The sequence below is a fragment of the Hemibagrus wyckioides genome, linkage group LG04 (assembly GCF_019097595.1).
Source record: "Hemibagrus wyckioides isolate EC202008001 linkage group LG04, SWU_Hwy_1.0, whole genome shotgun sequence".
Classification (NCBI taxonomy): domain Eukaryota; kingdom Metazoa; phylum Chordata; class Actinopteri; order Siluriformes; family Bagridae; genus Hemibagrus; species Hemibagrus wyckioides.
The window spans coordinates 9753727-9825815 of record NC_080713.1 but is presented as its reverse complement, the minus strand read 5'-3'; the positions used below and the strand labels follow the sequence as shown (position 1 = coordinate 9825815).

The 72089-nt window shown below is 40.7% G+C and overlaps 1 pseudogene; it reads left to right on the top strand.

Moving 5' to 3' along the window:
* The first annotated feature begins 51165 nt into the window (after positions 1–51165).
* Positions 51166–62196, top strand: LOC131352064 (uncharacterized; annotated as a pseudogene).
* The last annotated feature ends 9893 nt before the right edge of the window (positions 62197–72089 follow it).

The following is a 72089-nucleotide window of genomic DNA, read 5'->3' as shown; positions in this document are numbered from 1 at the left end:
TCTGTCTCAAGGTTCAACAAGTTATGTGTTGAGATGCTTATGTGCACACCATGGTTGTAAAGAGTGGTTATATGAGTTTTCGTAACCTTCCTCTTGCCTTAAACAATGCCATTCTGGCCATTGCTCTTTGTTTTTACTAATCAACAAGACATTTTTGCCAAATAACTGCTGTTTACTGGATGTTTATTTGTTTATAGACTGTTCCATCTGGGACCAACAACAATAGCCCTGTTAATATTACACACACAGAGACAATTACAATCTTCTGATTTTGTAACATAGATGCTCTTTTATTGTCTTGCTTATGTAAGCCACTATGTCACCTGACCCAGTGTAGGCCAATGAAATTGTTTTCACACCATTTTCAGACACCTCTCTCGCTGAGGCATTCACATAGTCTAACACAGCGTCTTGCTCCCTTCTTAGACTTTCGCCAAAATATGCACAGTTAAAGAAAATTATTTATTGGGCTTTTTCCAATCTTCAAATCTCCAGTGAGCATGTATCTTGTAACCCCAGATTCCTGTAAACTTTAGAGACTATCATATGTGAACACGTGTGACTAATTGTTCAGGCAATTCCAGTGCATGAACATGTTTTAAACATGTTGGAAAAGTTCTAAAAATGTTGGCAATTTTAGAAGTACTAATAAAGTACATTTTTAAAATTATATTGTACTCAAGACAGACACAATCAGGCAGGTGAAATAAAGAACTAAAGTAAATTATATCTGGGGTGTAATAACTGCAAATTAGTTCTCAAAACATTTTTTAATTTATTGCAAGTGGAAGAGTTGCTTTAATAATTGGATTCAAAGCTTTTATAAAATATGGGTTCTTGAAACTGCAATGTGTGTGTGTGTGTGTGTGTGTGTGAATCAGTGTTTTGTCTGTTACAAATGCACATGTATTTTTGATTATCAAAGTTATGTACTTAAATTTAAATGTGTATGATAAAGATTGGCATATTTTATTGTAATGTTTTTTATTGTATTGGTATGCACAGTACAGTACTTATGGTATACTCAACTGTAGTATAGGTGTAGTATAAGTGCATTTATTATATTCACTGAAATTGAGCAGTAACTGGACATCTATTGTTTTGAAATAATGACAAAGTAAACATTTACTATTAAATATACAGTCAGGCCTGAAGCCTGAAACACTGATTGACTGATTGATTGATTGATTGATTGATTGATTGATTAAAGGATTTATAAAAATAAATAGCAGTTTCTTTCAGGAAATTGTTCAGAATCTTGAATAGTCAGTATTTCTAGATCACTATATAAATTTGTATAAAATTGAAAATGATATTTGTATTGTCCATGTTAACCTCTTGTACAATAGGTCAGATTTTTTTGAGTCTTATTCCTTCCATTGAAGCATTTTACACAAACATGTGGAGTCTGAATTTGTTCTCGAGTGTATGCTGTCATTGCAAAACATGGTGTAAGGAACCCTCAGAGTGGAAGGTGTAGAATCCATTTACTTAGTTTTATATGGTAGATTCTAACAAATCCAAAAAACACAATCCAAACAACAATAATAAACTAGGAAATCATAGCAATGTCATACACATAGAAATCCACAAGAAATAATGAATGGCTTGGTACACAATAAATTGTCGATACTTTGCACCGATGTTCCACCGATCTTCCAGCAAGGAAATGGTTTAAATGTTCTTTTACCAGGAAGTCACAGTTGACCTGGAGGATGTTCAGTATTCAGGAGAGGGCTCCCTCTGGTCAGGAGGCAGCAGAACTGGAGGTGAGGTCATTGCACATGGACAAACCAAATATTTGTAAATCCTATTAAATTCGTGTAAATATTCACCCAGATGTTCTTTCTGGAAGTTCTGGTTCCAACTTTGAAATAATCGAAATTATCCTGGTTTTATTTTCAAGAGAATTTCAGCTTTGATATTAAATTTGTAATTTCAATTACCAATTAATTAAATATATATCCAGAAATAGACCTAATAATCTGATTATTTCCCATAATGAGGGATATTAGGATAGATTTGCTTATCTTGTGTTTCTTTTAATATGCTGTATATATCTGAAATTGACATAATGGATGCAAATGGCTTACCATTATCTTCAGCATTTTATTTATATTCTTGTAATGTAATAATGTCACTCATAACATACCCCCCCCCACTTCCTAAATATTGGATGTTTTTATTTTCCATTTTTTTATGGTCTTTGTAATTAAATTCATACTGTTTTCGTTTTGTTAGGGTTGATGTAGTTCATCACTGTATTGTTTCCTGCACTGACACACTAACATAGATATAAAATGGATAGATATCTCATCTAGACATAACAATGAAGCTATTTTGGAAAGGGTGAATTTTTAGAGAAGTTTTGATTTTAGAGATGGTTTGTTTTGCAGTTAAGGCTAGGAGATATACAGTATTATTATTTTTATTTACGCAATTTGTCAGTTGCAACAAAATTGTCAAATACAAATGATCTAAATTAGGTTGAAAATAGTTTTGTGGTTAAAGGTTTGGAATGGATATGATGCCTCAGGATGGTGGAATGTGTGTATATTTATGTACAGAAGATGTGTGTAAGTTTTTGGAATTTATTGAGAAATAAAGAATGACAAAAAGAGATAAAGCTACTAGCAAACCAGAAATATTCCTTTACCTTTTGTACTTTATTTTTTCAAAAATCTATGTATCTTTTTGTGCAGGTATTGATTTATGTTCACTTTCTCCCAGAAGGCCAAGTGCTTTATTTAACTTCCCTTGTATTTTGGAAACATCATGCCCTTCTACAGCAGTCAATGACTTTGGACATAAGCATTCTTGGGATTTGGGGGTATACATAGCAATATCAATATTTGTGGGAAAATGTGTTTCAAAATTTTAAAATATCACAATGCACAAGGGCAGCATGGTGGTACAGCAAAAGTTCTTGACTCAAAGCTACAGGATCCCTAGCTTGATCCTGAGCTTTGGTTATTGTGTAAGTTTGAATTTGAATTTCTGTGCAGGTTCAGCTTGTATCTATGTGGGATTATTCCAGTTTCCTCCTAAATGTACTTGTAGGTGGACTGCTCCTAGGTGTTAATGCAAATGCAGTTTGTGTGTGTGTGTGTGTGTGTGTGTGAGCAGCGTACCTTGCAATGGAGTCCCATCCAGAGGGTTTTCTCTCCACACACTTGACATTTCTAGGATAGACACTGGATCTACCACAAATATGACCCAAAGAAACCAATTCAACATGCTTCATGTGGCATAGCTATTCTGGGTTTTATTATTTACTTTCATCAATGTTTACCAATATTTGTCTAGGTAGGGGTCAAAACTAAATATTAGTTAATGCATTAATGCATTAATGCATTTCGAACAAGGACTTTATATGTAGCTGTTCTGTTTCCACAAATAATTCTATGAACCAAGTATCCTCTGTATTATGTCCTAAGAAAATCAGTACATAGAGCAGATAATGGTCTATATGCTATTTGCTCTTTTTAAAGTTTTATTTCAGCAAAATTCAGCAACACATTAAGGGTTAAACTACTACAAGGCTGAATAGATAACTGTTTAACCCATAACACCCTATATCATAGATTATGAAATCTATTTTTTGGGACATAGCTGAAAAAAAATGCCTCTTGGTGCAAAGCTGTTCAGTCAGCTCCCTCTGGTACCGTAGCTGTGCAGTTTTTGTTTTATTTTTGCTGAGAGACATGCTTTTATTATAGAACACCAGCTATACTTTCATATGCAACATTGTCATTATCCCATGGTGATTTTCAACACTCTCCTAAAGCAAAAATTAGATGTAACGTGTGCACATGCTGAATGTGAGAGGCTGGTGTGGAGTTAATAGAGTTATCCAAGGTCTTCCACATGAGGACAGAGAACGTGTAATTGCACCAGAGAGACATTCGGTGTGAACGGAACAAGGAAATATTGAACTTTATTTCAGCAATGCAAAGATTTAATGGAAAACATCATACCTCACACACAAAGGGTTTTCTCTTTTTGCTTACTTGAAAGATGAATTCCTCTGTAGACACTGTTATTCAGCTTACAAAGTTTTTGCAGGTTTAATCATGTTGTACACACAAACCTTTAGTAAATAAGGTCCCATTGTTTATTGTAACTGGTTATGGTTTATAATAAAATCAATTAGCACAATCTGTGTGCATCAAACCCAAGCAGCATTCACAAAGCTTGGAGAGAGTGCACTGCATGGCTAAATAGACATGTTTTAAATGCTTGGTGATTTAATCTAAATTGTCCTCTCCATTCCAGAAGTTTACACACACCTAGGCTAATGATATTCAAGCTATATTTCTGACATTTCACACATTTCTTTTCACTATGTATTTCCTTTGGACAATTCAGTGCATCTACATTAGAGGTCATTTTAAAATAATTGATTAAATATAGATTTATTTTAGCTTCAGCCCACTATATCAATCATCAATCCCATGAGTCAAGAGTGTACATGTATCAAATTAACTGTCACTTTTAAAAGTCTGCAAAATTCCAGAAATTGATGTTTACAAGCTGCTGATTGGACATCTGTCACAAATAGGAGTTCATTGGGAATACACCTGTGATTGCATAAGGGTTAGAGATTGTCGTTTAGTTCATGATATCATGGGAATAATTAGGAAGAAAATTGTGAACCTCTACAAATTTAGTCCCACCTTATGTATTTTCCAAACAATTGGAGGCACAACAAGCATCAGAAAAAAACAGCTGTTTTGCAAATATTAAACTCATGGTACCACACAGGTCCAAAAGGTTCAACCCCTAAACAACAAAGGAACTGGTGAAGAAGTTGGAGGCATTGGGTATCAAAGTATGTTCAGCCACAAATAAAAAAAACATACATTACCAAGATGTAGCATGTTTTGGGAGGCTTCAGAGAAAGAGAAAACTGGAGGCAGGTTTTGAGATCACATCTCAGTTGGCTTTTCATTTTCTATCGCTCACTTTTCAGCTGACTCCCTGCTGCCACAAGAGGAAATCTGCACCACCAGCCTGTGGACCACCTTGTCTTTAAATGGATAAAGTGCCAGATACTAATGAATGATTCAGGTGTTGGCATATTTCAAGTAGTGCAGCCACTGAAGCGGGCCATGTTCCTAACAGACAGTAAAGTCCTGTCCCAGCAGATGGTATCATAAAGTGAGGACCACCCATTTGATTGCCAGTCACTCCTTCTCTATCACACCATTACTGTGCCTGTTTTCTCACCCCAAGTGCTTGTGACTGATGTACAACACAGGGCACTCCTCAACCTCCACAACCTGGGACAATGAAGCCCCTTTTTGCTCTAAGGTCTCAGGTCTTTGGTCTTATATATTTGAGGACACAACTGCCCATGGCCTAAGTGGAAGCTCAGATATTTACTTTCACCCATCCAATCACAAATTTCTTTGAGTTTGCTGTGAGTCGTTCCTATCTCAGCAATCTCAGGACAGGCCTCAGAGGCTGAATATATGCAATAACTAGGCAGTGGATTCTGTCCATTATTTGCTGGGATGTCACTGGGGCATCAAGTAGCCCTAAAGGAAAGGCCAAGTGTTGAGTAAAAGCAAGCTGCACCAAACCAACTGAGCAGTTCATCAATGTGAGGGGTATGAATCAGTTTTTGATATTCCATTCACTTTTATAAGATCCACAAAGAACCAGATCGATCAGTGTGAACCACTCCTTACTCCTTACTCTCTGGAACAACCATTGGCATTGCTACAGGAACCACCTCTTCTTTCACCTATAATAAATTGTCTAGTGATAAATGCCTCATTTGTTTGTGGAACTTTGCTTTTGTTGAATTTTGTTTTTACTACTAGAATGTTCCTTCCAATTTTCCCAGATGACATCTAAGACCCCACAAGGCTTGCTCCTATATAACAAGTAAAATGACAAACCTTGCAAGCCTCAACCTTGTTGAGGCTTGCAGGGCCTCTCATACTCCAAATAACTTATTCCAGTTGCAAATTTTTTAAAGTATTTGGTTAAACTGCTTGAGAAGGCCATCTGTTTGCAGATGATAGATGATTGTGCGAATCAGTTTAACTGGGAAGGGTGGGGGCAGGGAGAGGCAGGGGAAGGAGAAGGCAGAGAGTGAGAGAGGGGAATAGAGAGTGTGAGTGGCACTCAACCTATTCTGCCATCCCCTGTTGAACTGTTCTAGTACAAGAACATTGACAATATTATCGGCATTACATGCACTATGCTCCTCTGTCAACAGCCAACACTGGCAAGCAAAGCTATTCAGCAACAGCCACTGTTGTAGAATGTCAGCTTGCAGAAGTGCTGATAGTATTGTTCTTGGCCAATCTGCTGCAAAATTGAGGTCTGGGTACTCCAGCATGCTGTGGTTTGGAAGCTGTTGTGTCACAAACTGGACTTCACTGGATAATAGTGTTAGCAGGCAGACCACCCAATCCATGTACACTTAGGCTTTGTCATGCAGGTCAATCATGTTGAGTGTGACATGGGCTGCCAGAGATACCAATGTAGTCCCTTCTGGTGAAATCAGGCTTAGAAGCAGATTTTGACGGATACGATTGCTGGCCTCTAATGACTCTTTGATAGAACAGATCTGCAAAGGAAGTCTAGCAGGCAGACTAGCTGTTAGAACACAACAGCAAAAACAAGTAAAATAAACAGAACAAAAATAGATACTCTGAAAGTATAGCCAGGAAAGGTAGATTTGAAGGAGGCTTATTAAAATTAATATGAAATGTTCATTACATAATTCAAACAACAAATTATATATATATATATATACAGGGTACCCTGACTGCTCTGTGGCTCTGCAGCCCTATACACAACAAACTGTGATGCACTGTGTATTCTGACACCTTTCTATCAGAACCAGCATTAACTTCTTCAGCAATTTGAGCAACAGTAGCTCCTCTGTTGGATCGGACCACACTGGCCAGCCTTTGCTCCCCACGTGCATCAATGAGCCTTGGCCACCCATAACCCTGTCGCCAGTTCACCACTGTTCTTTCTTTGGAACACATAACCCTGTCACCTGTTCACCACTGTTCTCTCCGTGGAACACTTTTGATAGATACTGACCACTGCAGACCAAGAACACCCCACAAGAGCTGCAGTTTTGGAGATGCTCTGATCCAGTTGTCTAGCCATCACAATTTGGACCTTGTCAAACTCGCTCAAATCCTTATGCTTGCCCATTTTTCTTGCTTCTAACACGTCAACTTCGAGGACAAAATATATATACACAAGAGTCTGTGAGCATACTGCTGCTAACTGGTTCCCATGCAATGACAACCACATCTGATTGGACAATACAGAACTCGTTATTTGTACATATAAAATAAGTATAACTCACTTATATTTAATCTAACACTATAACACCACCACTCCCCCTTTTTTTTAGCTTGACAGAGTCCTCTCTGAACTACTAAGTTTGTTAACTTGTTTTTTTTTTTTTAATTTAGTCCATATAATGACTTGGGGCACATACAAATGAACACTTTTTTGCCTTCATTACCTCTTTTTCACAAGGACCTGTTAGAATCCATTGTGAGAAGAGTCCGGGGCTCTTCTGACAAAGAGTTTTCAGAGGGTGAAGGGTTTGGTGCTTCTGCCTCAGTGACTATAGGTACCTGAGCAGTGATTAGGACTCAGTGCAGGTGTATTTTTGTTGCAGGTGCTGCATCCAGTCGGGCATGTGGTCACTCAAATAGGGTTGTAAGTTATTATGATGTAGTATTCTCTATTACTTTGTCTGTCCTTGACTCAGTAGGGCACTGGTCCAACTGAAGAGAAATAGCTGCTGCCATGGAGCTTAAAGTTTTTGACTGTACCTCTTTTTGCTGCTACTGACCCTAATTAAAACAAGATCACCCACTTGGTAGGACTTCTCTCTGGCTTGTAAGTCATAGACTGAGCTGAGTGTAATTTCTGGCAAGCTACTTGATGAGCTGGCTGCAGGTTACTTTGTAGTTCATGGACAAACACAGGTGGAAACACTGTTTCCAAGATTGAAGCGCGGAAAATGGGCGGGTGTCCGTGCTAGGCTAACAACAAACCCTAGCCAGCCGGCACTCCCTTCCATCATCTTGTACAACGTCTGCTCCCCGGATAATAAACTGGACTACATCCGACTCCAGCAAACTACACGGCGTGAGTTCAGAGACTGCTGCTAGCCGGGCTAACCATGTTTTGTGCCGACAGGAATGCAGCTCTGTGCGATAAGACTCGCGGTGGTGGTGTGTGTGTTTACATCAACACGGAATGGTGTAAGGACTTGCTTACACCAAAAAGATGTGCTAAAGATGTGCTTGTGTCTAATTATTGCTCATTGCTAGCGGAGCAGGAAACCTAGCCAGCAGGAGCCATCTCTGCTCTTCAGGACTGTTTCGAGAGCACTGACTGGGACATGTTTAGGGAGGCTGCAACCATCTGCGACTCTATGGACTTGAAGGAATATACGGCATCAGTGACCGGCTACATCGGGAAATGCATCGATGACGTGACCGTCTGCAAGACCATCACAACACGCTCCAATCAGAAGCCGTGGATGACTGCGAAAGTGCGTGCTCTCCTGAAGTCGAGAGACTCTGCCTTCAGATCAGGGGACAGGGTGGCCTTCAAAATAGCAAAGGCCAAATTGTCCCGAGCCATCAGAAAGGCGAAGTGCACGCACACCCAGAGAATCCACGGCCACTTCCAGGACAGCGGAGACTCCCCGTGCATGTGGCAGGGCATCCAGGCGATCACCAACTACAGGACAACTTCACCTGCCTGTGACAGTGATGCCTCCCTTCCAGGTGCACTGAACGATTTCTACACTTGGTTTGAAGCACAGAACAACACAATAGCGAGGAAGACCATCCCTCCTCCTAATGATCCAGTGCTCTGTCTCACCACGGCTGATGTGAGGAGAACTCTATGCAGAGTTAACCCACGGAAGTCTGCTGGACCAGACAATATTTCTGGCAGAGTTCTCAGGAAGTGTGCAGAGCAGCTAGCAGATGTCTTCTCTGACATCTTCAACATCTCGCTGAGCAGCTCCTTCATCCCAACGTGCCTCAAGACAACGACCATTGTCCCGGTGCCAAAGAAGTCTACGGTTTCCTGCCTTTTCCTGCTCATCATGAGGCACATCAAGTCACAGCTACCACCCTTGCTGGACCCCTTGCAGTTTGCGTATTGTCCTAACCGCTCTGAACGGGCCTGAACACCTCTCTCTGCAACTGGATCCTGGATTTCCTGACTGGGAGACCTCAGTCAGTCCGGATCAGGAACAGTATCTCCAGCACCACCACATTGAGCACTGGAGCTCCTCAGGGCTGTGTGCTCAGTCCATTGCTGTTCACTCTGCTGACTCATGACTGTGCAGCAATGCACAGATCCAACACGACTGTGGTGGGTCTCATCAGTAAGAACGACGAGTCAGCATACAGAGAGGAGGTGCAACATCAGCCTGGTGCAGAGCCAACAACCTCTCCCTGAATGTCGACAAGACTAAAGAGATGGTTGTTGACTTCAGGAGAGCACAGAGTGACCATTCTCCGGTGTTCATCGATGGTGGAGATCGTCAAGAGCACCAAATTCCTTGGTGTCCATCTGGTGGAGAACTTCACCTGGTCACTCAACACCAGCTCCATCACCAAGAAAGCCCAGCAGCACCTCTACTTCCTGAGGAGGCTGAGGAAAGCCCATCTCCCTTCCCCCATCCTGACTGTGTTCTACAGAGGGACCATCGAGAGCATCCTGCTGCATCACTGCCTGGTTTGGGAACTGCACTGTCTCGGATTGCAAGACCCTTCAGCGCATAGTGAGGATAGCTGAAAAGATCATCGGAGTCTCTCTTCCCTCTATCACAGACATTTACACCTCTCGCTGCATCCACAAAGCTAACAGCATTGTGGCTGACCCCACACACCCCTCACACACACTCTTCACCCTCCTGCCATCTGGAAACCGGAGCATTCGGGCCCTCACAACCAGACTGTGTAACAGTTTCTTTCTTCAAGCCATCAGGCTCCTCAACACCCAGGACTGAACTGTTCTACACTCTCTCACACACACACACACACACACACTCACTCAGGACTGAACTGTATACAACTCTCTGTGTATACATATACACACACACTCTCTCTCTCGACTGCGTGGACGCACACACACGCACACATAATTTATATTGTTCATTACTTATTGCATTACCTCAACCTGTCATCTGCTGCTGTAGTTGTATTTATGTTTATTTCTATTTGCACTACCTCTACTGCTGCTGTTGTATTTTTGCACAATATTTTTTACATCATTTCATTTCATCTTATTTTATTTCACTTACATTCCATTACATGTTCTTTTCTTTCTTTTTTGGCACTAAATATCCTGTGTTTTTTGTGTTGTCTTTCTTGTATTTATTGTCTTTTGCACTGTCTTGTCTATGCACTGTTTGCACCTAGCTGCACACTGTGCACTTTACGTGGCTAAGACAAACTTCTATCCTAGCTCTGTGGTGTTGTTTTTTTGTGTTGAACTCTTTGTTGTTGTATGTTTATGTAGCACCAGGTCCTGGAGAAACGTTGTTTCATTTCACTATGTACTGCGTCAGCTATATGTGGTTGAAACGACAATAAAGCTTCTTGAATCTTGAATCTTGTATCTTTAGCATCCCTGGTAACCTCAGCCATCTTTAACCAGATGTCATGTGGCTGGAAAACTTCTTACCCCAACATCAACTGATTTGGTGTGAAGCCTGTCACTGAGCTCCTGTATGCCACAGTGAGTAAGGGAAGATGTTCATCCCAATTCCACTGCCTGTGATGCACATAACACCTTATCATTTGTAATAATGTTCTTTTGAATCTTTCCACTTGGCCGTTCAAAGCTGGATGATATGATGTGGTCCAGGTCTTGGTCACTTGTAACAGCCAACAAACTTTTTTGAACAGTGAGATCTCAAAGTTCCATCCCTGGTCAGTGTGAATTTCAAGAGGAACTCCAAAGTGGGAAATGTCAAAAAAAAAGTCAAACACCAACCACTTTTCTCTTGTCTCAGCTCCTTGTTTGGGTACAGGGAATGCCTCTACCCAGTGGGTAAACAGGTCAATTATAACAAGGATATACCTGTTGACTGACTTGGATTCTGGGAATGGTCCTAGGACATCAAGGTGGAGTCAGTCCATAGGTGCTCCAGCTTGGTAGTTCTGGAGCTTGGCCCTTCCTATTGGACTGGTGGTCTTATAGCAACTACACTGTGGGCAATTCTTCACAAAAAGGTGTACATCATTTCCCATATTGTACCAGTGGTAATGACTGCAGAGTTGTATGAGTGTCTTTTCCTCCCATGCATGACCTGCTTATGCTGGATTGTGACATGCTTGGAGAACCTCATTCATCAGGGAAACAGGAACAAGTAAGCACAGAGGTGACATACCTCCAGTGACATTATCCCAGCAGTAATAGAGGATCCCATCTCGCATCTCCACTTGAGACCAACACAGCCAGTACTTGTGAACCACTGGGCTCAGCATAAGACATCCATTAATGGAGAACTGAAAGGTCTGGTTCAGCTAACTCTTCTTCCCTGAGACTTTTGAGGCTTAGTGGTTGCAGCCAGTTTGTGGAAGGACCTGGATTGTCAGCACCTACTTCATTAACATGACTGGAGGTGTTAGTGCAACGACTCTTATTCTGACTTTTAGAGGAGTGTGTGTGTCTTACCGCCAAGGGGATAACATCATCAACTTCCTTGAATCTGGCCTATTGATGGTGCAGCTTTCGACAAAAGTGACAGCCTTTGCATAGCAAGCTGTCTAGCTCTCTCCCTGCTTGATATCAGTCTCAAGGTTCCTCATGTCTGTAACAAGATGCTTCAAGGTTTTTTACCAGTCTGTGGTGGCGAGTGCCATTTACTGTGTTGTGGTCTGCTGGGGGGTGACAATCCATCTCACCCACTCTGTAACACACTACCGAGTCAGCGGAGCTCATTCTCGATAAGGCTCATCCAAATTCGTTGTCACAGACAATGCTACAGGAGATCATTTATACCATTCACAATAGTCACCTGCATGTGACAGTTGATAACACTCTCACACAGCACTATTACAACTATTAACTATTTTAGACTTTCTTCATATGTATTATATATCTCCAGTTTGCACATGTGTACTGTAATGTAAATACTGATCTTACTATGGATAAATCCACAACTGTGTTTCATATCTGCACTGTTACATTTAATTTAATTTAAATAATTGTATTGTTTATTTAAGGTTTTCTTTTCTTAGTCTTATATTTTTGTGTATGCAGATATCTATCTATCTATCTATCTATCTATCTATCTATCTATCTATCTATCTATCTATCTATCTATCTATCTATCTATCTATCTATCTATCCATCCTTCGGGACAGTCCATTAGCACTGGCGTGGTGTGTAGCCACCCTATGCCTGATGACAAAGTTGAGTTCTTCAACCCACCTAGCAATTTGGCCTTCTGTCACCTGTAATGCTACGTTAAACTACTGTGATCCATCCTCAGTATAAACTGTCGTGATGTAATTTGGACCACCAAGATGGGTGCAGTCATGAGACTCTTTTTAAGATGTTCAAAGGCTTTTTTTTGCTCTTCTTACCAGGAAAAGGGAGTCCCTTTCTTGAGTAGCATTATCAAGAGTGCAGTTATTTCAGCAAACTTGGCAACAAAAGACCCAGGTAAGACTGGAGTTCTTGGACACTGCTTTGGGGTCTTCCAGTCCCTAATATCATTAATGAGGGCTGGCTTTGTCTTAATTCCTACTCTGCTCACAATGTGATCAACAAATAGAACTTTGTCCCTTAGTAGCTGGCATTTTCGAGGGCTTTAGCTTTAGTGCATAATCCCACAACCTCTGAAAAACCTCTGCAGGTGATTTAACAGTTCATTTGCTGTATGTCTCTTCAGACAAAATTACCCTTTGTCGATTATTGGAATGTTTTCTGGGAGCGTCCTAGGCTCTACTGTTCCAATGGCCTGCACCCAAGCAGAGTTGGAGAAGCAGGATCTCCAGGACCATCTGACTGGTAAGTCATACCTCAGATCATAATTATAATAGCTACTGTTCAACTCACCAGACTAATACAAGCTCACACATAGCATGTCCTATAGAAACTGTCTGTTCCTCGATTAGTGAGATCAAAGGATAAATTCGTTAATAGCTCTCGAATTAATCTAATCACAATTAAACCTGACAACGGCCAAATAGGTAAAGAAAAATAATTTCTTAAGTTTAGGCTTCTCAACATTAAATCCCTTGCACCGAAAACAATTATTGTTAATGAAATTATCTCAGATTACAGTTTTGATGCACTTTGTCTTACCGAAACCTGGCTTAGACCAAATGAATACATTGGTCTGAATGAGTCTACTCCATCAGGATATTCATATAAGCATGAGCCCCGTCAGACCAGTAGTGGTGGTGGTGTCACAACCATCTATAGCAATTCTCTTACCATTACTCAGAAAACAGGACCCAGGTTTAGCTCATTTGAAGTGCTTATCCTTAATGTTGTATTCACTGACATACATAAAAAAATCCCTACTATATCTTGCTCTGGCCACTATGTACAGACCCCCGGGGCCCTACACTGATTTTCTTAATGAGTTTGCACATTTATTCTCAGATCTTTTGATCAGTTTTGACAAAGTGTTAATTGTAGGAGACTTTAACATTCATGTAGACGATGCTAACGATGCGTTGGGACTCACATTTATTGATTCACTAAATTCCTCTGGGGTTAAACAAAACATTAATAGACCAACTCATCATTTTAATCATACACTAGACTTAGTTATATCACATGGGACTGATGTTACTGATATAGTTGTTCTACCTCAAAGCGATGACATCACAGACCATACACTCTACCTGTAGAACATATTAGACATGTCTCTCCACGTTATCAACTCGGTAGAACTATAACTCTGACCACTAAAGACAGATTTACAAGCAATCTGCCAGATCTGTCTCAACTTCTTACTAGACCCCTAAATGCAGATGATTTAGATGAAGTAACTAACAGCATAGGCACTATTTTCACCAGAACACTAGACACTGTTGCCCCCATCTGACTAAAAAACACCTGCACCATGGTACAATAGTCATACTCACGCCCTCAAGAGAGCAACCTGTAACCTCGAGCAAAAGTGGAGAAAAAACAAATTAGAAGTTTTTAGAATTGCGTTTGAAGACCAGCTATAGGCAGGCTCTAAAAGCTGCTAGGGCTGAGCATCTGAGCAAACTGATAGAAATAAACAAAAACAATCCCAGATTCTTATTCAGTACAGGCAACTAGAAACAAGTGAATGGGTTTGTTAAAAACAAAAATTAACCAAACATAACTACACATAAATAGCAAAAACAGAATTAAGAACAACATGGTGACAACAAAATCTAACAACAACAACAACACAGTAAAAATTACTTACCAATAAAGTCATTTTTATCTAGGCCTTCATCGCGCAATTCTGGGCTTATGGACAGTGCTCCCACTAAAATGAGGTGACTGTCTCACTATATGGCAAGCTTAATCTGTGGAGGCAAAAAGTATGGAATAGTGATAGTAAAAGTAATAGTAACATCTTGGTTTGTATGTTTTGATTCCGCGCTTTGACTCGTGACCTCGTCTGTGACTGGAGGAACATACCACGTCACCGTGACCTAGCACCTGATTGGCTGAGGCTCGTCACATGCGAAGTGACGCAACCAGGAAGAGGTCGGAGAGCATTAAACTGTACAGTGGAGCCTCTGTCTCCATTCCAGCAAATAATATTGGATGAGGATGACAGAAATGCGATGCTGACCATGTAATATCAAATGTACCCTGAAAATTGTATAACTGAGGTTGACTGTTTTGCCAAGATATGCAAAAGGGTAACATATCTTAATGTAACATAATCCATAGATGGATCTAGAGCAGAAAGATCAGCATGTGTACATGCTAAGTGGTGTGGAAACAGTAACAGTTTTGAGGAACCAACAGATCTGTAGATGATGCTGTGAACATGGCCCTCCATTTCATCCTCCAACACCTAGACTCCCCAGGATCCTATGCCAGGTTACTGTCAGCTCTGCGTTTAACACAATTGTCCCAGCTCTACTTAGAGACAAGCTCTCCCAACTGAATGTGCCAGACTCCATGTGCAGTTGGATCATGGACTTCCTGACAGAGAGACAGCAGTTTGTGAGGCTGGGTAAGCATGTCTCTGACTGCCGGAACATCAGCACTGGATCCCCTCAAGGCTGTGTCCTTTCTCCTCTGCTATTCTCCCTGTATACCAACGGCTGCACATATGGTCACCAGTCTGTCAAACTCCTGAAGTTTGCTGATGACGCCACCCTCATCGGCCTCAACTCTGATGGGGATGAGTCTGCCTACAGGAGTGAGATGGATGATCTGGTGTCATGGTGCAGCATGAACAACCTGGAGCTCAACTCTCTCAAGACAGTGGAGCCCCCCTCCCCCTGTCATCCTTTATGACTCTCCAGTGACATCTGTCAAGTCCTTCTGCTTTCTGGGCACCACCAGGAGCTCAAGTGGGAGAAGAACATCAGCTCCCTCTCTAAGAAGGCTCAGCAGAGGATATATTTCCTGCGGCAGCTGAAGAAGTTTCTCCTCCCTGAGAAGATGCTGGTGAACTTCTACACTGCCATCATTGAATCTATCCTCCATCATAGTCTGGTTTGCTGCAGCTATAGCCAGGGACATGGCCAAGCTTCAGCGTGTCATCCACTCTGCTGAGAAGGTGATCGGCTGCAGTCTTCCATCTCTCCAGGAGCTGTACCTCTCCAGGACCCAGAGACGTGCAGCCAAGATCGCAGCCGACCCCTCTCATCCCGGAAACGAACTTTTTCAGTCCCTCCCCTCTGGCAAGAGGCTCCAGTCCATCAGGACCAGGACCTCATGCCACAAGAACAGTTTCTTCCCCACTGCAGTCAGCCTGCTGAACAGTGCCTCACTTACCCCCAGATGACCCTCCCCCAACCCAGACACTCACTTCCACATTCTAAATTGCACTACTGTTCATTCAAACTCACTTTTGTACACAATACTTATCTCATTCTACATACCTCACATCTGTATATGTTACAGTCACTTTTTACATTTTTCTATTGCACTATAAAGTCACCTTATACAGTATTTATTTAAATTATTTACCTGTGTATATGTTTGCACCTGACACCAAGACAAATTCCTAGTACTGTAAAGTGCTCCTTGCTGACCCTTTGCTGTACCTGGCAATAAAACTTTTTCTGATTCTGATTTCTGATTCTGATTCTGAACCCACCATTGACCCTGTAGCAGAACCACAGCCAGCTATTATCAAGATGTTTACTGTTGTAAAGGTTGTGTCAAAAAGTAATAATTTAAACATGTCATCATTTTTATGGAAAGCCATAGAAATTTTGCGGTGAAGACATCTCATACCCAGCATCATTTCTCCCTGTTGAGCGCATTGCTGGAATATGTGTGTTAAATACATATGTGTGTTAAATATAAGCAAAACAACAGAATAAGTTACTGTAGTCATGCCACTATGTACAGCTGAGGTCTAGGAGTACTGTGAGGATCAGACTATTGTCTTAAAATGTTGTACTATTTTTTTTTACTTCATGTAATCATTTGCTATACACTTTGTTAGATGTATACAATAAAAAGTATTTTCTGTTCTGTAATTTGGTCCTTAGAGCCTTAGAGATACAACATTTTGTTCCACTGTATGCTCCTACATGTAGCAACAATAACGCTCAGTTGACTTGACTTTCATTAAATGTGTTCGATAAATAAACTGAAGTGATAAAGCATTGAACAATTGTGGATTTTCTTTATTTTGGTATGGTTGTTTTTAAAAACATATTTATTTGTTATATATATATATATATATATATATATATATATATATATATATATATATATATATATATATATATATATAACACACACACTTATTTGTTTATTATTATTATTAATGTTTTGTGTCTTTTAGTGGTACACAAGGTAATTAGTTTTGCCTCCCTATGACCGTGTCATAACTAGACGCGACGTGATATGATTCCAGCGATAGGAAATTTGTGTCTATACTGAACGCTACCAATCACAAAACATAGCCAATCATAACAGTTTTTCTCTGTTTGTGTGCTTTCTGTTTTGTGTCGCAGTCCGCACACTTACATACAAGAGCGCACATGCATAGAGAGATACACCCCTCCAATTCGTATGGCTTTCCTTATAAAACTTGAGGGATTTATTATATATTTCTGCTATTAAACATCTGTAATCAGACTCTCCTCATCCATTTTTGATGATTAATATTAATAATGCGCAGAACTTTCATTGAATGAGATTTCTGTATAGGCGGAGCTGTCAGCTGTGATGTCGCAGAAATAGAATAGTTTCTAAACTGGTTAAGCTGGTCAGGACAAAAACTGATTAACATGTAAAAGATACATTTTACTCGCATATTGCGGCATCACGGCGTGGGTAGTTAGGACACCATGTAAGACAAATCTCAATTCAAAATTCAAGCAACAATTTAAAAGTCTATAATTAAAATAAGACTGATCTTTTTATACTAGATTTTCTTTACATTTGGGTAATATGCCCACTCTCAATCAGTGAGTCCCCCCTCCCCACACTACCCTGGTTTGCATCTGTATAGCTCACTGTAGTCATTTACATATAAAAGCTAAACCCAGGCCAAGGTGATAGGAACATGGGGGGGTCAACTGCCAAGCCTATTTCACATTAATTTTTGCCAGTTCCCAACAATTATCTGTGCTGCCTGAACATTCCCATGAACAGTCGTTAACCTGAAACTTCTGTGGCAATTTACAGTGTTGTTAACTAAAATCATACTTTCCCTGCAGTGAGTGATGTACGGTCCTAGTTCATAATCTCGTATGCCACTTTCTGGTTGTGCAGCCCTTTAAGAAAAGCATCAGCAGCAATTTGCTCCCTGAGCCCGATGTCAACTCTGGGATAAGCTAAAATGACCAGTCTGTGAATCTCTTCAGCAAACTCTAAAATGTGCTGTGGTGGGAGGCTCTTTTTGGCCAAATTGAAAAGCCAGCTATTCTTTCAGTAGAAAGCAATCTTCATGTATATGTTCGGGTAATGAACACAGATATCTGACAGCAGCTCCCTGTAGACATTCATGGAGTTTATCAATCTCTACTGCACTCTGTAAATGACAGCTCTGCACTCAAAATGAGTCCCAGTCATCTTTACCAATAGTACATATCAAGTTTAACTCTATGTTCACCTGGGGCTCTACCATGAGGGGCTGTGAGGTGCTGGGTGGTTGTTAAAGCAATGCAAGGTGTGTGCATGTGTAGGCCCAAGTTGAATGAGCCATTATAATGTCTGGGTCCCTGTGCACAGGTTCTGGGTCTCGCATCATGGCCAGTCATGGAGGAAGTTGGACTAGCTGGTCTCCGTTTATGTCTATCAATGACTGCTAGCTCAGCAGCAAAAAGTCAGTCAGCATCTGAAGGCACTGTGGCATTTCTGCTTGTCACAAGGGTTCCATCAGGGGCAACTGAAAGTGTGGTAGTGTCTTCATGTGGGTGCGGACCATGTGGCACCTTGTTGGCATTGGGCTGCTGCATGAAAGCAGACAAACAAGCTTCTGTTGCTTTCAATCTTTGGAGCAGAGGTGAAATGGCATTTTGGAGTTGCTTATTTTGTTGTGACAGCACACCTTGTAGACAGTGTGGGGGGTCTGAGGCAGCTGACGCTCCATGTTGGACTTCTGGCTCATTTGAATCCATTTTATATAACAATTTAGCTTGAAAACTGCTCTTACTATTAATTTTGCTTTGATTTTATGTAGTATCAGTAGTATTTATTTATTTATACTGAAATATATTCCGAAATATATTTGTAGATTTTCAGGGCTGTATCTTAGCAGCTGTGAAATTTGCCAGGCAGCCAACAGCAGCGTATGGTTCATCAGATTGCCAGAGCCACGCCTCTCTGTTGGGGGGAAGGGAATTCCTTGCAGCATTTATCTCTGTTAATTTATGGGTAATGGTATGAATAACATGGTGAATCAGTCTTTAATATTACTTCGCATCACCGTTTTGCAGACTATAATGTCCATAGAATCACAATGGATGTCCCAGCAGTTCATAACACTCATGATTCACTGATGACTTTTTATCGCGCTCAGCTTCTGACACTATTCATTGTGTTCTCATCTGTAATTTTTCAGTGTTCGTGGAGGCATGAAGAGAAGCACACAACTAAGAGAATCCGTTGCAGGAACTTTACTTATTAAAACACAACTTTCAACTAATGGGGGTTTATGCTCTTGCCCAGTGCTGCTGGGGTTTTTTCTATAACCATCTGCACCGGAATCTGAGAGCATACTACCACTAAATGTAAACAAACGGTGAACTTGCCCCCATGCAATGACGTAACCACATCCGATTGAACAATATAGAACTCATTATTTGTACATATAAAATAATTGTAACTCACTTGTTTTTAATTAACTAACACTATAACAATACAATAAATAGATAAATTATTATGTTGACTTGAAAAAGTCAACATACTGTTTTTCTTAATAAGCTTATTATTTTTCTTCTTAGCGAATTAATTTCTAACATTAATGCAGCCTAAACCATTAGAGCGACATGCACCAAACTCGGCACATTTGATGGGCCTGGTCCAGAGAAGTCCGATATTCCCGGTACGGAAGCTCAAAATTTTGGAGGTTCATAACTCGGCAGGCTTTTGAGATATCGACACCAAACTTGGCCAGCTCCTTCAGAATCTTGGGCAGGATGAAGCCGTAAATTTTGAAACCGATCAGTATTTCGGTTTTCCAGTAGAGCCCCGGCCCAAAATTGGCAAAATCACAAAACTACTTCAACATACACGTGACATATCAAAACACTCAGAACAATGAGGGGAACTTTGTGACATGTGCTGGGTGACGTCACGTGATGTCACGTACGTGCCACGCTCCCAAAATAAGCAGAATTGCAAAATTACTCCTACATACACACGTGACATATCAAAACACTCAGCACAATGAGGGGAACTTCGTTACGTGTGGTATGGTGATGTCACATGACCTCACGTGCGTGCCACACCCCAAATTTAGCGAAATTGCAAAACTACCCCAACATAAACATGTGACATATCAAAACACTCAGCACAATGAGGGGAACTTCGTGATGTGTGTCCAAGTGACGTCACATGATGACTACTTGCTTCGTCAAGCCAACATCAAAGTTTGTCTCGACAAACTTTAAAATCTAGTTATTTTTTAAATGTCTTTATTTATTTCCTCATCGTTAACCATTCACTATATTTCTTACACTTATTTCTTACAGAATGATTCTATATAGATCCTAAAATGGTTCTACCACTTGCTTCATATATGAAACCCCAAAATGTTTCTTTATGTAGATCAATTGTGAAGTGCTTATTCAAAACTGTCACATTGTCAAATGGCATGTTAGAAAACTGAAGTCACATTATCAAAACAGAAGTCTATGTAAAACAAACTTTGAACAATTTTCATTGCTTTCACACAAAATGGACACATCTTACAAAATGATAACACACTGCTTTCAAAACTGTTAAAAGCAATTTGAATGCACAACAATTATGTCAAATTTTGTGCATATTAAAAAATATAAAAAATCTGAATATTTACTATAAAATGAAATAATAATTGTTCCCAAAACAGCTAACTGCAATTTCAGCTAAAAGTCTCCCCAGGTGTCCTGTTTTTGTTTTGTTACCATCTTTCAGTAAATTATATTTCAATAAAGACGTAGACAAAACAAATTGTAACATTTTTAATTTGATCTTGTTAGCATGCGTATACTTTAGTACAGTCAATAAAGTGAAAAGGTGATATTCTTATTCTATCATGAAACTGATGTCAGATGTAAGTGGCAGGACATAAAAAGTCTTTTTGATGTGTAATTTCAATATAAAATAATAACACAAACACATGTACCTAAAAAGAAACAAGCTCATTTATTTGAATATCCCATAGTGATGGTACGTCCAGATAATTTTAGTGACCCGGATCTTTGAATCTCTTTAAGCAAAATTAACTAATCTTTCACCAAGTAATTTCAGCAGAATATAATTACAGTGTTGCATGTTAATAGCCAATTACCTCGACAGACCTACTTACACAAACGTTTATCACATTTAGAATAAGACAAAACTATAAATCAACCAAGGCCAAATGCTTTCGTTCTTTTGTCATGGCATATTTTCATAGGCTAAAACCATGCAGTTTGTACCAGAAAAAGAGACTCTTACAGTTAGGCTGTTTATTTTATTAAGCAATATTTGTTTATAGGCAGTCAAAGGCAGGTAAAGGGCAAATTAATTAATTAATATTTCCCAATATTTAATATTTTCCCATTATTTAATATTATTTAAACTTGGGCGTGAAGACTCTGGAGATGATCATTTCTGTTTCCACCACAGACTGCATAGCCAAAGTCTGTGAGGCTGTCATGTGATGAACAAGTGTGATTAAGTGAATGTGTGATTAAGTGACGCCGGAGGCGGAAGTAGTAGACTCCATGAGCAAATTTATTAAACAACAGCAACAAAGGCAGGGTCAAAAAAACAGGCAGAAGTCAAGAAACAGTAAAACTGGAAATAGGCAAACAAATCTGAATAAATGCTAGACAAAAAGGCAGTACGAAAGAGATAAGGCAAAAGGTCAAAAACACAGTAATCCAACACAATATTTGCACAAGGCTTGGTATCTCAGCTAGGAACAATACTTCATGTTTAACACAATGAGCACTCTGCTTATATAGCCGGTTGGCCCACCAGAAGTGTGCTCAAAACTCTGTCAGGGAAGGATCTAATATGTCGGCCGCTGAGACCCATGAGCACTTCTCAGGACCGTAGGCCTCCCAGTCTACTAGATATTGGAGCTGATTCCTGACACGTCAGGAGTTGAGAATCGAACAAACCTGATAAGATGGGGCCCCGTCTATTTCCACAGCTGGCTGGCTAATGTTCTGGCTTTAGGAGGGGCACGTGGAAGGTGGGACAGATACGATATGTTGCAGGTAACTGGAGACGATAGGTGACAGTTCATTTGACGTAGGATTTTAAAAGGTCCTATAAACTTGGGGCTGAGTTTACGACAGGGAAGTCTAAGGCCCTGTCCACACGAATGCAGGTATTTTTAAAACGCAGCTTTTTTTATGCGGTTAGGCCGTTTGTCCACACGCAAACACAGCATCAGGTCACAATCTAAGGCTCTCCCAGTGAGGAGGGGTAGCATGAATGCGCATTTCATGATATCGTAGCCATAAACATCAGGCTGGTGTGTGGAGAAATTATTGCATTGACGAATAAAGCCGCTACAATGATCAGTTTAGCCATCAAATTTTTCAGGAAGTGCCATGCAAGGAGACTCACCACGAAGCGTGGGAGCAGCAGGAGGAGGGGTAGGGTTAGCCTGAGCAGCTAGCTGTTGAAGCTGTTGGTTTCCGTTTGCAGCTCCTCCACTTGATTCTGAAATGCACAAATCATTGCGCCTTGCTGGACGATGATGGCTTGTAAATCCGCTGGAGTCATCTCAGTTGAAGTATTCTGTGAAGTGACACCGGAGGCGGAAGTAATAGACTCCATGAGCAGATTTATTAAACAAAAGCAGGCAAAAGGCAGGGTCAAAAAAACAGGCAGAAGTTAAAAACAGGGAAAACTGGAAATAGGCAAACAAATCTGAATAAACGCTAGACAAAAAGGCAGTACGAGAGAGATCAGGCAAAAGGTCAAAAACATAGTAATCCAACAATATTTGCACGAGGCTAAGGCTTGGTACGTCAGCTAGGAAAAATACTTCGCGTTTAACACAATGAGCACTCTGCTTCTATATCTGGTTGGCCCACCAGAAGTGTGCTCAAAACTCGGGAGAGGGCTCCCTCCGGTGTTCAGAACTTGATTGAGCTGTGACACTATGAGGCTGTCACGTGATGAACGAAGAACTCAGGAGATGCACTGTTACTACTTGAGCCGTACCGGAAACACAATTTGTACTGGAAACTCAGGTTTTGAACTGTGAATGCGTGAAATTGCTGCCAACAACACATTATAGTATTAGCAGTATTATAACAACAGTATTATAAATATCCAATAACAACAGTATAATAAATCGTTTTTTCATACTTCAGACAAGAAGTAGACACATTTTTGCACATGTGCAGTACAAATCGTGTTTCCGGTATGGATCGAGTAGTCACATGAACTGATCAAGTTTCCTGCACAAATCCCAAGTAATATTGCACATGTACAGTCAATACAAAATGAATGAATCGCTCTCTGAGAGGACTCATTGTTCCCGAGTCACATGAAGGATTCATTTAATATGAACTAGTCGTTCATGAATGACACATCACTAATATCCCACCTAACCACCATTATGAAAGCAAATATATTTAGGTCTCGTGACTGTTAAAGCACCTGGCCTAACAAAGACAATGTATCAGACATTTTCCAAGAAAGCACAAACACAGTGAGTAAGTTTAATACTCAGTTAAATAGTTTACAACATTAAATCAATAAACAATCAAAGCTAGTGGCTCGATGCACAAACTTGAGTATTTTAAACTTTATTTATTGCATTTGAGCTCATAAGCAATATATGGCATAGTGTGCATTGAATAGCAGTTAGGGGATATAATTTTGCATTAAAAACGTGTACAGCTCATTATAGGCCGAACAAAAAATATGCCTCATAGAGCATACGTAGAGTTCAAGTCCAATATCTATTCTTACTTTCTGTCTATCATGTGAGTCTAAACTGGGAGTGAGCAGAAACTAAATAGGTTGAAGCCAACTTACCTGTCAAGTAACAAACAGGCCACATTTTCATCCAATTTCATCTAATCCAACTGAATATAGCATTTCAATTCCATACACCTTGTGATTTCTGTACCTATGTGTATTCTACTTATGTTGTAGAAGATTTAATAAGCAGTTGCATGCCTCTTTTTCACTGAATCTGTGACTTATCTGTGACTCTTATGCTTCACTTTATTATGAGAATCCATCATTGTTGTGATATGCTAATGAGGACACGCAGAAGTGTCATGTGACTTTCTGCGCTCTTTCTGTCTAATTAGCATATAAAAAAACTGGATGGATTTTTTAAAAATTCAGTTACCTTTCGAGAGAACCAGATGCTGCATCATGGCTGATGCTATGGGAATGCTTCTATGTGGAAGTTGTGTCTGAAGCTCTGTGTGATACCACAGCGATTTGTCTGATAGTGGAGCTCCAACGAGCGTGACTCTGGTCCCGTGATTGCTGAGGCAGTGTGCTGACATAGATCATGGGTCTTGTAAGTCAAGTTAGTGGAGGCAGAACAAGAGACGGGTGATCCCCTTTCTACTGCCCTCTCTACTGACTCGGATTTTCCCACTTTAGCTCCGGGAGCTTGTTTTGTGATTTCTCCTGACCCGAATTAGCAATTATTCTTCATTGGACTCTGAAGAGCTCGATGTGGGTGGTGATGAGCTGAATCTTGAGAGAAAGCAATCAGTGTTGTTTGTGCTGTTGAGTTTCACACGCTGTCACTAAGCTCATTCCGCATTTGCCTGCTTGAATTTCCAGCCAAGTGTCTGTTCCATATGTGCTGCATCTTAGGGTGTGTCCTTGTTGCAGGACCCTTTCGGCAGACACCCCACTCTCGGGCTGGGAAGCAGTCCTAGATGGTCATGCTGCCCATGGCATTTAGGAGGACTCCTGTCTGTCATGGAAATCAGACTGCCTAAAGATGGGGGCTATGTTTCTTGTGCTGAAACACTTTCTCCTGAAACTCAGGGCCTACCTTTGAAGGTCCCCTTATTTAATCATTAGGGCCGTCAGTGTGGCATTTACACCCGTAGGTGCTGGAATGCATATGGCAATTTGTGGTCATGCAGAAGTGGCTATGTTCACCTCTGAGGAGTCGACCCACTGTGCCCTGTGCCTTTCTCTTTTCCCTTTACATTGATTGTGCTTTCTTTCTGCTTTGTGCTTATATTACTTTAAAAGAAATTCAAATATCATAATTAATGAAATGCTCTAAACTAATTTGTTACAAGTGATAATGTTTGCTTTTTGAGTGAGATTTGTTGCCAGTGCTATGGTTGAACAAGCTTATTTTGAGACATGTATGAAGTGTTTTGGTCATTTCAGCGAGTTTTGATAAGATTAACTGTTTGGCCAAGTTTCAATGTTAGTAATGCAGATTATATGAAGACTGTTGAATCAGTGGTTCCAGTATTGGAGGTTGGCCAGGAACCCTAAGGAACCTTTTTAAGTGTATACACAAAAAGCAAAGTACTGAGCGCAGTTATTTTAGCATCACTAGAGAGCATTTCATGGTTCACTATAATTGTGATTATGAAATCAATCAGTAGATTTAACAGAATACTCCAATAAAAAACTAGAATAAATCTCCTCTCTTTCTCTCTCTCTCTTTCACAGTGGGAATGGGATTATGTCAACCTCATTAAACTCATACAATCAGTGTAAAACTAGCTTGTCTTTGTTTAAGTAAGAATTATTGACTATATAAAAGACAGAACCTTGACAAAATATACATAATAGAGGGCAGACATGTATTTTGTCTTTCACACAGACTCTCAGAAGTCATGCTACATTATCAGTAAAGGTCAAACTCTAATTTTGGTGGTGAGACATGAAAAAGGAAATGCTAAAATGTTCTGCAGGACAGAGGATTTCAGAGGCCTTCAGCTAATTGGTGCTTATAGACCAGTGGACCATCAAGAGATCATAGATGATGCCTTTAGTAACCCACAATTCCTATTGTCTGTACATTAATTCTGCAGTGTCCATTAGAGATGCAAAGATCAATTAATGGACTTGTGTATCGTTTATACTGAAAGTGCCGGAAGAATTAAGGCTAATGCCTTATGCCGTTTTAAGCTTATGCATTGTCATGATGCATATGCATTCTTTAAACTTCTTTATTGTGACTTGCATCAGTGTCCTTTGCAGAACTTTGGCCTATATGACAGTATAACAGCCAGGGGCATGGGGAGGTATCAGGGGGTATATATATTTATATAGTTGAAACCAGAAGTTTACATAGACTGTATAAAAAGACACACAACCTTTTTTTATCACTGCCTGACATTAAATCAGACTACATGTTTCCTGTTTTAGGTCAGTTAGAATTACTAAAATTATTTCTATTTGCTAAATGCCAGAATAATGAGAGAGATTTTTAGATTATTTTTTATTACTTTATTATATCAGAATTAATAGTATTATCAAACATAGCTTTGATTTTAAAAGATATGCATTGTAGGCTTCTGGAATCTCAATTTTGGCATTTCTAAATTGTCCATTTGTAAAAAAAAATAGGTTGTATCAGATGAAAGCTAAAGTATACATTATGAACATTGTCCTGTTAAAAAACAGTAAGTTACTGGCAGCATGGTTGCCAGAAAGTTACTGTTAAATTAACAGTGTCTTGCTGTTGTTGAATTTTACAGTTTGTTACTGTTTTTGGAAATACAGCATAAATCTGTTATTTTCTACATTAACAGTAAATTACTGTCAAAAGCATTAACAGTTAATTAATTTTCATTTGCACCTTTTTCTTTACTGTAAACTACAAATATTTGTGAGAAATGGTCTGTTAAGAAAAAAATGAGTTATTTTTCTAGATTTTTTTTTTTAGAAATGTATCCTTTAAAACAAAACACAATGCAGTGTAACTTTGAAAAACTTGAAAAACAAAAGCCACTTTAATCACAAAATATTCTCCAAATTAGTGGCTGTGACAAAGCAAGTTGAATGACTAAATAAACTTAAGCTTCAGAATAACCTTGTTTAAATGAATAAACAAAACATTTATATAACATTAGAAAAAACTAAATTATGTGACTCAACTAGTAATTACTGAAACTAGTAATTACTGAATTACTGTAATTACTGAATTATCAGTAAATAAGAATTACTGAATGAAGGAAGAATGAAGTCAAAATTTAGGTATTCAAGAATGAACACCTGAATTGTGCAACTAAAACACTAAAAGCATGTTTATGTCGTGTGTGAAGAGTATGTGTAAGGTGTGTGTGTGTGTGTGTGGTATGTCAGTGAATGAGTGGGTTCACTTATATGAAGTCTCACTCACAGTCCATTAGTTTGTTAAGCAGACTGGTAACCCGAGTGTTGACTGATTTCTTTTTGTGACCTGTCATGAGCCAAAGCTTTTTCAGGATTTATACCAATGGACTGCCTGAAAAACAAATGTGTACATTCCGAATTAGTGTGGGTAAAAGTTCACATAACGAGAATGTGAAAAGAAATTAATATATGAATCTAAGCATCTAACCTCTGAATAAATTCCAACATGCATGCGGCCTCAGCTTGGTACTCCACATTGAAATTGTAGTAAGTCGAAAACACAGCAGCAAGCCCAGACTGAATACTTGGCTGGATGCCCTCACAGATTATTTGCCCCTCAAAACTGATCATCCATTTATGAATGCAGTTTTCTGGATTTTCACCTAAAACATTCCAAAGAAAAAACAATGTCAGTAGTCACATATTAATATTCTACTGCCAGATTGCAAATGAATGCAAAGGAAAATGAAACCATTTTACCTGGTCACAAAGCCCTGTTATTTTAACATAAATGCATTTTAAAATGTTAATTGTGGACTGGTCTGGACAGACACTGAAGTCAACACGTGTATATACTGTGGATTGTGAAATTGTTACTGCAATTTTTATGATTTAATTGACTCAATATTTTTGCTCAATATAGTTAAAGGGTTAAAAAAATTAAATTTAGTAATTAGTCACCATCACCTTTAAAGACTTTTCATATTCAAAATACAATTGAAGCTATTTTTAATATTCTGTCACCATTTCTGTTCATTTAAAGTCTAGTCAAATCCATTGTAAATGGATACTCAAACGCGCTAGCTCTATGTATACTCAATGATGAATGTTTATGCGTGAATAAACAAAATGAAATTCATACCTTTACAATAACTTTTTGAAGCATCAAAGCATAATGTCCTCTGGTAGTATGAAATACCATTTTCCACTCGTCGCCCTCCAGATCAGGTTGTAAGCAGTCCTTAAATCCAGTTTAGTGAAAATCTCCTCTTAGTTGTTCCAGGGCAGCTGGTACTAAGGGTTATGGGTAGGAGTGAGGAGTGACATCATTAAAGCACACTTTAATATCCTCCCTGTGGAGCTAAAAGTTATCACATTGCCATAGGAAAGCATGACAACGATTGGGGGAGCCATCAAATTTTTCTGGAAGCGCCATGCGAGGTGACACACCACGTGGTGCTGGCACGGCAGGGGGAGGCAGCATGGTTTGAGTTAGCGGCGGCTGCTAGGGGTTGTTGGCTAGCAGCTTTTAGCGCCCCAATTTGCTTCAATTCACTTAAACTTTTATTGTATAGCACTTTTAACAATGGACATTGTCTCAAAACAGCTTAAGAGAAGTATAAAAATGTAGAATAAAAATGGCAAAGTCAATATGTATCCTTATGCCGGGTTCACACTGCACAATTGTCACAGTCATTGGATCACGGTTGTTTTCACACTGCATGACTATCTAGGGTAGCATTCAGCTGCTGCTGTGTTCACACTGCACAATGGATTGGTGACAGGAGCTTTCACACTGCATGACTACACAATAGGAAGAATCGTCGACAACACTGTCTGGAACGCAAACTGCGTTTCACAACAGAACGTATGCATTAAATAATAAGGAAATAATGCAAGATCACACGTGATGTCCAAGTTCTCTCACGAGACTGGAAATGTTACCCCACAAAACGTTTGCGAGCCAAATGGTCATTGCGGGAAACAAGGATTGTACGTTCTGCATAATTGAACAAATGAATAATTTTGCAATGTGCTGCTGATGCCGCTGGTCAAGCAAATATTTCTGCTTTATTTCTGTTTGATGTAATTGTAAAGCTTGTTTATTCTGATATAACTATATTTGAGACATTTTTGTCTGATAAAAACCTACAAACCCTATTAAACTATAATGTTATGCTCCAACTGAAGCCATGATTGCTGATATTGTGGTCTATAACTCCTCCCCGAACTGCCCGCTGCCCTGTATCTCACTCTCTCATTGGCTGTAGGTCATCGCCGAGGTATGTTTCAGTCAGAACTCCTTTCACACTGCACGACTTTGAGATGCACAGGTCCAGATATTTAGCATGCCAAATATTTAACGGTAGTTGGCGACTCAGTCAGATCGAGTTTTTGGTCATTCACACTGCACGATTGTCACTCACATGCATGCAGTTCGCTTTGCCTTGATTTTGCAAAACTAGTCTGTGACTGAAGAGTCGTGCAGTGTGAACCCGGCATTAATGAGCAAGCCTAAGGCAATGGTGACTCAAAAGGGAAATCCCATCATCCTGTGTAACCAGAAAGTAAGTAAATATAAATAATGCCCTTTCTACAACTGTTAATAGCCAAGTGGAATTGTGCAACCAAGAGCTCCTGAGCAAGTAATAGTGTAATTTCTGAGTTCATTACAAACTTAACACTAATTCCTTCCCTCCATTGTCTTCAAATGTTGAACATAAAGACCCGATCACAAAACTGATTGTCACAACAGCAGATCAAAGACGGTGTGTTACATGCTTCATGTTAAAGAGGGATGATATTGTAACATTTAAATGAGAGAATTGTTTCTGGGTGTGGAACAGATCAAAGAGGACTTTGAAAAGTGGTATGCTTCATAAGATTTTACACATGGAGAAAAAGGGAGTGTTACACAAATCAAAGAAATAAACAAAACAATACACACCTTAAACCTGGGCTCTAAACTGACTAACAAAAAAAGCATTAAAAAAAATCTTCAACATATGTGACGCCCTAATTAACTCTGCTAAACTAAAAAGCAAAAAGTACAAGGGTGGCATAACACACAAACCTAATCTAACAAAAATACAAACTCCTGATCAAGAGTCAGGACAAACAGTATCATATCCACATTTGACTAGACTCTACAATTATCACACAGACATGATTGGTTAAGTGGATGCATTCTTATCGGTGACTTGATACACAATTAGACCAAAACATAACATGGGCACCAGTATAATCTCACGCACAGAATTTGATATCAGTCAATAGCCAAATAACGAACTAGAAGTGGCTCGAATCACCATAACACAACGCATGACTACACAAGTCAAGGTACGATATGTATTGGGAGGCAACTGAGTATCAGGAGGCAACTGCTAGACGTGTTGAAGCACAAGGTACGCTGGCATGGCACACCCCCACACACCACAAAGTCAAAGCCTTATATACAGTCGGTGCATCAACGGACTGGCAGAGTGTCATGACGTCACAATTATGATTGACAGCCAAGTCAGCCAATAACACCTACCTAGAAGCGGAGTAAAGAATAGCACAAAAGGAAAGGAGAGCGAGAAAGAAACACAATATACACATAACACACATAGAATGTAACAAGGAGCCATAATCTCCAAGTAGTTCTATCCATAGCAATCCCATGGGTCTCCAGGCTGTCCACATGGAGCCATTCCCAGCAGCAGTGTGCACCACCAAGCAACAAGACCCCAACCAGAGGTAGGTTCAGGCAGGTCCAGAGAGAAGAAGCAGTCACACTGGGAACTCAGAACTCTTGGAGCTCGGTAGTAGCTTGATGGGTAGCTCAGCATAAAGGCAGTAAGGAAGAGAGAGAAAGAGAGATTAGGTTTGCTTGTCATCATGTAATGGTTAAAAACAATATACATTGTGTGCATAGTGCAGGTAGGGACTCCATCAAGACTAGCTATGACAGCATGAACTAAAAGGGAGAGCCAAAAGGTGACACAGACATGTGGCCTCCCTTGGACATAAACCTCTCCACAGTGATCAAACCTGAGTGAAAATGTGAGAGAGGTAAGGGAACAGCATCTAAATCCAAGCATCCTATTTCATCGAACACTGTAAGCTTATTCATTAAAAGCTTAATAAAACAAATGTGCTTTCAGCCTGGACTTAAGACAGTTTCTGAGTCTTAATAACCAATAATAATAACTTAATTATTAAACAGAAACTTACAGTTTCTGAGTCTTAATAACTAATAATAATAACTTAATAACTGGCTTTATAAAAGAAATTGATTGAAGTAGGCATGGCTGATAAGAAAACAAAAGGTCACTGAGGTACTGTGGTGCAAGACCATTTAGTGCTTTATAAGCCAGTAGTAGTATTTTATAATCAATGCAAAATTTCACTCAATTTAGAGCTAGTGAACTGTGAATAAGATAGAAGTGATGTGTTCATATCTATATTCTATTTAAGACTCCATCTGCTGCATTCTGCAGCTTGTTTATGCTACCTACTAAAACATCCAGACAGTATGGTGTTACAATAATCGAAAACAGAGGTAAGAAACAACAAGTACTACTATTTCTGCATCATACAGTGACATTATACTTCTTATCTTAGCAATATTTCTAAGATAAAAGAAGGCTACCCTAGTGATATTTTCAAATGAAATACTGGAGTCAATAATCACACTAAGGTCTTTACTGCTGCACATGATAAAATGGAAAGGCCGTCCAGAGTTACTCTGTATTCAAAAAGCTTACTTCTGGCTGCATGTGGTCCTAGTACAAGCACTTCTGTCTTGTCAGCGTTAAGCAGGAGGACGTTATTAAGCACCCACTGTCTTATATCCTTTATACATTCTTCTTAAGTTAAAGACTTGATTAAGTTGGTGCATCTCATGTGGCTTTGCTGGAACATGTAACTGTCATCAGCATAACAGTGAAAGCTAATACAATATTTATGCATAACTACACCAAGAGATAGCATATATAAGAAGAAAAGCAGTGGGCCTAAAACAGTACCTTGCATAACACTGAACATAACCTTAGTGTGGCGGGAGCAAGGGTAAGGAGAAGTGGTTGGAAAAGCTATTCTAGCAAATTACGCTGAAAGATTTATCAGAAAAACTGATTTTGTAATATCCGACTGTGCCACCCTAGGAAGTTCACCCAAGGAATTAACATGCACAGGTTCAAAATAATGGATATTGATCTGAGACATTGGCCGCCATTTAAAAATTGGTTGTTTATTGACAATTCTTTAATAAAAGCAGCATTTAAATAGAAACAAATGCAACTGTATTTTTCTCAGTAGTCCACAAAGGGTCAAAAACAGTCAAAGAAGGAAACTGGAGCCAACAATAGAGGCAGAGGATCAGGATAAGCTCTCCCCAAATATACCTGTCTTGCACACATGTGCGCACACACACACACACTCATGAAGATGAAGAGCACAGCAGACGGTGAGAAAGATACCACCACCAAGGAAGGACCAGTCCTCTACCCCAAGTGCCCAGGCCCTGCCAAGGAAGCTACACATCAATAGATAGAACAATGAAGTAACCTTTAGCTGGGTTTATCAGGCTCAGTTAACCAAACAAAAACAACAATTTCAAGCAAATACAAGGTAAAGACAGTAAAAAACAGTACATTACTCCTCTCACTACTAGTCGACTCCACTGCCGGAGGACTGTCAAAACTGGTTGGACCAACTTGCACCGCTCTTAAGGGCCCGGACATTGATCTTCTTCCTTAAACCTTAGCACTGGCCCAATAATGGGATCCATCTTCTGCATACAATGCAATTCAGAAGCAAAATAACCTGGCAAAGCACTCACTGCCATGACATTTGCCTGGCTAGCACATTTAGTTCTAATGGCCTGTTACAATACCTCTGGGACCACAACACGTGGCTAAACCATCTCGCCTCTATCAACTGGGTTCAGCTGGGTTCTGGCGGGAAAGAGCATCAGTTTATCAGTGATTCGAACCTGTGCATATTAATTCCTTGTGTAGCCCTCTCCCGCTAACCAGTTCTAGGAAAAATTCAATAAAATAAAAATAAGGGAGAGTTATATCTCAACTTGTAATGCATGGTTACAATTATGCAGTACCATTTAAAAGTAACACTGGGCCTCAGATATCAGAAATTTAGTGTATATAATTTTGTGTTCAAGGCAAGGAAGTGACTGTGTCTATTTCACATAATGCAGACTCCAAACTTCTGATGTAAATTAATTGACTAATTACCCATTATGTTCTTTCACACGAAAAACACAGAAGGAAAATATAGTTAACAATATTTACATTTATTTATCTTTTTCTTTTCTGTAATTAACTCACTTTATGGCGAATGACCAAATGCACGTTAGAAAAAACAACAACAACACAATTCAGACAGATAATCGTAAAACCAAAGATTTGCAACAAAATAATATACTCAGAAAATAAAACAACAACCAAAATATATACACTATATTGCCAAAAGTATTCGCTCACCTGCCTTGACTCGCATATGAACTTAAGTGACATCCCATTCCTAATCCATAGGGTTCAATATGACGTCGGTCCACCCTTTGCAGCTATAACAGCTTCAAGTCTTCTGGGAAGGCTGTCCACAAGGTTTAGGAGTGTGTTTATGGGAATTTTTGACCATTCTTCCAGAAGCGCATTTGTGAGGTCACACACTGATGTTGGACGAGAAGGCCTGGCTCTCAGTCTCCGCTCTAATTCATCCCAAAGGTGTTCTATCGGGTTGAGGTCAGGACTCTGTGCAGGCCAGTCAAGTTCCTCCACACCAGACTCTGTCATCCATGTCTTTATGGACCTTGCTTTGTGCACTGGTGCACAGTCATGTTGGAAGAGGAAGGGGCCAGCTCCAAACTTTCACAAATGTTTGTAAAAACAGTCTGCATGCCTAGGTGCTTGATTTTATACACCTGTGGCTATGGAAGTGATTGGAACACCTGATTCTTATTATTTGGATGGGTGAGTGAATACTTTTGGCAATATGGTGTATATTGTTTTAACCCCAAAATAAAGTTTACCCAGCTGGGATTTAAGTCACTCGTGGGCGCACAATGTTGGAGCTCATGAATGTGCAGCAGTTATAAAAGTACTTAAGAATCCAGGAAAATCGTGAAGTTCACGAAAACAATAGCAATTCCAGAGACCAGATGAAATGTGTAGTGAATCCAAACGTCCTTAAAGTTTATTCGCGAAACAGCACATGCCAATATCCTCCTACGAATCTCCCGCTCATGAAGCAATGAGACCTAGTGCGCAAGAAAAGCCTCGGTCTCTCTTAGCCTATCGTCCCGTCTTCCTGCTTATTGTTACTAACTCTTACTTACTGCGCGGCCAAAACTCCACAAGAACTTTATATCCTTAGGTGAAACACACTGTTAATCCGTAAGATGAACAAAACAGGTCTTGTTTTTAAAACTTGGATGCACAAAAAAAGACCCAAACGCACGCATCGTCTCTCTCCTCTAATTACATCTCCCTCCACTTCTCACATAGCTCGGCCCATTCAATTTCCGGAATTATCCTGTACACTCTTATTGGCTAAACAATCGTTATTTTTTTCCTTTATGCAAAACAATTACAAGGAATTCTAGAGAAGAACATCAACAATAAAGAACAACACACTTTTAATAAGCCCATAATATGTCCATTATGATAGGGCACTACACTTGGGTGAAATTCCTAGGGTGGAATAGTCAGATAGTGTGAAAGCTGTTTTTCTGTGATAAATCTTTCAGCGTAATTTACTAGAATAGCTTTTCCAACCCCTTTTCCTTACCCTTGCTCCTGCCACATTAGTGTGCATAGAGAAATCACCATTTAGATGTAAACTGATAATCAGTTAAATATGACCTGAGCCAGGACAGAGCTGTTCCTTTAACACCAACAACATTTTCTAACCTATCAAGTAGAATAGCATCATCAGTGACACTAAGATCAAGCAACACCAGCAGGGAGACATATCCCTTATAAGAGGCCTGTAACATGTCATTTACCACTTTATCCAGTGTTGTCTCTGTGCTAGGATGCCTAAATACTGACTGATACATTTCATAATTGTTATTCCTGTTTAGGTATGAGCATAAATGCTGTACAACAACCTTGTCTAGGATTTTAGAGATAAAGAGAAGGATTGATATTGACCTACAGTTGGACAGCTGACTGGGGTCAAGGTCAGGTTTTTTAATTCAGGGGTTTGATAGTTTAAATGATTTAGCACAGCCAATTGCTAAGGAAAGAACTGATTATTCATTATCTATTTTTTACCTAGAAACATGTAGGTAAGGGATGTAGTATACAGGGTGATGATTTAGAAGAACAAATTAGTGACATTAAATCAGTCTTGAAGCTCTGATCAGGAACATCATATTACAGGATTAGCTGTCAAATTGTTTGGTTTTAAATGAATAGTCTGAATTTTCTGCCTGATATTGTCAATTATTTCATTGAAATAATTCATGAAGTCATTGCTGCTGCACATTGATGGCTTTTTTACAGTGATGTTTCTACAAATCTAAAATGTAGCATTATTTTCGTTATCTTCTATTAGGGTGGAGAGATACACAGATCTAGATGCAATAAGTGATTTTCTGTAGCTCAGGAGGCTTTCCTTCACTGGTGACTGATATTCTAACAATTTGTTACAAAGTTTTCTAACAAAGCTGTGTATGTAGTCATTGTACCAGAGCCCTCAACCAGTCACCATTGGCCCCAACCTAGCTTCATGAGACTGGAGAAAAAGACTTAGGTGCAGACCCATCAGACGTGAGAAGACTAAAGATCTGTCATCTCTGCCAGGTGGGCCAAAAAATAACCCTGACACCCAAGGGCTAGGTTTCCTGGGAGTGTCCTCTCTGAGATTAGGTCGAATCTTGGCAGCATGAAAACTATTTCCAAATGTGTTTCAGTGGCTTCTGGATACCACTGAGGAAGGGTACAGTATCCAGTTTTTCTCCTGCCACCCTCACCACCACCATTTTAAGGCATGTTTACATTTACATATCTGGCATTAGGCAGAATTTTATCCAGAGCTACATAAAAGAGTGCTTTGAAGTCTCTATCAAAGAATACATTTAACACTGGTTCAATAGGTCACAGACTTAGGATATCATCAGCCTAAATTTAGAGGTTTTTTTTTATTATTATTTCAATCTACATAGAACATATCTGATGCATGTAACTACTGGAAGCCAGTGGAGGGAAATCAGCAGTGGTGTGGTGTGGGAGAACTTAGGCAGGTTGAAAACAAGTCACGCAGCTGCATTTTGGATCATTTGCAGTGGACAAATTGCATTCAGAGGTAGACCTGCCAATAGAGAGTTGCAGTAGTCCAGTCTCGAAATGACAAGAAACTGAACAAGCACTTGAGTAGCCTGTGTGGATAGAAATGGTTGAATCCTTCTGATGTTCTGATGAAACTGACATGAGCATGTAACATTAGTAACATGGGAGGAAAAGGACAGTTGATTGTCCATGGTTACCCCAAGGTTGCCCACTATCAAAACTTTATTCTTCCAGCAGGAACCTCTGTCACTCCTGGGCAAAGGGGCCATATAATATGTTCCCCTCCTAGAAAGGAACTCCAGTTTTCACAGTCAGTACCTCATAGTACCCAAAATGTGTCCAATTTGAGACCTGTGCACTCTGAACTAGAATCTGAAAGACATTCAGCTAGGCCAACACCTCTCTACTTCTCAGGCAGAGGTTATTGGGGCTCATGGCTGCAGCATCCAAAGGTATTCCTTTGGATCTACTGCACATGATCTACATGCACCTTTTCAGCTCTGGCTCAGGAGCAAAGGGTTTCACCCCAGCAATCACCCTCTCAGGATCATAAGGGTTTCCTAAACTTCTAATGCGGAGGAGAAGAGAGAGATCTACATCCTGGGGCAGATAAACCAGGAAACCAGAACTTCATCTGCTTTTGGCAGCTGCAATAAACACAATCTGGTCTCCAAAGCAGTGCCTTGTTCACAGGGCAGTGGAGGCTATCACCCAGGCCTACAGGTCGTAGGTCATGTCTTCATCCGCAGGTGTTGGGCTCACTTCATTAGGAGAATTGCCTCTTACAGTGCCCAAGCTAAGGGTATTCCTCTCAGCGATATCTGTGCTGTGGCAGTTTGGATCTGGACCCTACCCCCAGGTCCCAGGTCCTACAGGACTAGTCGATACTCTGCTTCCATATTTGCCTGTGCTGTTCATATAGCCCTGCAGGACAGACATCTTCCAGGGTTTGGTGGCATTGAAATTGATGTTCCCATAAGCTATGACACAGCATCAAGTTCCCTCGAAAGGTAATGACACTAGGTTACATATGTAATTTGGTTCCCTGGGAAGGAAATGAGATACTGCATTGCTTGCCACAGTCCAGGCATTCACTTGTGCTTCCTTCAAATAATTAGAAGCTGGAATAATGTGAGGTAGATTCCCTTTTATGGTCTTGCTGACTGTCACCCGAATATTAACGTCCATGAACTCACTTCCGGTATTACTCGGGTATTTAAGCAGCGTGGTCCCTTTGTTCTCCATGAAGTTTCGTTTCCGTGTGTTATGTACTGAGCCTTGTTATAGTACATATAGCCTGAGCCTGCTTTCTAGGTTGCCACATGTATGATCCTTGTTTGTTCTACTATTGACTACGAGTTTTGGTTTGTGTTTTGGTTTTGGTTTCCAGTGTGTTTTTGACTTTCGTCTAGCCATATTGATATCAATTCTTGCCTGCATTCTTGCAACCTCCAGCAGCCACCGAAGCACCAGCACCTCCTCCATGCAGCGAGTTACCCTATTTTGCGCTCCCAGAGAAGTTTGATGGCTCTGCCGACCATTGCCAAGGGTTTCTACGCCAGTGCGACAACTTCTTCGTGCAACAGCCGGAAATCTACGGCTGCAAGACTATCAGGTGTGCCTTCTTGCTCTCTCTGCTGACGGGTAAAGCGCTGGACTGGGCTTCGGCTGTTTGGGACTCTGACTCTCAGGTAAAGACTTCGGCCAATTATTTCACGAATCTCATCAGGGAAGTCTCAGAGTATCTGGCTGGGGGAAAGGACATTTCACTTCAGTTGCTCGAGTTTCATCAGGGGGCAGATACAGCGGCAGATTTTGCCATCAAGTTCCGCATGTTGGCGGCTCAGTCAGGATTGAATAAGACAGCACTCATGGCAGTGTTTCGTGAAGGTCTTAACCTGACCTGAAAGCAGAGATGGCATGCCAGGAGACCAGTGTTACACTGTCCCAGTACATCTCCACTGCTATCCGGCTCAACAACCTGCGACGCCAACACCGACCTCCAGCCTCCACATCACGTTCCATGCCTCACTGCATGATAGAATACCACTGTCCCAGGGAGGAAGCTTCAGAGCCTATGCAACTGGGGAGGTCTTGTGTCTCTGAGAAGGAGTGCGAACACAGCACACAGCTTCAACTCTGCTTTTACTGCGGAAAACCAGGTCACAGAGTGTTTCAATGCTCGGAGAAGCCTACCACGTCACAGGTAGAAATCGTTAAGCTGGCTTTGAAAGTTTTACTCCCTGCCTTTATACTCCATAATGACACTTGTTCCTCTGTCACAGCGCTAATTGACTCCGATTCCGCGGTCAACCTTATTGACAGCAGCCTGGTACATGAGTTCCACTTACCCACCATTCCGTGCACCCTGCTATTAAGAGTGACCACCATCAATGATCAGCCCATTGGGGAAGGCCTTCTTACTCACCAAAGACCACTCATGGATGTTCGGATTGTATTATTTCACCGCGAAAGACTGAAATTTTTTGTCATTTCCTCACCATCCAATCCTGTCATCCTGGGTTAAGAAAGTGGTCTGCCTTCTGTCGTGAGAACTGTTTTAGCGAACACATAACCCGCCCATGCCTCTCAACATCCATCGAGAGTCTTGAATCATCTCTCCTGGTTATCATAGAAATCTTGCATACCTTAGAGAAGCTAAATGCCTCAACCCTCCCCAAGCCAGGTGGGCTCTGTTTTTCACACAATTCAAATTCTCCGTCTCCTATCGTCCAGGTTCCAAGAACGGGAAGGCGGACGCCCTATCACAAATCCATGAAACCCTCGAACCACCAGCACGCCCTGAGCCTATCCTCTCACTATCTGTTTGTGTAGCCCCAGTGCAATGGGACATTGTGGAGAAGATCGAACGAGCCCACTCGGCTGAAGCTCCTCCCCCGACCTGTCCACCCTCTAAGTTATATGTTCCCTCAGGTCTCTGCCAAAGATTATTGCAGTGGACCCATGAGAGCCCAAGTTCTGGACATCCCTGTATCCACAGAACCATCCAACTGTTATGCCCAAGATTCTGGTGGCCTTCTCTCAGCAATGACAATGAGTATGTCTGATCATGTTCGTCCTGCGCTCAATCCCGGACGAGCCACCAGCTACCAGATGGACTGCTAGAGCCACTGCCAATCCCACGTCGACCCTGGTCTCATGTGTCCGTGAACCTCACTGACCTCCCTGAACCTCAAGGTTTTTCAACTGTCATGGTAGTGATTGATTGGTTTTCAAAGGCCTGCAAGGTGATACCTATGAAAGGTTTGCCCACTGCTATGGAGACCACCCAGGATGTCCAGAATGTCTTCTGAAACTATGGCCTTCCCGAGGATATCATCTCTGATCAAGGCACACAATTTACATCTCAAGTGTGGTCAGAGTTCTGCGGACAACTCGGGATCAGCGTCAGCCTCAGCTCAGGATATCATCCCCAATCAAATGGCCAAGCTGAATGACTCAATCAAGAATTGGGAAGATTTCTAAGAACCTATTGCAGCCATGAACAGCATTGCTAGAGTGAGTTTCTCCCCTGGACCGAGTATGCCCAAAACATATTGCGCCACTCCTCTACCGGCTTAACCCCATTTCAGTGTGTGCTGGGCTATCAACCCCCGCTATTTCCGTGGTCCAGGGAACCCTCTGACATACCCACAGTAAATGACTGGTCTAGGTGAAGCCAAGAGGTCTGGGAAAGAGCCCATGTGCGCCTCCAAAGGGCGATCTGGTGACAGGAGATCCAGGCAAACATCGTTGATGTCCCCACCCAGCCTATCAGGTGGGTCACAAAGTATGGCTCTCTACGCGGAACCTGAGAATAAAGCTCCTATGTCATGAACTCAGTCCCAAGTTCATCGGCCCATTTAAGATTATACGCCAGGTTAACCTGGTTTCCTTCCGCATTTCACCCACTTTTCATGTATCTCTGCTAAAACCTTTTCATGAACCAACAGGACCGCTGCCAACGAACCACCTCCTCCACTGGACATTGATGGTTCCCTCGCCTATCAGGTTCATGCCATCCTCAACTCCTGTCGTCGAGGTGGCCGTTTCCAATATTTGGTGGACTGGAAGGGGTATGGTATGAAGTGTTCCTAAAGGGGGGGTTCTGTCACTGTGCATGCAGAACCAGAACACCAGAGGGAGCCGTCGCCCGAATATTAATGTCCATGAACTCACTTCCGGTATTACTTGGGTATCATTTCCGTGTGTTACATACCATGCCTTGTTATACTGCTTTCTAGATTGCCACATGTATGATCCATGCCTGTTCTACTATCGACTACGAGTTTTGGTTTGTGTTTTGGTTTCCTGTGTGTTTTGTTTCCCGGTTTTTGACCCTTTTGCCCAGCCATATCAATTCTTGCCTGCCGTTTTTGTGATTAAAAGATCTGCATATGGATTCGAACACACCTGCCTCGCATGCTTCCTTACACTGGCATGCTTTGCTTTGCACACATAACCTCCTAGTCACAAGACAATAGATTGGTCTGTTTGTGCACAGAGCTTCAGACACTGCTTCTGCAAAGGGGAGTTCCAATAGTGTAAAGCTATGAGGCAGCATTCTCTTCTCAGGGAACCAGATTATATACATGGCCTGCTGTTGTTTTAACACCCCTTAATAATTCAGTATAACGTATGTCCTGGTTTATATAATTCAGGGAATATAAAATGATAGGTTTCATCTCACCAAGAGATATATTTACTTATATGGGCTTTAGTCTTTATTTCTTCCTCCTGGCTTTAATTTTTTCAGACTACAAAATATGAAGATTGAGTCTGATAATTACACTCAAATGCAAATGTGTTTCTAATTTCCATTTCAAAATATTCCCCATTTTTACACATGCTAATCAAAATGTGTCATAAATAATGAAAAACGACATCTCTGAATATTTACAAGGCTTCAAAAGGATCGGGGGAAATGGCATGCTTTATTTTAATGCACTGGGATAACTTTTAGTACTCTAAGGAGGTGGGATAATGGAGTGTATGTTTGTATTCACTCACAATGTTTTCTTTCTGTAGCCTGACTGCATTATAGGCTGACAGTGAAAGGCGGATGGATTTATTTGTAACATTATATATTTATATTTCTCAAGTAGATTCTTGTTAAAGGGTCAAAACAATAAATGTTACAGAAATCAAAACTTCAGAAGCATTTTTCTTGATGAAGATCCTCTTTCTCTTGAAACTTTGTGTACTTTGCTTACATAATGTATGTGCTTACATTGATATACTATACATTTTTATTACATGCACTATATGTATAAAGGGACATATGTACTCCTATCCAATCAGCCAATCATGTGGCTGTGTCACAATGCAGGCTGATACAGATCATGAGCTTCAGTTAATATTTACAACAGACATACAAAAACTGAAGAAATGTGATCTCCACTGTAGCATGAATGCTGATGCAAGACAGTTTGCATATTTTAGACACTGCTGAATATCTGGGATTTTCACAAACAGCAGTCTCCAGCATTTACAAATAATAGAGTGAAAAAGCAATCAGAGGAGAAAGGGCAGACATGTAAAGCTTGAGTCAGCTACAGTTATGTTTTACATTTGTTGGCAAACACTTTTTCCCAAAGTGACTCACAGTTGAGGATTATGGGTCTTGCTCAACACCCTTTTCCTCAATTACCAATGATGTCTTTTTGTTTAGTGTTTTGGTACTTAAATAAAGATTTGTGAATGGATTCTCAATCATCTGCCTCGGGCCAGTCATTACAGAATACTTTGCCAGAAGTGGATCCAGCAAATCTCCAGGCAGTGATAGCGCATCAGGGAGTGCTACAAGCTCCGAGTAAGCCGGCCATACAACCACCAAAAGCCGCTACCCTTCCCCTCACACCCATTGCAGCAACACCATGCTGTGAGCCTTTTCAGATGGCGCTGTCCGAGAAATTTGATGGCTCTGTGGACCAATGTCGAGGTTTCCTCCAGCAGTGCGAGAATTATTTCACGCTCCAGCCTGACGCATGTCAGGAGGAGACTACCAAATGCACTATTTTCCTCTCACTGCTGAGCGTTGGACTGGACCTCTGCAGTTTGGGATCATGACCCCCAGGTAAGGTCTTCCATCAATTAATTTGTGGGGATTCTACGGGAAGTGATTGAGTATCCAGTGTGAGATCTGGATGTGTCCGTCCAGAAATGCATAAAGAATTGTCTCCATGACCCCATTTCACGTCTCTGCCTCGCTACTTTGGTGGAAAGCCCAGTGGGAGTAGGAGCGGCAAGCATCCCCAGGGAATACAACAATCTCAAGGAGGTATTCAGTAAGCAGAAGGACATGCGCCTCCCCAGCCACCGCTCCTGGGACTGCACTATCGATCTAATTCCATGCCCCCCAAGGGCAGGATTTACCCTCTCTCGCACCCAGAAAGTAAAGTGATGGAAGAGTACATACAGGAAGCCTTAGAGATGGGCCACATTCGACCATCAACCTCCCCTGCTGCCGCAAGTTTCTTCTTCCTTGAAAAGAAGGACGGAGGATTACGCCCATGCATTGACTACTGGGGACTGAATGCGCTCAATGTTCAAAACCCCTATCCACTTCCTTCAGTACTGGCAGCTTTTGAACAACTCCGCAAGGCTTGCTACTTAATGAAACTGGATTTGTGTAGCGCCTACAACCTGATGAGAATTCAAGAGGAAGATGAGTGGAAAACAGCCTTCCATACAATGAGGGGACATTACAAGTACGTAGTCATGCCCTTTGTGCTTACCAATGCACCTGCAGTATTTCAAGCCTTCATCAATGACATTTTCAAGGATTTGATGGGCGAGTATGTTGCATATATGGATGATATACTGATATACGCAGAACTTAAAACTCAGGCTCCCATGCCATAAGCTCAGTCCCTGGTTCATAGATCCCTTTTATATTGAATGGCAAATCAACCCAGTCACCTACCGCCTCCAGCTCCCTGCTCCAGACCGCATCCTGCCTTCATTTCATGTGTCACTCCTCAAGCCAGCCCATGCCTTACCGAACACCGAATCCCCTGGTGATAAACTACCACCACCACTGGAAATTGATGGGGCCCCCACCTACAGAGTACAGGCCCTCATGGATTCACGACACCTCAGAGGGCACTTACAGTATCTGGTGGAATGGGAGGGATATGGCTCAGAAGAATGTTCCTGGCCAATGCCCGCAATATCTTGGATCTCCCTCTAATAGAGGAATTCCATCATCTACACCCAGACTGACCAGCTCCTCACCCCCGGGTCGCCCTCCCCGAAGAACCCCAAGAGGGGTTCGTAGATAGGGGGGTTCTGTAACATTGGACTTGGCATCAGGCCAACAGAGGGAGTCCTCGCCCGAATTCTAATGCACCCATGAAGAACACTTCTGGGGGTTTCTCATTTTAAGCAGTGTGTTCGCGACACCACAACACGAAGTATTGTTCCCAGAATGTACCAAGCCTTGTTGGATCTATATTGCTTACTTGATTTACTGTGTATGGACTTTGTTTCCCCGGTTTATGAGTTTTGGTTTTGTGAGCTTCATTTTTGTTTGTATTTCTGTGTTTGATTTGCCAATTTTTGACCCTTTTCCTCTGTATACCAATTTTTTTTACGTCATTACACATGGTGACAAGAGAAGCATCTCATAATACACAATAAATTATACATATTAAACTGAATCTCAAGATGGATTGGCTACAATATCAGGTTAAAGCTAATATAAACAAACAACAAGCAAACAGTGTTTATATAGCATATATATGTACCATGATTAACATTCTTTTTAATCCCAATCCAGTAGAGAGAATTTATTGTACTTACTTTATTTAAAAGAGTACTGCCCTAGATCCAATATATATGTAAATAAATAAACAAAACAAACAATCATAAATAAATAAATAATCTGGTCAAGGTAAAATTAATACTGAAGTTCTCAGGGCACATCAGTTTAAAGGGCTTCAGTACTTATAGCAATGTGATTACTTGAGGTAAACCTACTATAAACATTGACTTACAATTTACATTTCTGGCATTTGACAAACGTGAACAAAAGTGCTTTAAGGTCTCCATCAATTAATATATTAACACTGGTTCAATAGGTCACAGACTTAGGATACCATATAAAAAAAACTGTGTTGGGTGGTGGGAACAGGTGAGCAGTGCCTACCACTACCCAGCACAAGGTGCTGCTTGAAGACCGGATTGCTTTGGTTGTGGCTGCTGAAGCAGACAAAAAGGGAGAGGAGTTACACCATGTGATCAAGCAATGTGAAGCAAAGAGCTGAGAACTCGAGCTGGGCACATCAGGTACAGTCTCTCCAACTCCGGAAACTTGTGAGGCTGAGGGCAGAAGGCCTGCAGAAAGACCAGATGACTGGCTAATAGTAGTTTCCATTGCCAGAAACTGCATTGGCTCAAAATGGGCTTAGAGACCACTGTATGGTTAAGAGGGGAGATGTGGCCCCGAAAGAGGTGTTTTTGCAGGAACTCTTGCACTGTACTAACAAAGCAGTGAACTAGATCCTGACAATGCCAATTACACCAGAGGTGAAAATTCAACATAATATGTTTAATCTCGGATGGGAGTCTAGGAACCATACCAAGAGGTTCCAAATCTTGGTGCAGGGTGGAGAATCGCCCCCTGTGCCTGAGAGAGGAGGTTTCTTCTGATTGGAGGTGCACCATCTAAAAGGGAAATTAGGTCAACAAGCCAGACTCAATTAGGGCCAATTAGGGGCCACCAGTAACAGGCGGAATTGGTCATGGTGTACCTTGGCTAGGATGCCCCTTGAGGAGGTGGAAGGTGGCATGAAGTTAGGTAGCATTCATTAAATTCAGAGCAGACAAATAATAATTAAATTCTAATATATTAAAGATTCTTTATATATATTGAATTTGCATTGTATATTAGTTACTCACACACACATTTACACACCAGTGGAAATGTGAGCTCATTTGCCCCCTAATCCAAGAATAATTGCAAATGAAGCAATTAAATTCTCATTTGTAGGATTCGTTTAAGATGGCATCATGTGGTGCCCATTTATTAGGATCAATCAGATACAGATATGTGGGAGAGGAGATTAACATCAGACATAGAGTGAGAAATGCCTCACAATCTTAATTAACACTCATCCATGGGGAAAGATCAACATGCAGCTTTTTTGGCGTTGAAGTGACAGCACATGTAATGTTGCATCCCCAGTGTTATATCTGTATCTCATGTCATTTGCATGTTAGCTTATTCCATTTTGTTGTCTTCAGATGTCAGCATTAACACATCAGTTAATTTTCTATCTTAATACTACTCTTAATTACACATGAAAGCATGAACGATATATTATTTGGCTAATATGATTTGCTGATGTTATAGTTCTTATTGGCACACAGGAAAAAAAACACATTATTATTTCTTTAAAATTTCATAGATATCACAAACATATGATAAAAGCATGACTAATAAAAAAGTGCATTTTTTATCTGTTAAAAGAGTTAATATGGAATTGAGTTTGGACTTGTCATACATGAATGAAAATAAGAAACCAGTGTACCCAAAAAAAACTATACCAGGTTACATATGTATCCTGGTTCCCTGAGAAGGGTATGAGACACTGGACCATGGCTGAAGCTATGGGAATGCTTCTATGTGGAAGTCTATCAGCTCAGGTAGGTCATGCAATGAAGTGAAGCATGCCAGCAAGAACATTAAAGGGCATCAACGTCACATTACTCCAGCTTCTACTTGTCTGAAGGAAGTGCAAGAGGATGCCGGGTATGGCTAACACAGGGAACTTCTCAGGAAACGGGTTACATAAATAACCTGGTGTAGTTACCTTTCGAGGGAACTCAATGCTGCATCCTGGCTGATGCTATAGGAACACCAATACCAATGCCACCTCATGCTGTGACATGTCTGTACTGGAGGTCATGAAAGAGCACAAATGAGCAAGGAACAGAGCATCATTAGCCCTTGTAAGACCCAGGACACAGAAGTAGGGTCCAGGTCAAGGTTATAGAACCTGATAAAGGTGTGCGGAGACAACTGACTTGCCGCGGCACAAACATCCTGGGGGAACGCCCCTAGTCAGGGTGCTGGACAAGGTGATACACCTAGTGGAGCGAGCTGTAATCCCTAGAGATGACGTCACACAGCACACCTGCTTTTAGCAAAGCTGTTTCCAGGGTCAAAAACTTGGAGAAGCCCCTCCAGGACCACTTAGAGGTCCCAGGAGGGGAGACATGGTCTACAGGAAAGCCTCAGCCACCTGGCACCATGCAGGAGGTGAGAGACCAGAGAACAGGCACGTGACTCACAGCAATGGCTGCCACGTATATCTCAATGTAGAGGGTGATAGGCCCTCAATGAGGCTGTTCTATAGGAACTCTAGCACTGTACTAATAGGGCAGTGAACTTGATCCTGATGATGCTGATTACACCAGAAGCAAAAATTCAAAATAGTCTACACAACCTTGGTTGGGGGAATGGAGTCTAGGAGCTGTTCCCCCTCAGGGACCAGACCAGAGGTTCTAAATCTCAGGGCAGGGATGGAGAATTGCCCTGTGAGAGGAGGCTTCTCCTGATGGGAATCTTCCAAAGGGCACCATCCAGAAAGGAAAAGAGAAAGGCACAGGGCACGGTGGGTCGACTCCTCAGAGGCAAACATAGCTATTTCTGCCCATCCAAAAATTGCCATATGCATTGTACCACCTACAGGTGGAAATGCCATTCCCTGGGCTTCAGCCCCTGCCTCAGCAGGCAGCCTGCATACCAGTCATGTGCTCTGGGTTGTAAAAAGCTCTCAGCAAGAGAAATCTTGTCTTTACCTAGAGCCAGATCTGGTGCACCAGCCTGAACAGGGGGTGCAAACACAGACATATTGATTGAAGAAGGGGACCTCTAAAGGTAGCTCCTGGGTTTCAGGAGAATGTGTTTCAGTGCTAGAAACATAGCCCTCATCTTCAGGCAATCTGTATGCCATGAGAGATAGGAGCCCTCCTAAATGCCATGGGCAGGGTGGCCATCTAGGTTCATCCATGATGCCAGAGCAGTCTCCATGCACTCTGTGAGGGTCAGCAATAAGACTAGGCCTAAAATGTGTTCTGGTGAGATGCATGTGTGAAAATATGCACCCTTCAGAATTACTGGATGTAGCCCCCATCCTTCTTGTTAACCAAAACATGCCAGATCGACCTGGGAGGGGAATGCACTCTACAGCACCTTTCTCAAATGGAAGAGAGGTTCCTCATAGAGGAATGAGGTCTGTTCCAACAACAGTGAGCAACACACCCTGAAAGAAGGTAGAATGGGAGGCAAACTGGATTCTGTAGCCTTTTCCCACAGAACCCATTGTGGTGCACCTGGCAGAAGCTTCCACGCTGCCAGGTGGTCTGAGAGAGGTGTTTGCCTCTCACTGTTCTCGCATAGTGCCCTGAAACAGCAAGCTGGCAGGGCCTAACCCAGGAGGTGGCAATGCATAAGGAGCAAGAGTGGTCATGGCTGAACCCCAAAGCACCAGAGGTGGTGGGGTAGGTAGCAGTAGAAATGGCCCTAAAGGGGCATCCCTGAGAACCCTTGCCCTCAGGCATTAGGATTCTTTTCTGGCCCACATGGCAGAGATGGTTGACTTTTGCCTGTGGAACCTGCCCCTAAGTGCTGGCCAGCCACCCAGATTTTACATGGGGTGGCTCAGGCTGCAATGCTGGCCTTCTTTTTCCTGCCTTAGAAGGCCAAGGTGGGGCTGGTGGGTACTGGCCTAGCCCTAGCTCCTCACCTTGGCGAGGGAAGAACAGGCCCTTAGGAGACATCAGGACATCTAAAAGGAAGGTTTGTCCCTTTTATCTTTATCAGTTTGCCTCTCTGTGGCAACTAAATGCAGTCATGACATGGCATGGGACATCTGCTTTGTGGCACAGAGGGCTGAATCTGTAGGCTGGCAGAGTTCAGACCTCAATGATGAGCCCCTTCCTGCAGTTGAGCTCCTTTATCAGGTCAGCTTGGTATGACTGCAAAACTGCCATTGTGTGCAGCACTGCAGTGGCTTAACCTGCAGGATTGTAGGCCTTCCCAACAGGGCCTCAGTGGGAATGCAGACTTTTTCCATGTAGCCAATGAAAGGGAGAGATAGCCTGCTTCAACCCTTGGTGTCGCCACATACCCCTGTTCATTCATGTCCGCAATAGCTGAATAAGGATTAGTCCATAACCTTGACACCTCAGTGTGGGGTTATGGAATAAAAATGGGAGATGCCTGCAGGGAGGTGAAAGGCAGTGTGAAGTTAGTCAGAGATTGTCAAGCTCATAGTGGACAACACTAACCTTTCATCATGGCAAACTAGGCTAAGCTTAGCAACAGCACATGTGATCACCTCCAGGAGCTTTTCAAACACCATAGAATGTGGTGGCAATTCAAATGCTGTTTGCTCCTTGTTGCCCAAATCAAGCTCCTTATCTAGATCAGGAGAAATCACAAAGTGAGCTCCTGGAGCCAAGGCAGAGGTATTAGAGTCAGCTGAGAGGATGAAAGGGATTCACAAAGCTGTGAAACAATGACCGAATCAGTCACTGTTTCAGTCAACAGATGTGGTACTCAAGCAATACAAACAAGCAAACGAGGAATGAGCTTAGCGACAGCGTGCGACTTTGAACCAGATAACTCATGAAATTAAAAAAAAAAAGAACAAAGTATTAAAGAACTGTTTCATCTTGGGTTCCCTTTGAAGGTAATTAAATGGTTTGACGCTATGGGAACTAGTAATTTATTTTAATTGCGTGCATTTCATTTAAGAAAGCTTAAGTTCTGTCTGCCTTTATTTTCACACCAGGTGGCTGCACTTCATAACTCAGGCCCCATGCCTGCTGAGATGACATAGTAGTTCTGATCATGGGGCTCTCAGGTTGAGTTGAGTTCTTTTGTGCTCTCCTTTGACTGTGAGGGCCCCATTCAGTATTAAGAAGCTTGCTCTGTGATTTCTTCTGATTCAAACCAGGATCCAATGTTCAGCTTAGGTCCCCAGGGTGGGTCATAGTACACCGCTACGATGTGTCCAACCTCCAACAAAGCCAACCCTGCCACTTCGGTTGATTCAGTGAGCAGGAGTTCCCGGTGGTTCACCTGCCCCAATTTCATGCTCCAGTGACCCTTCTCCTCAGGCACTTTGGTTGTCCCTGCCAGTGTCCTGTTTCAGGGACCTGAACAGGCCAATGCTATAAATTACACCTCTTTCAAATCATTTGGCAGTGTAGCAGCTACTGCTAAACGTGTTTCAAGGGATTCCAAATACTATAAAAAAAAGTTACAGGGTCTGCTTTGCCCCCTTGGTTCAAAGGCATGTTACCCACTGTGACACATGCATAAAAAATTCCTTGCCTAGAACAGAAACTTCACTTTCTCCTGAGCAAAGGGGCCATGTAATATGTTCCCCTCAGGTTTTTTCGGACAGTACTTTCTGGTACCCAAGAGGGATGGAGGGCTGCATCTGATTTTGGATCTGCCTACCTTAAATCATACTCTGAGGGCAACTTATTGTGTCATAATTTTGATTTGAAGATTAGTTTGTCATGATAGATCTAAAAGAAGCATATTTTCCCATTGAGATTTGTCCAGAACACTGATGCCTTTCTTTAGAAAATTAGAATCTGAAGATATGTGATGTAGATGCCCTTCTATGGTCCTACTGATGCACGCTGATACGTCACCTGACTCCAGATCAGCCATTAGAATTGACATGCGTTTACATGTGCTTCAGACACCGGTTTTGCAAAGACGTTTCCATCGAAAACATACCATGATGCAGTGTTCCCTTTCTAACTGGGTTACATAGAGATGTGGCATTTAAAAATGCGCGCTTTTTCCCGCAGCATGCCACAATTCTGCCTGCAGTGTGCTGCGAGTTTCTGCGAGTCGGTGCTTTGGTATTTAAATGCATGTGTTGTACTTCACAGAATTTTCACCAGGTGGCACATGGTACAACTCTGGCCAGAGCACATTATACAGTATAACGCAGTTCTTATATATATATTTTAATACATTAATACATATGGTAATATTTACATTTTAAACGAATATGTATAAATTTACCCGTGACTGTGTGAGTGTAAAGCTGAGAAGTATTTTTATGTGCTTTGTAAATACTTAATTGCGCTGGTGTTTTCCTGCCATTTGTGCATAACTTTTTTTGTTCAACTTTAAAGATGCCTGTGCAAAGATAAAAATTAAAATGGAAAACATCTTGAGCTTAAAGTCATTATAATGCAAAATTTAACTGGTAGTTATTCCAGAAAAAAAGTCAAACTAAATAAAATTGTGACATAGTAGTAATATTTCACGAATAAAGTTAACACTATGAGAATAAAGTAAAAATCACGAGATTCGTAGCAATACGGGATTAAATTCGTAATATTTTGAGAATAATGTCATTATTTACATAACACTATACACATGCTGTATCAACATCACACAATTGTCACCCAAATGAGGATGGGTTCCTCTCAAGGTTTCTTCCTCATACCATCTAAGGGAGTTTTTCCTTGCCACAGTCGCCTCAGTCACCTCAGGCTTGCTCACTTGGGATAACATCTAGGACTGTCTGTCTGTCTGTCTGTTCATATGTTTGTTGTTTTCTTATGTGGTTTCTCATGTAAAGCTGCTTTGAGACAATGCTCTTTGTTAAAAGCGCTATACAAATAAAATTGAATTGAAAATTGAATTGAATTATTTACATAAACATGTTTAGAGTGATGAATAATATATTAGGCCTATTTGTGTATAGTGAAATTAATGTATTGATAAAACGACTTAATGCATTAAGCTACATTGAGAATACGCATAAAAGTGAAACTTTACTCATGCGCATTTACAATTACTCTTATTGGTTGGTGATTACTGTTTTGTGCGCAGAGAGCAGCGGAAAAAAGAATGGTTTATTGATCTACCTAAATAAATACGATATTTTAAAAATGTCAAAGAGACCGTCAAACATACTTTTTAATTTTTTAAAATCCACGAGAAATGTTGATGGTGTGCCTGATCAAAAGAGACCCCGAGAAGATGGAACTGCACACCTTTTATCAAGATAGTGGGAGACAGAAGCAAAGCGAGTTACACCAGTCAGTAACGGAGGACGCAACCACGTCATCGGTGACAGAAACTTCCACTGATCAGATAAATGATACTGAGCACAGTCCTACTAAATCGCATATGGTAGCAGAAAGCATATGGTAGCAGCATGGATGATGCTAGGCCATTTTTAGGTGGGCTTTAGCCCCCCTAACATTTCTACTCAGCCCTCCTAAAATTCTGCCATTCTCCATAAACTCTACACCAGGAACGATTCTAGGATTTTCATTTAAGGGGGGCTCAGCCCCCAATGTGGGTATAATAGTAAAAAAAATAATAATTAATTAATTAAAATAAAGGTCACACACACTTGTCCTCTGATCCTCGCTCTGTGACGCCGCGGTCTGCGGATTGAAGAACGCGCTGAATGACAGGGAGGAGCTGAAGAGCCGCCGTTTTTATATGAAATTTAAAGGGGACTGAGGAGATCACCAATTTGTGTACAGTTTATGGAGAATCACATAATTTTTAGGGGGGCTGATTAGAAAAGGCCTAGCAAAGCCCATGCTCTACACAAATTGGTGATCTCCTCAGTCCCCTTTAAATTTTATATAAAAACACCGGCAGACTTTGGCTCTTCCCTGTCTTTCAGTGTGTGTGTGTGTGTGTGTGTGGGTGGGTGATCAGGAAGACTTGTATTTGGCTTGTTCAGTACTCAAATGTTTACCATCCTATCCTGTTAGTCAAACATTTATTTTAATTAATTAATTAATTTATTTTTACTATTTACCCTCATTGGGGGCTGAGCCCCCCTTAAATGAAAATCGTAGAATCGCCCCTGGCAAAGAGTTAAATGGCTTCGACTTGGGGCGTATATACATTCTAATGTAGCAGGCATCAGTATTTAGGAACACATATCATCTGAAATATATGATCAATATAGAACAGAATAATACACGAGACCATTCAGCAATGGGTTAATGTTTATAATTGCGCTACCACTGGTTAGTGACGTCATGTTCCGGGAAAACTGAAGTTGGTGTCGGTCACAGCAGCGAGAGACTGCTGGTTTTGTTCCAGAAATTATTCATTTACAAATTAAGCACTGTTTGGGGGCAATATCCAGACTTGGACCAGGACCGATTGCAATATTTGAAGGGATAATGGACCGGTCTTTCTTCAAGGAAGCTATCATAAAAGGAACTGCCGCCCAATCTAATCACTCAATAAAAACCTTAAAATAATAAAAATGTGGTCTGGTTGCATTAAATAAAAATAAACATTATGCAGACTCTTCAGCTTGCTCATCATTTTGGTTAGAAAGTATTAAACCGATTAAACTAACTAAAGACTAGATTGTGACATACAAAGGTGAGTTATTGTACAGTTTTAAACTGCTCACCCACACAACGCCATACATGCTGTCTGCCATCTGCCCTGTACAGTGAAAACCGGGATTCATCCGTGAAGAGAACACCTCTCCAAAGTGCCAGACACCATCAAATGTGAGCATTTGCCCTCTCAAGTCAGTTACGATAACAAACTGCAGTCAGGTCGAGACCCCTATGAGGACAACGAGCATGCAGATGAGCTTCCCTGAGATGGTTTCTGACAGTTTGTGCAGAAATTCTTTGGTTATGCAAACTGATTGTTGCAGCAGCTGTCCGGGTGGCTGGTCTCAGATGATCTTGGAGGTGAAGATGCTGGATGTGGAGGTCCTGGGCTGGTGTGGTTACACGTGGTCTGCGGTTGTGAGGCCGGTTGGATGTACTGCCAAATTCTCTGAAACGCCTTTGGAGACGGCTTATGGTAGAGAAAAGAACATTCAATTCACGGGCAACAGCTCTGGTGGACATTCCTGCAGTCATCATGCCAATTGAACACTCCCTCAAAACTTGCGATATCTGTGGCATTGTGCTGTGTGATAAAACTGCACATTTTAGAGTGGCCTTTTATTGTGGCCAGCCTAAGGCACACCTGTGCAATAATCATGCTGTCTAATCAGCATCTTGATATGCCACACCTGTGAGGTGGATGAATTATCTTGGCAAAGGAGAAGTGCTCACTAACACAGATTTAGACAGATTTGTGAATAATATTTGAGAGAAATAGGCCTTTTGTGTACATAGAAAAAGTCTTAGATCTTTGAGTTCAGCTCATGAAAAATGGGGGCAAAAACAAAAGTGTTGCGTTTATAATTTTGTTCAGTGTATATACACTATATTGCCAAAAGTATTCGCTCACCTGCCTTGACTCGCATATGAACTTAAGTGACATCCCATTCCTAATCCATAGGGCTCAATATGACATCGGTCCACCCTTTGCAGCTATAACAGCTTCAAGTCTTCTGGGAAGGCTGTCCACAAGGTTTAGGAGTGTGTTTATGGGAATTTTTGACCATTCTTCCAGAAGCGCATTTGTGAGGTCACACACTGATGTTGGACAAGAAAGCCTGGCTCTCAGTCTCCGCTCTAATTCATCCCAAAGGTGTTCTATCGGGTTGAGGTCAGGACTCTGTGCAGGCCAGTCAAGTTCATCCACACCAGACTCATCTTAGTCATCATCTTAGACTCATAAAGTCATCCATGTCTTTATGGACCTTGCTTTGTGCACTGGTGCACAGTCACGTTGGAAGAGGAAGGGGCCAGCTCCAAACTGTTCCCACAAAGTTGGGAGCATGGAAAAGCGCGATTCGTCACTCCAGAGAACGCGTCTCCACTGCTCTAGAGTCCAGTGGCGGTGTGCTTTACACCACTGCATCCGATGCTTTGCATTGCACTTGGTGATGTATGGCTTGGATGCAGCTGCTCAGCCATGGAAACCCATTCCATGAAGCTCTCTGCACACTGTTCTTGAGCTAATCTGAAGGCCACTTGAAGTTTGGAGGTCTGTAGCGATTGACCCTGCAGAAAGTTGGCGACCTCTTCACACTATGTGCCTCAGCATCCGCTGACCCCACTCCGTCAGTGTACGTGGCCTACCACTTCGTGGCTGAGTTGCTGTCATTCCCAAACACTTCCACGTTCTTATAATACAGCTGACAGTTGACTGCGGAATATTTAGGAGCGAGGAAATTTCACGACTGGATTTGTTGCACAGGTGGCATCCTATCACAGTTCCACGCTGGAATTCACTGAGCTCCTGAGAGCGACCCATTCTTTCACAAATGTTTGTAAAAACAGTCTGCATGCCTAGGTGCTTGATTTTATACACCTGTGGCCATGGAAGTGATTGGAACACCTGATTCTGGTTATTTGGATGGGTGAGCGAATACTTTTGGCAATATAGTTTATATGTATGATGTGTAAACAAGCTTACAGTGCTGTTAATTCTCCTTAAGTTGTGTGGCTGTAGTAGCACACATACCATAAAAATACTAACAAACTGGCATGCAAATAACCCAAAGCTTAAATCATAATACATGCATTTCATAACGGGATTACTGCCACACAATGACTTTTTCATTATCATTAACACCAAATGAATGTTCATTTATGTTGTCCACTTTGTGAAATTTGAGCATTGCCAGTCACCACATGCTGTTTTGTCATGCCTCCCTTGGTAAGTCTTGAATTTAAATGCCTAGAAGGGTGACATGTTTAAAATAAAAGTAAATTTTTAAATATTGAATGGGATGCCTGATCTCTTCCCAGTAGTATGGGGCAGAGGAGCATGACACTGGCAAAATTACATGTTGGCAAAATAAAATGACACCCTTTAGAAAAGGAGGGGATGAAGTATAGTGTATATTTAACCTGTTCATGCCTTGCATTACATTACTAGATAAAGCTCTCTGATTGGTTAACTGTAACATGGTGGTTACACTCATTTGAGCTTTACACAGTGAACTAGATACACTTTAGGTCAAGTGTTTGTGTGGTGTTCGGGTCAACCAAAAACAATAAATCAACAAAGGTAAATCTACACCAAAAACAGTAAATCTAGACTCACCAAATCAAGACTACCAGCATAGGCCTGCTGTTATGGCAACATGTGAAAAGATAGAGAAGAAAGCACAGCTAACTTCAAAAGCACAGTGATGGATAAAGCAGTATAGTGAGGGAAAACCACTCAACTATGCTATCAAGTATTTACAAGCAGGCCATATGAAAAACTAAGAGCATTAATGCACGACACAAATGCTAAGTGACTGGGAGGTAAATAACAGCACAGGACAGGAGTGATAGATAACAAAGCTAATGAGGGAAACAAACTCAAGTTGCAAAAAAATACAAAAAACAATCACAGTATCTGGAACAGACCAAAGAGTTAGCCAGATTATCTAAGATGCACATGAATGAATAACATTTCTACTCTCTCTAGGAGTAGCATGTCGTTCAAAATGCAGTTTTTTTGTGATGCACCAGCAGAAATCCCAGTGTTAGACTTTCAGAAGGAATTTTCTATTCTTGGTGGATATCTCATTACAACAGAAATTAAATTATGGTGCACAACAGTCCCCTAAACCCTAAAATATCTGCTTTCTCTCTCCAACCTCACTAACTCACCCCTTTTCATGTAGCAAATTACTTTTAATTTCTTCACCTAAACCTTATTTAGCTGTTCCTATATAAATTCAATAAACAGGATGTGGTTTCAGGGGACTCATCCCATTAACATTTTCTCTTTTTTCTTAAGGACTCATTTTAGCATTTCTTCTCTTTTATAAAGTATTTTTATATCACAAAGCTAATATCATGATAACAGTGTTAACAGTGATAACTAAGCAGAGTGGTATCATTCCAGGAGAAATAATGTGAGTGCCCAATGTTATGGTCTGGTTCACTACTATGTGAACTATGTTATGTGGTTTTGGAACAGAAGGCATAAGGATGACTGTGAAATAGACGTTACATAATCCTATGCATTTCTCTGCTGACCCATCAAATTCATCTGGTATAAACCTCAAAGGTTCAGCTCTGGACGGAAAGGGGTGTCTGGATGTATTGCATTCAACACTCATGGTGGCACAATGACTGTTGAGTTAGCCTTGAAATTCATTTAGCATCTTAGTTTGATGTCACTGGAAAAATGCCATCTGAAATGAATTCAGTTCAGGGAAAGTGTTCTATAACTGACTTATGCTAAGAATTAGCCACTTCCTGGAAACAATGAGAACTCATTCAGTATTCAAACAGGAGAACTGAATTGTGCTGGACACATACTCACACACACATACATAACACACATGCACAAAAGCTGAGAACTGTGTTCCAAGAAGAACTGAACTGTGGACACAGACACACACAGACACACACACAAACACTAAATTGTCCTGTTTGCACGCGCATGTCACTTTACATTTCACTTTACATTTTTTTTATATTAATCCTGTTTACATGTGTCACTTTAATATTTGCATTCACTGTATACACTGTTCTTTGCACAAAATGTCAATTTCTTATTTGCACTCACTGCATACACTGCTATCTGCACAAAAGTCGGTCTATATGTTGTTTGTCTGCACTGTCTTGTCTTGTCATCCTGTGCGCTTCTGTTGTATGTCTAATTTATTTATTGCACCTTAAGTATAGTTTAGTTTTTTTATTGCACCTTAAGTATAGTTTAGTCTTTATCTCTATGTTTAGCTCTATGTTTGTCTGCGTCACTGTACTTTGACTTTGTATGTGTAGCACCTCTGGTCTAGGAGGAACGTTGTTTCACTTCACTGTGTACTGCATCAGCTATATATGGTTGAAGTGACAATAAAGCTTCTTTGACTTTGACTGGTTTTCACATTGTCAGCAGAATGGTCTCAAGCCTGAACTTCAAGTCCCATGCCTACACATCAGTGTGTAGAGCACCATTAACCGAGTCATGCCCCAAATAGCCCAGAAGTAGTCTCAATATTCTGAAGTATTCACCAAAGTGACTCATATTCCCCCTCACTGACCCTGGGATTGTGCTATAGAACACCTTCCTAATAATACACAACCTAAGAGCAAAGTATATCCATTGGCAAGAGAGAGGCTATGTAAAATCCTGTATGCACTCAGTCAAGGACGATGAGAAAATTACTGGCAGGAACCCTCAAACCATTACCCATACCATAAAGGCCATGGTCACATCAATTAATCAATTTTATTACTGACCTGCCTAGGGGACGGGCCTAGGTGTGGGGGGACTACACCTTTCAGAGTGAGTCAGTTATGTGAATGTTGTTGAATACTTAGAAACATATACTTTACATATAAACGTTTACCTAAGTGACAAAAAAGCTGATTAGGTTCAGAAATGTGTCACAGCAAAATGGAACAGTTCTCATTTTGACTGTCAGACCTGGTGAGTCTCTTTCTATATGAAGAAACAGCTTCAGAAAAGAAACGGTGGAAAGCTGTCCACAGCAGAGATGCTGCAAGTGGCTTTCCATCTTTTTCTGAAAATGCTGAAATATGTCTGATTTTATAAGGGGGTAAAAAATTCATAATTCTATAATTTTGCCAGAAATATTTTTTAAAAAAAAGCTCTCTATTGCAATGTGATTACTGATTATTATGACCACCAAAGTGATGTACTAACACATGTTGTATTAGCAGAGATTTGGATGCAAATTGTCTTTCATGTGTGGTACCTTTCAGCCCATAGTTTGATATCTATGCGCTATATCAATCACACGCTTGTGTCTGTAAAGTATTGACTTCCTGTGTTTGAAGCGCTTACCGCGAGTTTCTTGCCTGTTTCGGCATTTTTTATTCGAAGTTTATATAGTCTAATTTTTTCTCTTTTGCCTGAATATTTTGCACTGTCAGGTTTTGTTTCTTTACTTGCATATTGCAATAAATTGTTCATTTGTTTTCTCTCGGGAGAAGCCTTTTTTCCCGGTTTTCATACAGCAATTGGAGGAAAACCCTCTCCGGATCTCTTTATTATCAGGACAAATTCACTCAAAGGTATGTGATCAGTATGACTAACTTTCAGCTTGTACAGTGTGTGAGCTGCAGGATGTTTAGCAATTCTTCCTCCATCGTTAGTGTTAATTTCACCTGTGATAAGTGTACGCTAGTTAGCTGTCTGACGGAGAAGATATTAGCTTTAGAGGTGCGCATCCAGACACTAGAGAGGGTTAGTGATAGTGACAGTAGTGTAGTGTCTGTAGAGGGAAGTCTGGATGCCTTAGGTGGAGTTAGTAATCCCCCAACTCTGGCATTAGAGCCCTCACAGCGGGGCGAATGGGTGACAACTTGGCGGAATAGTCGCAAAGCCGAGGCTAACGCTAAGGCTTGCCCACGGGAGCACCACTCCTCTCCTCTTCACATGTCCAACAGGTTTGCTCTCCTCAGTGAAGCACCCGCTGAGAAACCTGAAAGAGCTCTGGTTATAGCAGACTCCATTTTAAGGCCTATGAAATTAGCTAGGCCTTTAGGGGCTCCAGCAGCACAGGTTAGGTGTATTCTGGGAGCCAGGGCACCAGACATTGCAGGTAATCTTAGGGTCCTAGGCAAGCACAGGTTCTCGAAGATAGTTTTCAATGTAGGAGCTAATGATATACGCCTTCGTCAGTCTGAGGTTACTAAGAGTAATGTTGTAGAGGTGTGTAAATTAGCAAAGGCGATGTCCGATGCTGTAGTATGCTCTGGCCCCATCCCAATGCGGTGTGGCTTACAGCAGGTTATGGGCGCTGAACTGCTGGATGTCCAGGTGGTGCTCCGAAAACAATGTGGGCTTCATAGATAATTGGAGCTCTTTTGAGGGCAAGACTGGCCTGTTAGGACGGGACAGTGTCCATCCCACGCGGGAGGGTGCTGCTCTCATTTCTTGCAGCATAGCACATAGTCTTAGAGCAGATCTAATTAATCGGCAACAATCCAGGGCCAGGGCCAGGGAGCAGACAAGCAGGTTAATCCGACCGTCTGCTAGCTGCAAAGAGTCGTCACTCAGGGTTCATAACATTGAGACTGGGTCTATTCCCTGAGCCAAATGAAAATGTTTTGACAGAAATCAGAAAATTTGTTTTAGTAACCTGATTAACATAAAACTAGATCATAGTGAATGCACAGTTAGCACCTTTGATCTGAAGCTAGGACTGTTAAATATAAGATCTCTGTCAACTAAAGCACTTATTATTAATGAACTGATTACTGATCAGGAGTTCAGTGTTCTTTGCTTAACAGAAACATGGATTAAACAAAATGAGTATGTAGCATTAAATGAAGCTTGTCTGCCTGGTTTTTATCTATATGCACCAACCACGTCTAACAGGCAGGGGAGGAGGTGTCGCAGTTATTCATGATAATAAGCTAGGCGCCACACAAAAACCCAGACATCAATTCAACATATTTGAAGTTCTTTATACTAACCTAACATATGCAGCTACAAATAATAAGTTCACAGAGTCAGTTCCACTAACTGTTATTTACAGTCCCCCAAGACCATACTCTGAATTCCTCAGTGAATTTGGAGATTTTATTTCAAAATTTGTTGTTTCTTTAGACAAAGCATTAATAGTAGGAGACTTCAACATTCATTTTGATAAGCCAGAAGACCCTCTGAGAACAGCACTTGTATCCATCTTAGATTCATTAGGTGTTAATCAAAATGTAATAGGACCCACTCATAATGGAGGTCACACTCTGGATCTCATTTTTACATTTGGATTAAATATAGAAAACATAGTCACTCTTCCACAGTTGGAAGCTATCTCAGATCGCTATCGTGTTTCATTTAAAATGCGTCTTAGACACGAGATGCTCGAATTGCCACATTACCGTATGCATTTACATCTGCTACTGCAGAGAGATTTACCAATAGGATCCCAGAATCATCTCGCATGATTGGTTCGCCATCTGACCCCACAGAACTTGATCAGGCGACCGATTACCTGGAGTCAATGTTTTGGAACACCCTAGACACTATAGCTCCGCTTAAATGGAAAATAATTAAAGAGAAGAAACTAGCACCCAGGTACAACGACCACACACAAGCTTTAAAACACTCAGCTAGGAAACTAGAATGTAAATGGCGTCAAACTAAATTAGCAGTATTTCAGTTAGAGTGGAAGGAAAGCCTTCTGAGATACAAAAATTCTCTTAGTACTGCTAGATCAGCGTATCTTTCTGCCCTAATTGAAAATAACAAAAACAATCCTAAACTTTTATTTAGTACTGTAGCAAAACTAACTAGGAGTAAAACCACTGTAGAAAGGCGCAGACCATCTATATTTAGCAGCAATGACTTCATGCATTTCTTTAATGAAAAAATTGACAATATCAGGCGAAATTAATTAATTATTAATTTAAATTATTTATTTAAATTATTAATTTAATTAATCTATTAATTTAAAACCAAATTATTTGTTAGATAATTCCTTAGATAATATAGCTATTTCTGATACCAAGGTTATGTTTGGCGTTCCACAAGGTTCTGTTTTAGGCCCTGCTTTTTTCCCTATATATGCTACCCCTTGGTGTAATTATTTATAAACATGGTATTAGCTTCCACTGTTATGCCAATGACACACAGCTATATGTCTTGTGAATTAGTGCTTGCTCTGAAGTGTTGCATGGCATTTGAAGAAGATCCCATGGCAAAAATAACTGATTTATAAGACACATTCATCCTCTGAAAAAAAATCATACCAGTCTCTGAATCTTCCTTTCCAAATAAACGCAACATGTGCTAAATCTTTAGACAGTATAAGCATTTGCTTGGGGCTAACAGCTCTGCATAGACCCACCTGTCCACCATTTATATAGAGGCCTTTCTATTGTTTTAGTGAAATTATGGGTATTATTTGTTTCAGTGTATGAATTTGTTTTGCTTTATGAATTTGCTTTCTTTATTTATTTGTTTGTATATACAGTGAGGGAAAAAATTATTTGATCCCCTGCTGATTTTGTACGTTTGCCCACTGACAAAGAAATGATCAGTCTGTAATTTTAATGGTAGGTGTATTTGAACAGTGAGAGGCAGAATAACAACAAAAAAATCCAGAAAAACGCATTTCAGAAAAGTTATACATTGATTTGCGTTTTAATGAGTGAAGTAAGTATTTGATCCCCTATCAATCAGAAAGATTTCTGGCTCCCAGGTGTCTTTTATACAGGTAACGAGTTGAGATTACACTCTCGGGGAGTGCTCTTAATCTCAGCTCATTAACTGTATGAAAGACACCTGTCCACAGAAGTAAGCAATCAATCAGATTCCAAACTCTCCATCATGGCCAAGACCAAAAAGCTGTCCATGGATGTCAGGGACAAGATTGTAGACCTACACAAGGCTGGAATGAGCTACAAGACCATCATCTCAGCTTGGTGAGAAGTTGACAACAGTTGGTGCGATTATTCCCAAATGGAAGAAACACAAAAGGACTGTCAATCTTCCTCGGTCTGGGGCTCCATGCAAGATCTCACCTCATGGAGTTTCAACGATCATGAGAGGAATCAGCCCAGAATTACACTGGAGGATTTTGTCAATTATCTCAAGGCAGCTGGGACCATAGTCACCAAGAAAACAATTGGTAACACACTACGCCATACGCAAGGTCCCCCTGCTAAAGAAAGCACATGTACAGGCTCATCTGAAGTTTGCCAGTGAACATCTGAATGATTCAGACGGGAACTGGGTGAAAGTCAAATGAGACCAAAATCCAGCTCTTTGGCATCAACTCAACTCACCGTGTTTGGAGGAGGAGGAATGCTGCCTATGACCCCAAGTACACCATCCCCAGGTGACAGGACAACTGCACAACATCAAAGGGACGATGGACAGGGCTATGTACCATTAAATTTTGGATGAATACCTTTACCTTTACTTTCCAAATGTTTAACATTAAGAACAAATATAATGAACTTTACTGAATTTGACTTAAGAAATCTCAATATTTTGACGTTAGCTCATGCTAACGTCTTTGCCCTATTCTTCTACAAACCCTCTTGAGAATTCAGCTGGGCTGTTTCTGTGATCCAGTTGAAATTTTGATTGGTGTTCCATTGTGGGGCTAGAGTAGTTCCCTTTCAAGGGAACTCGATGCTGCGTCAGGACTGACGTTATGGGAACGTCAATACCCATGCCACCACACACCATTTGATGTCTGTCCCAGGGGCCGTGAGAGAGCATGAGTGGACCAGGAACAGAACACCCATTAGCCTTGAAGGACCTAAGACCCAGAAGTGGGGTCCAGGTCCAGATAAAACCTAATAAATGTGGGCAGAGAGGATCAGCCTGCCACAACACAAATCTCCTTGAGAGAAACATCCCTAGCCAGGACACTGGATGTGGCGACATCCCTAGTGGAGTGAGCCCTGATCCCTAGAGGCGAAGCAATACCATGTGCCTCATAGGCCTGGGTAATGGCCTCTACCACCCAGTGTGCCAAGAGCTGCTTGGACTCCAGAATACTCTTATTCCGGCTCCCAAAGCAGATGAATAAGGAGGGGGACTTATGCCACGAGCTGGAGTGGTGGACATACGTCTTAAGGGCTTTGACTGGGCAGAGTGCTGCCTCTCCTGTTCTACTGAGTCATAGGGCGGAAGACAGAAATGACAGAAAGACAGCAATGGCGGCCACGTACACTTTTAAAGTAGAGGGGAACAGGCCTCAAGAAAGACGAGACTGTAGGAATCCCAGCACTGTACCGATTGGTCAGTGCACTGGGTCCTGCTTTCATTGATCACACCAGAGACTAAAAGGTATAAAAGGTAAAACTCCAGAGTATACAGCTTCATAGTGGAGGGAGCCCTAGCATTCAGCAGAGTCTCCACAACCTCTGATGAGAGGCCTGCCTCTAGCAACTGGTCCCCCCCAAGGGCTGGACCCAGATATCTCCATATCTCTGGGCAGGGGTGGCGAATTGCCCCTCGTGTCTGGGAGAGGAGATCTTTCCTGATGGGAATCTCACAAGGAGCACCATCTAGAAAGGAGACAAGGTCCATGAACCAAACTTGAGCAGGCCAGCGGGGAGCCACTGGAAGAAGGTGGACCCCATTGTGGCACACTCTGGCTAGGCCTTCTGGAAGCATTGCTACCAGGGGTAAAGGCTTACAGATGAGAGTTGAGGGCCTTCCCAAAGACTGTGGGTGGGCCCAAAGGTGAGTCGTCTGTCAAAGGAGTCCCGCGACGATGACACGCCTCTAGAGTGGGACCCAAGGTCAAAATCCGGCGTCTTCCGCATAAGAAAAGTATGATGCCGGCAGCGGCAGCTGGCAGGAGATAGACGCATGATGCATGAACGCCAAATGCAGTTGCTCCAGGGTAGCATCCATGCACTTTGTAAAAGTGTGCGGCAACAAGGCTAGACCAAAGGAACTGCCATGGTGTGCAGGGATGCACCAGCTTGGAACGCTTCTGTGTAGGCCTTCCCCCCAAGGCTGAAGTGGCTCTACACATTTTAGAAGGGAGCGCCGGCCACATCAATGCCAGTGATGTAGGGGAGAGATAGCTCGCAAGCATCTCTTCCACCTTGTACATAACCATGTTCATCCAGCCCCATAATGACTGAATATTTAGAGGAGGCAGGGGGAAAAAAGGCACGCCGGATATGGGTTCTTCCAGGACCTCGATACCTCAGCATGGAGGTCCGGAAAAAATGGCAACTGTCTGCGTGAGTGGGGGCGCATGGCCCAAAGTCAGGAAGCAGTCATCGAGCTTAGAACAGACGGTGCTAGCTTCCTGCTCTGGCCAGTTTAAATATAAATTTAAATTTAACTTACCCACAGCACACGTTATTACATCAAGGAGCTCCTCAGATGCCACTGACTGTGGTGGCAAATTGATGGAGGAATTTCCCTCATCGCCCACGTTCTCTCTTGACTGTGTGGACACGCACACACATAATTTATATTGTTCATTAATTATTGCACTACCTCAACCTGTCATCCACTGCTATAGTTATATTTATGTTTATTTCTATTTGCACTACCTCAACTGCTGCTGTGTAGTTTTGCACAATATTTTTGCACATCATTTCACTTTATCTTATTTTATTTCACTTACATTCCATTACACGTTATTTTCTTTCTTTTCGGCGCTAAGTGTCCTATGTTCTTTTGTGTTGTCTTTCTTGTATTTATTGTCTTTTGCATTGTCTTGTCTATGCTCTGTTTGCACCTAGCTGCACACTGTGCACTTTACGTGGCTAAGACAAACTTCTGTCCTAGCTCTGTGGTGTTGTTTTTGTGTTGAACTTGTTGTAGTATGTTTATGTAGCACCAGGTCCTGGAGAAATGTTGTTTCATTTCACTATGTACTGCATCAGCTATATGTGGTTGAAATGACAATAAAGCTTTTTGAATCTTTAATCTTGAGCTCCTCAGAGCCCAATGCATAAAAGTCATATCCACTTCCGGGTCGGGAGAAATCACAGCGCAAGCTCCTGGAGCCGAAATATGGACATTGGAGTCAGGAGAGCAGACAAAAGAAAGGGAAAGACCCATCTCTTGTTCCACTTCCACTAATGCTAACTGAGAAGCACAGAAGCGTGGCCGGTAAACAAAGCCAAATGGGATTGAAGTTTGAGAGGAGGGAATCTTCCACAATGCACACAGCCAGATCACTCGAAAGCTGACTGGGCATGCTCCTTACCCAAACAAACCACACAAAGAGCATGTGTGTCATCCTCTGTAATAAAACGCGGACATGGATGCACACACCTCGTAAAATTCTTAAACGCTATACCAGCGGACAGATAATCGACACACATACAGCGGAACGCTTCCTGAAGACAAAAAAAGCTGAATGGATGTGACATAGAGGTCCTTATATGGACATGCTGGCGTATTCCTCCATCATGTGTCCTATCCGAGCCAATTAATTGGCATGTGTGCACATGGAGCTTCAGACACACTTCCTTGACAAAGTTTTCCGATAATGTCAGTCATGACACAGCGTCGAGTTCCCTCGAAAGGGAACCAAACTTCTAAGGGTAAAAGAAATATTTTGAACTGCTATACTGAACTCATTTTATTTGGGCTTTTCAATACAACACTAATAGAAAATACTTTTAACACTAATATCTTTTTGAATTTTAAGTAGAGAAGATCAAAAACAAAAATAACAAAACAATCAATAACAAAGTAACTGGTAGAGCTAAAACTTTAGCAAAAAACTGAAGTAATCTATTAGGGTTTGTGGCAATGAGAGATGTTGCCTACCCAGTCAGCACTCAAAGGCATTGAGTCATGTTCTGATCCAATGTTTGCATAAAATAATGCCTGCTGAGGGCACTTCTCCCTCTGGATGATATTTGAAGGCGGGAATGTAGTTTAAAATATATCAAGATTTTTTTTTAATGTGTAAACTGATATTTTTGTCTTGGTTAGAATTCTACAAATGCTACTTAATACTAACTGGCATTACTTGTAGTTTGAGTGCAAATGACATTAAATTAAATATGTATGACTAGGTAAACACATACATAGTTTATATAAAAATATAGAAACAACAGTTCATGAAATCAGCTGAATAATGTCAGACCTCCTACTATACTTTTATTCCCTATAGTGCATTTATTAGGGATTAAGGATCTAAATGCCAAATAGCTCCCTAGTGGAAAATATTTGCAGTAAAAAAGGTAGAGCAAACATTTATTTATGCATTGTATACTGCACTTATGCAGGACATTCAAATAACTCCCTATTGAATATACTGTAATGCATTGCATATGTCTAAATAGTCACAACCAGTTGAAGATTAAAAACTTTTGACTTTTACCACTGTGCCTATTAAGCCTCATTAAAAATCTAATTTAGCTATGGACATGACATCCACACAGAAAAGCTTTTAACAAGTGCACAGGAAATACACAAACATTCAGTATTTGTGTCACAGGTCTCAGGGTGTGCAAGGACATCTAGCATTGACTTATTCATGATGTGTGAAGTGCCGCAGGGGAAAGGAAACAGAGATTGAGACAGAGGAAACAATGGAGGGATACCAAAAAAAGAGAATTTAAGATAAAAAAAAAGAGAGTAAAGAGGCAGAGTAGGAGAAACAAAGAGATGGGGTAGGTATTCGAATTGGGCATAAGACACACACAACAAAAACAACATAATAAATAAATTAATTGAGTTAATTAATTTATTTATTTATAAATGAATAAATAAATATATATTTATTAATAATGATGATGGATTAATGAAAGATAATAAAGTTGTATCAAAATTTTTGCAGGGTTTGACAATCTAAGTCAAAAGTTTTATGGTGTGTGGAAACTGCAGACACACACTGTGATGTCTTTGGCAATTGTCAAGAGCCCAACAGAAGGAAAGATAGTATTTATTTCATACATGCCAGAGCCCTTAGCTAAGATGTGCTCTAATCATGCATGCAGGGCAAAGAGGCTGTCAGATGAAATTCTCTTAAAAGATTAATCATAGATGAGCAATAAGAGCCAGAGAACCTGGAGCTATTGATTTGCTTGTAAACGATCTGGGCTTCCCAGAAGTGTACATCACCAGTGCTTTCAGACTGAGAGGGTGGATGTGGGATAGGGTGTGTTTGCAAAAATGTGGGGAAACAGATAGAAAAAGTGATAGGAGAAAGGTGGGGCATGGGGAGAGATGCAGAAAGACAACCAGAGAGAGAAATGGCAGAGGAGGACTAGAAGTAAAAGAGGAGATACTGAGGATAATAGAATGAGGGTACTAAAGATAATGGGAAAAAATAAACCAAAGATGAGCAAGTGGAAGAGAAGGGAGAGTGAATTAAGAATATAGAAACATAAAAATGGGCAGATATGAAGAGATGGAGCACAAGAATGAAGTAAAACACAGAAATAGGTATGGGAAAAGAAAAAGTATTGATGAATGGGAAAGAACAAGAAAGTAATGCAGGAAGTGAGAGAGAAGGTGTGAATAAATTAAAGAAACAGTAAAACAAGTGAAGACAAAAAAGTGAAAAAAAATATTGAGAGACTGTAAGAAAACGTTTCTGCTACTGTTGCAATTTGACAGTTTTTTTGAAAATCTAGAAAATCCAAAAGAGAGGAATGCAAAACAGACCTTATACACGTAAGGTGACATTAGAGGTAATGGTCTAGAACAATTCTATTGCTGAATTCCCATGCTTAGTGTAGCTAAAATAAAATAACATACACTCTTAATTTATAGGGCTTGTTTGAATTGGTGGGTCTTCCAGAAATATTTCAAAATGTTAGCACATAAAAATCTGCCTTTTGTATTTCTAATACTTATTTGTAAAAGGAAATGAAAAGATAAAGGAGAAGATTGTGAGTTTCTTGCACAGAATCCATCTGTAAATTAAGCAATTCCACGTGGGTTCACAACCCCTAATTTACAAACAATATATACTGTATATATGGTTTGACAGCCTGTTAATTTGCTACATTGAACTATACAAATATTAGAAATATTCAATAATTGAGGAAATTGGCAAAGTGAAAAGTAGAGGAACAAGGAGAGTTTGTAAGACTGACAGTGTGTGTTATTCACTATTATGCTCCCTCATGTCTGTTTTGAGGTTCAGACAGGCACAGTGTAGAACATATACTTGACTTGCCTCCACTTTTGATCTGTTGACTGAGCGTGGTGTGGTCGCTAATGAATAAGATTGTTTTCTGCCACTGTATCAAAACCAACATTAATCTTTCTATTTCTGCTCTTGGAAATTTTGCATTTGATTTTAGTACTGACACAAATTAGCTTTCAAGGCATAATTGTAAACAAATGGCTGAAAGAAAATCATTGCAATGAAAGAAATGAGAAAGCACCAGCTTTTGTCATTCAGAGCAAATGGATTCACTCGTCCTCCTACGTAGCTTATTGAATCATTTTGAAGCTGCCTGCTTCTCATTCTGTTTAATCTATTGAGATTACTGACTCTATCCAGCTGTTAAAAAAACATGTTCTTTAAACCAATTGCTAATTGTTGTTAGAATGGCTATTAGAATGAACTCTAACAAGTAGCCTTCAATACACTTATTTTATATAAAGTCCAAGTGCATCTTACTTGTTGAAATCTGTAGATGTGAAATTTGTGATTATGAAAACACTTTTGTTTGCCTTCTTGCCAGAAAGCTGAAAATGCAGTATATTAACTTAAGTAGCAGAGAGAGGATTTAGCAATAATAGGCTAAAAAGTCAAGGTTGCACCTGGACCATCAGGAACAAACTCATAAATCAAAGGTGTGAAATGCACACATTCCTCTTTTCCTCTCAGAAAATATATGCAGAACCTTATAAGGCCATAATTTACCAGGTCAGCCACATCCTCCAGGCTGCTAGCTGCACAGGAACAAGCACTGGGAAGGAATATATATTTTCACTCACACACACAGAACCACTGAAGATGGCTTAGGTCAGTCACTGAAGCTCAAACAGTTTGAAAGCTTACATGAGGATTTCAAAGCGACACAAGGATAAACACTTCAGTAGTGCAGACAAACAACAAAGAGTTCATTACCAAATATTTCTATTGCTTTGTACTTAAAATTAATTAAATAGTAGTGTAACTGACTTACACTGTATTTAAAAGAAATGGTGGTACACATACAGTCTAAAGTGTTAAGAATTATTTGTACTGTCCCATAAGTGGTACACTGGGACATATTCGGAGTTGGCAACTTAATTCTAAAAGGTTACACATATTCAGATATGGGTTATGCAGCTGCTGAAGTTGATTATCTGAGATTCAAATTGTGCAAAACATAGAAATATTGAAAGTAGAAAGAAGATTCTTGAAAGTAGTTTCAAGAATCTCTGGGGTTGCCAGACTTTTCTTGATTTGTCCATTTTTTTTTTTTACATCACCGCTTTAAATACAAACACAACTTTAATTAAAAAATTATGGGAAAGAAGAACATGTGGATTGAAGGAGAAAACTATATTTTTTTACCAAAATAAAAAATATGTAGAAATATAAAGACAGTAAAGCATGAAACATGACTCTCATTGGCAATTAAAAGTATAGGATAGGGGTTTTGGGGGGAGTGAAAAAGTCTTTATGGGTCTTTATGCCAGAATAAAGATGAATACAGTGTGTGCAGTGAGATTAGAGACTTAGCACCGAGCTCAGGGTAAGAGTTCCTCTATTAAATCAGTAAAAATCTGATACAGAATGATTAATGCTTAGTAACTCACTTTGCAATAAATATGCCACAGAATGAATCAGCTTGTCCAAACTGACATTATTCTGTATAGTACTATGTTTTTTTCCTTTTAGTTTCACTATATACACTATACCCACCAATCAGGTACAACTTTCAAACCATCTGCCTAATATTGTGTAGGACCCATTTGTGCCACCAAAACAGCTCTGCCTCATTGAGGCATGGCCCCCTAAGACCTTGAAGGGGTGCTGTGGTATCTGGCACCAAGATGTCATCAGAAGTTCCTTTAAGTGGTAAGGTGAGGACTCCATGGATCTGACTTGTTTGTCGAGTAAATCCTAAAGACCATTGATCCAATTAAATTTTGAGGAATTGGACACCATGTCAACACCTTACACTCATGTCCCTCATTCCTGAACATTTTTGCAGTGTGGCAGGGTACATTATCCTGTTGAAAGAGACCACTGCCATTAGGGAATACCATTACCATGAATGGGGTTACTTGGTCTGCAACAATGTGTAGGTATTAAATAACATCCACATGAATGCCAGGACCCAGTAGAACTTATGCCAGTGCATCACACTGCTTCTGCCCACTTGCTTTTTCCCCCATAGTCCATCCTTTCCCCAGGTGAGCGACACACACACCTGGCAATCCAGTTGATGTAAAGGAAAATGTGATTTATTAGACCAGGCCACCTTCTTCCATTGCTCCATTGTCTATTTCTGATGCGGACATGATTATGGTAGGAACTTTCCATGGTTGACAGGGGTGATTGTGGGAACTGTTGATGGAAACCGGTTTACAGCTTACACCCACCAGTTAGCAGGTGCCATTGTAATTAGATGATCAAAGTTATATGTATCACCTGTAAATGGTATCAATGTTATGGCTCTGGGTAGCAAACCCTAGGTATGTTCTGCTAGCAAACCTTGTCTCCTAGCATCCATGTGGATGCTACTTTTACACATAGCAATGCCCTTATGCAAAGCAACATACAAAAGTGCACTGATGTACCTATTAATGATTGCATTGATACTGGTTCGCTAGGTCACAGGCTAAGAATACAATAAGCCTATAACTCATAGCACACAGACAATTTAATTTCTTTAAAAAAAACAAGAAGGAAACAATAAGTGCTAGTTTAAAAATTTCAGGAAAAGGTAGCACATTGTTTGAAGACAGGGAGTGACTCAGCTGTTCTGACATCACTGGGAATTTCACTCAACTAACTAGATGCTACAACAAAAAAAAGCATTGATGCCTACCTACCTTGTACCGTGAGAGATGGTTGGACCAGTGGAGGAGTGCTAATTAGTGCAGTGATTAATATGTTTCAGCTGTCAACAAGTTATTTACTCTAAGTGATACATTGAATAGCTTCTCAGTTTTAAAACATGTTGGAAGACCTATCCTGTGTTCATAGAAAAAATGTTAGCCAGAAGGGTTTAAATTATTGCCCTGCATAAAGCATAGAAAGCTACTTTAAGGAATGTCCGAAGCATTGCTATAACCTGGAAGGATAGTGGTGAGGAAGAAATATGGTTGGAAAAAAAATCTTGTGTACTTGCTTAAACGTTTGCTAAATCAAATTGTAAAAAACAACAGAAGCACTCACGGCTATGTTTAATAGTAAAAATGAGAGCATTTCAACAAGCACAATGCAAAGGGAACTCAAGAGGTTGGGATGAAACAGCTGTGTAACCTTAAGAAAACCACATAATTGAGGGTAATTGAAAAAAAAAAAAAGGTTTCCATTTCGGAGCATAAAGATTGGACTCTGGAGCAAAAGAAAAAGGTCATGTGATCTGATTAGTCCAGATTTGCCCCATACCAGAGCACCCATCATGCTGAGTGCTTACTGAACAAGTCTGTGGGGCCAGTGGTATGATTTGGTGTTGCTTCATTTGTCAAGTCTAGGTTTGGCAACTTTATGTGGCCAAAAAATGAGGTAATTTGGCTAACTAAATATACTCAATTACCAGGATTTTCCATCAATTGTCTTCTTCTCTAATGGCACAGGCATATTTTAACATGACAATGCCAGGATTCATTGGGCCACAATATGACAGGATGGTTGGACATTTCCCTGCTGGAACACTAGGGGGCTTTTCAGCTTTCATGTGTTTTTGTTTGTTTTGTGATTTCACGTGTTTACCCCACCTTATCCTGAGTCCCTTCCCACCTCTGCATACCTGTTCCCTATTTATACCAGTTGTGTTGTGTCCTTAATCCACCACCTCAATGGTACAATCCAATGTACCATAGACAAACATTTGGGCTATCCCCCTCATTTTCAGCACACACATATGCATTGCAGAAATTTTGACAATCTTGATCTGGTCACAAACCAAACTGCTGTAATTCTGTTTCATACATTGGTAAACCTTCAAGAACCTGATCACACCTACCTAGAAAGATTTTAGACATGTTTTGGGCAGGGTTTCCATTAGGCAATAAATGTTAATATTTAAGTCATGAAAAATTCTGTTGGACAGAATTAAGCAAAAATATTAATTTAGGACTTAAATTAAGTAAAAAAAAAGTATTTCAGTATTTTCAAATCAGGTCTTTTCTACACTTTATCAATATTGCATTTCTTGTTAAAAGAATATAGAAATATACAATGAATATATTCTAAAGGAAAGGAAGTTTCTCTTTACATGTACCTATTTGAGCATGCTGCAACTCGTGGAAAAAGCAAGTGACTGATCAGAAAAGTTTTACATTTGAGGATATCTGTTGCATGGTAATGCTTGGATTTTTCTTTAAATATGTTTAAATCGAGTTAAAACAAAGATGTTATCAGCCATTTCATAATGTCATATTTTTCATTAGTGGAAAGTTTTCTTTTTCTTGACTATTTGTTGCAT